Raw genomic sequence first — 72,089 nt, 5'->3', positions numbered from 1 at the left:
CAACATAGCAAATCCTACCAGAGCGCCAGCTTCGCTGGACTTCCTTCTTCACGGGGTTGAAGGGCTCTCAATTTTTAGAGCGCAGCTCTTAGGGGCCCGTTTCCGGCTTGAGCGGCGTCGCCGTCGCCGTCGCCGTCGGCGTCGCCGTCGGCGTAACCGCGCGGTGCATCATGGGAAATGTCCCATAATGCACCGCGCGAGCCCCCCCACCGGGGTCACGTGACTCCCCTGAGGTCACGTGACCCCCTCCTCAAGGTCACGTGACCCCCTCCTCGAGGTCACGTGACCCCCCGAAGTCACGTGACCCCCGCCGATGTCGCGTGACCCCCCGATGACGTCATCGTCACTGATGACGTCACCGGCATCCACATCGTCATCGTCATCATCACTGATGACGTCACCAGCATCCACATCGTCATCGTCATCATCACTGATGACGTCACCGGCATCCACATCGTCATCGTCATCATCACAGATGACGTCACCGGCATCCGCATCGTCATCGTTATCATTACTGATGACGTCACCGGCATCCACATCGTCATCGTCATCATCACTGATGACGTCACCGGCATCCCCATCGTCATCGTCATCATCACTGATGACGTCACCGGCATCCACATCGTCATCGTCATCATCACTGATGACGTCACCGGCATCCGCATCGTCATCGTCATCATCACTGATGACGTCACCGGCATCCGCATCGTCATCGTCATCATCACTGATGACGTCACCGGCATCCCCATCGTCATCGTCATCATCACTGATGTCACCGGCATCCACATCGTCATCGTCATCATCACTGATGACGTCACCGGCATCCACATTGTCATCGTCATCATCACTGATGACGTCACCGGCATCCACATCGTCATCGTCATCATCACTGACGACGTCACCGGCATCCGCATCGTCATCGTCATCATCACTGATGACGTCATCAGTGACGTCACTGATGTCGTCACCGGCATCCGCATCGTCATCGTCATCATCACTGATGACGTCATCAGCGACGTCACTGATGACGTCACCGACATTCGCATCGTCATCGTCATCATCACTGGTGAAGCCATCAGTGACGTCACTAATGACGTCATCGGTACCCGCATCGTCATCGTCACGGATGACGTCATCAGTGACGTCAGTGATGACATCATCGGCATTGGGGGTCACGTGACCCCCAAGGTCACGTGACCCCCAAGGTCACGTGACCCCCCCCCCCTGGTTAGTTTACCCCCCCCCCCCGTGCCCTTCCCGCCTCCTCCTCAAGAGCTGCGCTCTAATTCGGCGTTACAGGGAGTTGTAAGCGGCTTTCATTTTTTTAGAGCGCAGCTCTTAGGGGCCCGTTTCCGGCTTGAGCGGCGTCGCCGTCGGTGTCGGCGTAACCGCGCGGTGCATCATGGGAAATGTCCCATAATGCACCGCGCGAGCCCCCCACCAAGGTCACGTGACCTCGTGGGGGGTCACGTGACCCCCCGAAGTCACGTGGCCCCCTCCTCGAGGTCACGTGACCCCCGCCGATGTCGCGTGACCCCCCGATGACGTCATCGTCACTGATGACGTCACCGGCATCCACATCGTCATCGTCATCATCACTGATGACGTCACCGGCATCCACATCGTCATCGTCATCATTACTGATGACGTCACCAGCATCCACATCGTCATCGTCATCACTGATGACGTCACCGGCCTCCGCATCGTCATCGTCATCATCACTGATGACGTCACCGGCATCCACATCGTCATCGTCATCATCACTGATGACGTCACCGGCATCCACATCGTCATCGTCATCATCACTGATGACGTCACCGGCATCCGCATCGTCATCGTCATCATCCCTGATGACGTCACCGGCATCCACATCGTCATCGTCATCATCACTGATGACGTCACCGGCATCCACATCGTCATCGTCATCATCACTGATGACGTCACCGGCATCCACATCGTCATCGTCATCATCACTGATGACGTCACCGACATCCGCATTGTCATCGTCATCATCACTGATGACGTCATCAGTGACGTCACTGATGTCGTCACCGGCATCCGCATCGTCATCGTCATCATCACTGATGACGTAATCAGCGACGTCACTGCTGACGTCACCGACATTCGCATCGTCATCGTCATCATCACTGGTGAAGTCATCAGTGACGTCACTAATGACGTCATCGGTACCCGCATCGTCATCGTCACTGATGACGTCATCAGTGACGTCAGTGATGACATCATCGGCATTGGGGGTCACGTGACCCCCAAGGTAACGTGACCCCCCCCCTGGTTAGTTTAACCCCCCCCCCCCCAGTGCCCTTCCCTCCTCCTCCTCAAGAGCTGCGCTCTAATTCGGCGTTACAGGGAGTTGTAAGCGGCTTTCATTTTTTTTTTTATTCGCATAAATGTTTTTATATATATATATATATATAAGTGCTGACCATTATATGCATACTGTCTTTCCAGCATGTTTGTCTGGTTTTGCGGACACCATAAGGGGAAACAACTATGTCTAGTACGACCCATTGTTTTATTTTTATATTAGATGGGTACATATTTAATTACATTGTTCATCGGTCATGCTGCAGTTTTAGTTATGACGCAGACACTATTCGAAGATAAACCAACAGACCTGTTGCAAGGCGCACAGAGTAGTCAGCGGCGTCGAAAGGAATGTCGGGAACGGTAGGGCTCTTTGTAGGAAGTGCACGCCGAGAAACTGAAGTACCTTCTCTCTTTTCTTCTCTCCTCGGTGTCACGTGCTATTGTCACTGACAGCGTAAGCAACGTAGGGTGCGGCATAGTTCGATAATACGTCGTTTTTGTGATTCGTTCTTCGACGTTGTCATCCTCTGATGGCGCGTTTGTACCGGCTGCGGAGCTATAAGCGCCCTGCGTTTCTTTACAGCGTGTACACTAACTCTTCGAACATATTTTAGACGGTCTGCGAAAATCGGTTTCTCAATGTTGCTCTGTGATCTGCTGCAGACCTGCGGCTAGGTGGTGAAAGCTTGAAGTTAAATTATCAAAAGATGAACTTAGCCCGTCGAAGTAATAAAAGAGAAAAACCCGCTCGGGGCGATCTGCGGTAGCATTCGCAGACGATAAAATGACCCTTCTCACTTAGTTGTATCTGTCGCCGACAGATGTCGGAAGCGTTGTGGGCGCGTTAGAGCCGTAGATAGAGGAATTCGTTCGGCGATGTATTGCCCTCGGTGACCTCTCACCGTACCCTGGCTCTTCCCACGGGAGTGACGTCGCGCTTAGTATCTATCTAGCAAGGTAGAACGCCGCACCAACGACGCGCGCCTGTCCGCCATTACCGATCCTGCACCCTACGCGAGCGCATGCCAAGCGGTTTGTTATTCTCTATAGCGACCTTAGTATTTTAAGATTTGCGTTTAAAAATGGTCGGTGTTTGTGCGTTTGATGTTTTAAGCACAGCCGTCAAATGTTCGTTTTTATATGACCCCGTAGTAAATAGAAAAAAACAAAACGTCAAGATATATAAACGAAGATCAAGTGCACGTCTACGGCAGGCTCTCGAATTTCGTAGTCCACTGGGATTTCGTAGACCACACCCAATGTGCAGTCCACAGTAGGTGTGGTCTACGAAATCCCACTGAGTTGTGGAAAGGTATACATTGGCCAGACGGGCCCCGGTGCATCAATGACCCAGCACGGGAGCACGCATTATCAGTAAAAAATAAATATGGCTCGCATTTGCCTATACATTGCAACACGTGTGGCTGTGTTCCGCGACTTCAGCAGATACGGATACTAGGAAGAAGCCGAGAGACGGTCGCTCGAGAGCTATTGGAAGCTTTCTTTATAAAAAAAAGTGGGACGGCATGTGTCAGCGACACTTCTATCGTTCTTCATTGTAATGAATTTCAGTTTTTGAGTGATCGGGTGAAAAATTAATAAAGTTTTACGTGGTCAAAGCTGTATGTTGGGCTAGTTGGTATTGGTCTTGGGTTGCCAAAGGCATGGTAGCGCTTTTTTGGACGAGGACAAAAGAAAGAGAGACAAGACAGACACGAGTGCTGCGTGGTGCTGCTTTGCCTGTCGTGTGTATATATGTGTTCAATTTTCCTGAATAAAACTAGTTTAAAGTTAGCGCCTGTCCTGTATACTTCTTGTACTTGTCTTTCTGTTGCGCTATTTTATATGTTTTACTAAGATGAACCAACTATCCCAATAACGTACCCTACTATTCTGAGCACTACGAACGGCCAATCAATTAAATGTAAATAACTTAAAAACAAGCTAGGTTACTGTTCCCGAGTAGTTGCCTAACGCCGAGTCGCTGGAAGTTTGTTTCGTAACTCTCCGTCTTGCCTAACTCGTCCTCTGTCTTAACGCCTTCCAATTTAACAGATGATTTTACAGAAAAACATATGTTGCTGCCATGGTCACAAAGATAGGTTCTCCTTTGCTAACCTTTTTGTGGGTTTCGTTGAAAAGTCCCTCTTCGACAAACTCCTCCTTCTTCTTCCCGACTTCTACGGACGCTATATCAATAAAATCTTCGGATACCCCCCCCCCCCCCCCCCCCCGCACGCGGTCAATTCTTTCTTTCCACAACTAGAAAACGCGCAAACTTTTCTAAAATTCACCTCCTCAAATTCTACTTCCGCTACCTTTCTTGATCTCACCATCTCTATCGTGAACAACCGCTTTAACGCGTCTGATCATTACAAGCCTACCGACTCGCCACAGCTACCTTCACTACTCTTCTTGCAACACCAAACGCCACATCGACTCCAAACCGTTTCCACAATTTCCCCGCATCCGACGCCTTTGCAGTGACTATACCGAGTTTTATATTCAGGCCATCTCTACGTCCACATGTTTTTCCAAAGTGGGGATGTCCTCGCCCAAATCTTGACAAGGTATTAGACCGCGTTTTCCACATCTCTCATTACGATGACCTTTCCTCTCCACCCAGTCCTCCAAAAAACCATCAGCCCTCTTCTCCTAAAATACCATTCTTCTCTCCCTAGACACAAACGTCAGCTTCTCTCCGCCACTGGCCACCTTCACCCTTCTTAACACCTTTCTAAAGCCGCGACTGTCGCCTACCGCCGCCCCTCATATCTCCGATCTCACTTGGTGCAACTCCGTTTACCATCCGCCGTTCCTAAATTCACCACAAAACAACCACCCGCAACCAAAGCATGTGCAACGCTCCTAGATGTCTTACCTGCAAACAAGTCGCTCCTACTTTCTGCGCCGCATACCCCAATACTTTTTATATTGGCGAGAGCGATCGCAAGCTCCATTAACGTTTCCGCGAGCACCCTCGCCTTGTCGCTCTGAAGCTCACTAATAAACTAGAACCTAACCTCTCCACGCACGTTTCAAATCACTTCTTCAAAAATAAACAGAGTAAACTCAATATGCCCAGCTGCGTCATCAAATATGGTTTCATTTAATCCCGCTGTCGCAAAAAAATAAAAAAATAACGCCGTTCGATTTTTAATCTCTGCAATAAATTCCCAAACGGCTTCAACAATGAACTAATCTTAGGCTACTATACTGTTTTCTCTGAAGTTGACCCCCTTTTCCCATTTCCTTCGTTCCCCCGACCTGCCATGTCTCTATCAGTCTTGACCCTCACGTTAACTCTTCCCGACCTTCGTCTCCACATACCCTTCGAAGCTAGTAAGCGTGCCGGCACAGCCAAGACCAGCCGGATCTGTCACTTGTCCCTGCGTCAGAGTAGCTACCGTGACATCACATAGTGGGAGCGAGGGCCTTAAATTTTCAGAAAGTTTTTTGCAGGGAAGTTCGCATTATGTCTTTTTCTGGAGCTTAGAACCCGTCGAGTGTTTGCTTAGCACTACACCAGCGCACAGTTGAGACTCTATGCTTAAAACTGCCAAACCTAAAACCTGCTTGAGGTTCTGCGGGTCAAAGCGATAACAAACATTGAATACGCAGTAACGTGGGTTAGAAAAAAAAACAAAAACAATGGAGCGTGCAAAAAGTTATGGAGTTAGAAACTTCTGGATAACTTAAGTACGCACCTGTTACCAGCCCAAGCAGGAGAGCACAGACGATGTGGTGAGTTCGCATCTCCATTACAACGGCGTCTGAAACAGACAACTTAACTAGATATTTTACGTAAACTGATACGTAGAAAAAATCAAAATTGTTTTAAAATAAGTAGATCAGACTTGCTTTATTAAAGTCAGATTAATTTGATTTAAATCACTGTAGCCATGACGTAGTGAATTTTAATTACGGTGTATTTTTAAACATTATAGATTGATTGATCTTTCTGTTCGATCACTCAAAACCACGCGGAGAAATAGTGTAAAGTTAAAGTACGGTTTAATGAACAGCTTTTATTGAGTACACCGGCCAAACTTGAAACGAGACAGTTTTATAAAATAGGTTATGAAATTTTTTTTTTTTTTGTGTTCTGATATTATTGCAATAGGCCATTAAGTAACCAACGAACAGAGTGAACTGTAGAAAGAAATCTCAATGTTCCGATTTGCTCAATCCACTGCTTTGTGTTTGTTTTCAGCCCGATATAAAGCTTTCTTACGTGATGATTCCTTAATTGAAACACGAAGCAAATGCACACAAAGAACATCAAATAACAAACACACAATAATTGAAAAAAAAGTATTCTGCTTAGTTTTGCGGATAAAGTTTGATTTAAAGAATTTGAGTGCATGAGCAAATATTGTATTTGTGCAGGCGAGCTGGTGAATATTAACCATGTTGGATTCAGGAGGTGGATTGAATAAACAAGTTAGCTGAGTTTGAAACGTCGTCCGGTCTATTTTCTGTCTCTTCTACGCTTTGATGTTTCTTCTCTACCCGAGTCTTAAGTTAACCCAGCATGGTTATCTCAGTAAGACCGGTCTGGTTTAAATCACAATTTAAATCATAATTTAAGTCACAACCTAAATCATCTAGGTTTTTATTCTCTATCTTGCTTGAGACGTATGTAGCTTTGTTGTGCAAGTAATTTCGCGGTCCTTAGATACTTAAACTACTTACTCGTGCGTAATGTTTGGCGGTTACCGCCCTAGTAAACTTGCCACCATAAACTGCGATGATCAATGTAAAAGAAAATAGACTCTTCCAGAGGTTGGGATTTTTTAATAGTTGGCACTTTTTAAATGAATAAGAAGCACCCTTCATGTGACCTTTTGGTCTCAAGCCTAGACGTCGTTCCCAGTCGTCTATCTTTTCGACAAGCCCGTGGGGTAGTATGAAGAAGTAGACGAATCCAGCGACCTTACTGGCTCTATTCTTTTCAAACCTACGTCTATAGTTTAAGCTTTCCGGACAATTCGATTGGTTGACTCCGAACCTCGGCAGCATATCTTTAATGCTTCAGTGTATTTTAGAAAAAAAAAAAATGAATAGCGTAATGAAACATATTTCAGGCCAGGCAATCCGAGGATTATGGCAATATTCTGCCTATTATCATTAATACTCAAAAAATAGATCAAGCGTTCGGTCCATGCGCGATGGCGCTATAACTCTAGTTGTCAGAACTAAGGTGGCATTGCACGAGCCGGCACACGTGCAGAGCTCCCGCGGGGTTCTCGCACGTGCAGAAAGACTAAAGTTCCCTCTATGCGTTGCGCAGCGGCGGCGTAGTCAAACCGGCTTGTGCGACCGGCATAAGCAGGGAAGGTTGGACCACTTGTTTATTAGCGGCAACTGCCAAGATCTCGCTCACCTGGCACTTCTACATCAAACCCATTGCCAAACTTGCAAACACGGAACAGATTAATTTCTCGCATGATTATATGGTACAGTTTTATGGAACCTTCGAAGTCCGCTTCGCAAATGGCGCCACGTACTACTAAATGAAGAAATTACAATTGTGTTGATTCACGCAGTTAGAATTGAAACAATTTCACCGACAGGTAACGATTAATTTAAACCGGACAAAACACAATATTATTATGCTTTCTTTTTTTTTTTTTTTTTGCTACTAACGTGATCTGTGAGTTGCAGTGTTTTGCGGTTTTTCATCATAACTTTAAATCCACTTGATTATCCGATTGTGCATTGTGAATATAGTCTACAATCCCAAGGCATCCGAATTGCGTATAAATATTATAAATAAATCACGAGTAAATTTTATTTATAGAGAGGTTTTATGTATAAACGATCATGGCATCAGTTATGAAAACTTGCAATTGTCGCTACTCGTTTTTAACCAACTCTGACGATGTATCTACTATTATTAAACACCATGCTGCTTGATTGCCTAAATTATTTCTTCCATGAAACTAATTTTCATGGAAGGTTTAGATCTTCTTTACAACCAAGAGAAAATAATGAAAAAAAAATAATGTTGTAAACACCTAATTAAAGTTATGTAGAGATTCAAACAACAGCATATCAATCAACCAGATTGAGCGCACCAGTTCTGCTTGTTTAAGTTAGATTTTTGTTTTTTGTGTAGGAGCGAACAATCAGTTTAGCAAACTTCGATGAACGTAAAACTATAATTAATTAGCATGTATATATTATTATAATGCACTCCGCTGTTTATTTACTTAAATTTTATCTCCAATTTAATTTAACTTATATGCTTTGAATGGCGGTTTCACACAGAAGAAGGCCAAACCGTTCGTAGAAACGCAGCATAATTCCGTTTGAATGTTTTGTCTTGAAGTGTAAATAGCAGCTTGAGGAAGTGAAGTACTTGAAGCTAAAACCGAAATTTTTGGTATGACTTTCCTGTAACATAATGAATCAAGCCCCGATCTCCTGCGGTCCCAAATATTATTAACACCCGAAAGAAAAGAAAGTGGCGCAGTGCGACCTTCTTTTCTCATGTACGACGCAAACTGTCTCTAAGCCAGGAACAAGTGACATACCTTCAGCGAGTGTGAATTCTTCGGCCTTCCACTGTCACTGTGCGCTATTTAAAGCCCCATGAACCAGGAGGGGAAGCGAGAAGCCTGTTTTTCAGCTTCCCCTGATACCAAATCTAATCATATCACAAACGTCCGACCTCTCGAGTGAAACACAACAGCAGTAAAAAAGTATATTTATTATTATTTTTTTTTTGGGGGGGGGGGGGGTGAGATGGTGCTGGGAAAAGAACAACAAACACAAAGCAATCTAAACGTGAATCTCTTCTTGTTCTGTAATTGAAGAATGCTGCATCTCTCTTGAACTCAGAGTCACCAGTTTAATTTCACGGAGTGGTGCAATAAGGCAGCCGAATAAATTGCGCAGAAGTTTCAAACTTTTGTCTTTAAAAATACGCTTCTGTTGATACCGCTCTACTGCCTGCGCCTCAAATAGAGCTAATAAAATTAGTCTATATTCTGGTGCATTAAAGAAACAATAGGTAACCACTCACTGTGAAATAGCTTCCTTTCTTTGTAAAATTAGCGTGAGTGCGCGAGCATAGCTTTGATAGGCGCTGAAGATGTGCGAGACTAGAGATCCCGAAAATTCATTTTATGGGTGGCAGACTTCGTTACAAATTTTTTTTGTATTATGTCTTATGTGCCACCACATTATAACCAATTGGTTGTTCTGAGGCACGAATCAAATAAAGCATTATTATTATTATTATTTATCGTTATTATTATATTATTACAGTGTAACGCTTCGGAAGAGAGCGTTATATCGAAAACAAAAAGTTCAGTGGTATTTTGAAAATGATTTCCTGCAGCTTTCGCGCAACAAACGTGCAAACAAAACACGACATTTATGGCCCTGGAGGCAAATTGAGGACGAATTAAGCGTTTCTACACACACACAGAGCCACTTCAGCTTGTTTTTTTTTTTTTTTTTTTTTTTTTAAAGCAGCACTCAAGTAATCATCACATGAAAAAAAAAAGTAGTCTTTGAATTTAGCGTTGTGATTTATATTTATTTTTTTTCCATAAAAACAAGATTGGCATAAAGAGGGACTCTAATCCAGAAGTATCGAACATGTGGCTCGAGACACAGATCAGGCGGTTGTGAAGCTCCTTTCTCCTCTCTCGAGTGCTACGTGCTTCTGAAACTAGTGTCTCTTGTCGTCGGTAAATATACGCCCAAGATGTAACTTTGCTCGTATAACGTACCCACATGCATCTTTTTTTTTTTTTAATTACGTTTTATTCTGAGCTAAATGTTTTTTTTCTTGATTTTTTGCTCGTCACCATCTTTTTCTTTTGTTACTCAACTGTACGACAATCCCACAACTACTTGTCTACAAGCGCGAGGTCTTTAGCATGCAGATTGATCGCAAAACGTTTTGCTCATCAGGAACAGCTTTCAAATCTAATGCTCCGAGTTGGGGTTTCTAGCAGCCAGGAAGTACCATGAAAACACAAGGGTTGCTTTATAATGCTGTTCTGCTAAAGGATTCACTGCCGGCCATAGGCTGTGCGCTCTGTGGCTAAGCGCATACGAATAGCGAACGTTCCCCAGATGCTTTTTGCACCGTCAGAACTGTTATTCATGGCAGACGATTAGTTTGCTTTATCCACACCTTGCGTTGACGACGTCATGTGAATGCTCCATATTAAAATTGTCAGCAAGCAAGGACTGTCGTATGAAGAGTGCTTTCGAGGCACGTTAAACTTGATTAATTCCAGAGAACATTGAGCGACACGGACAGCAGTGTGCTTGCTCCATTTTTATATTAAAAATTCAAGCACGTTCGCAGTTGGATGTCATTTTAGATCTTGTTATAACATCAGGGACGGACCCAAAGCAGTTTTAAAAAAATCAAAGCTAATAGTGTCACCACTAAAACAGCGAGCTGGAAAAATCAGAGAGCACGAAAAGTTATTTCTCAAAGAAATTTCAAATGTGCTGCTGAAAGACTCGCCTATTTTGAACGTGAAAACAACTGCAGATTTTTTCGTTTTCCAGGAATTACCTTTTTTTCTTTTTTACCCCGGACCCGGCGTCGGTTCTCGACTTTCGGGGGTGAACTGTCTGGCCCTCACACCCGAATAAGTTTGAGACCTTGTGTAGCTAGCAGACAAGGCCTGCAACTTTCGTCATCAATGTCACCACTAGATGGAGAGATAGACAAATTAATACAACTGAAAGTAGATATCAAGTAAACATACTCTTCGTGTCTCGACGAATTCCTTTGTAACTTTGTATGCAGGGTAATATTGAGGATCAAGCCTTTTTCAGGCTTTGCTTCTTCTGACCAATATTTCTGCGGAGGGTTAAACGTCTTTGTTGATGAAGGAACCTTGGCGTGATGTTATCCGTTGTTCAACCGACTGTAGCAGTCGCATCGTGTTACGTAGACGAGCAACATAGCATGTGATGTCAATTTTTGAGAAGGTAGGTGTTGCTCGCAGAAACTGACCAGGGAGACGCAGAGTCGTGCCAGATACCAACTTCGCTAATAAACGAACCATGCCTTTCTCTTTTCTTGAAGACGCATTTATAGTTAAATTGTTCAATTGCAATTACTTCAGTCCACTGAGTTAATTGATGGGCTCAGAGTGCGAATCAGTGGGCAGAAGTAAAAACGTTTCATCATCCCATCAGCTTGAAGGTGAAAGGATATGGCACGAATTAGAGTGATTCGAAGATGTGCGAGGTCTGCGAAAAGTTGCGTCCTAAAATCCTGGCCACTATCTGTGGTGATTGTGGAAGGGACGCCAATCTGTGCGAGCCATCCGATGAAAAGCGCTTGATTCACGGTTGATAATATAGTATCGGGTATATAAATCGCCTCCGGCCAACTCGTGCAGCGGTCTACAAGGTAAGCAAGTACAAGGTAACCCCCGCCAAAAATTACAGTGTTTTGTTTATTTTTGTTTGTTTTTTTTTTATCGAAAAAAATAGATACGCATCACTGGGCGCTCGTTCTCTGCCCAAATGTAGCGCTGGAGGTTCGAACTAGATGTCAAAGTTTCAGCACTATCCGCTGTCTTATTCAAAAGTTAAATTGATTTTGCGAAAATTTCAACGGGAAAATGGAGGCGGACGCTGCTCTCGAATACATGGAGCTCTATGGCGTCCGAAGCCGAAAACGGGCGGAAATGGGCGCCATTTTCCCAATGAAATACCCAGAAAATTACTTATGCCTTTTGCATAAGATATCGGTTCGTGCCAACGTTACTAACACACTCAGTTGGGAAACTCGCCGTCGAAACCTGGGCCGCTGGCGTCCATCGAGACCGAGCTAAATGCGACAACAGCGCCACTCTTTATCGTTTGTCTGTACTATGGTCACCTCGAGCTTTTTGAAAGCCTGTTCTTGCGTAAAACCAACGGAAAAGACTCTTTTTGTATGAAATTTATTGGAGTTTTGTACCAAATGATGGGCGTGTGATGTTTTTATCATCTTTAGTTCGCAGGGTTTTGCAGAACAATTAGTATTGTTTTCATACAACCATGCCTCAGCGGGCCTTTCAGGTAGCGCGTCCCGCCCTAGGTGCATTTTAACTTCAGTAGTTGAACGCGGCGCGTCCGCCGGGAGTGGCACCCCTGTAACTTCTACCGCTGTTATCAAGAAAAGAAAAGAGAAACACGAAATGGTTGACCTCTACTGCTGTATCTGTTCTTAAAGCCAAAATACAAGTCACGTGCAGTTCTTGGAGTGGCCGCTGCGGGAGAAATGGTGGCGTTGTGTTCGTCATTAGCTCGGTGCTCGGAGACAGATTGGGGCCATTTTTTCAAAGCTGTCTCAATGGGAGTTTCCCAACCGAGTGTTTTAGTAACGTTGGTTCGTGCTGAAACTTTGGCAAGTGGTTCGGGCCTCTAGCGCCATCTTTGGGCAGAAAATGGGCGTTCGGCGACATGTAACTTATTCTTGCAATGTAAAAAAAAAAAAAAACTGTCGTTTTGTTTTGGGGGGAAACTTTGTATGTGTAATTGTTAGATGGTGCTAGATGCCCAACGAAATCAATATAGATATGATCGAAGTTCTGATTCCTTAATAAAACACAAAAAAAAAAATTCTAAGTGCATAAATGCGGCACGTACTAAAAAAAAAAAAAAGGTTCCGCGAAGAATAAACATTTTGGCTCAATATTTACGCAGCTATACGCAACATAGGTCAAAGTCACGACACTGTAAAGGGCCCGCCCAGAACGGTAGCCCCACCTATTGCTAATGGATTGACTTGGCTGCTCGGCGGAATGCGTTCGCAAGCTATAATGATGTTTACATCTCGCGACGTCCTGTGCGTCTAAAGGCCCGTTCACACTCTTGCAACCGAGCACGACCGAGAGAGACGAGATCTGTTAAAACTTCTTAAAATTTCTTAGGACGAGGGAAGACACTGGCATTCCGGCGCCATCTATGCGGTGACCCTGGAACTGCACTTCACAAGAGCGAAGGTTTTGCGGGATTTCCGATGTCAAATGTGCGTAATACCTATCAGAAAGGGTCGTTTATAACGTTGACAAAAATTTTTCGAGCCAAGAAAGGAAGGATAATGCGCGAGGGAAATAGAAAATATGCCGGACCGCCAAGTTTACACTGCTACCCAACGGATGGCACCAGTGTTTCCTTTCGTTGTAAAAGGTTTTCAGGAACTCAGTTTTAGGAGGTCGCAAGAGTGTGAACGGGCCTTAACCTGCCGTCTGAAACAACCTGCTAAACTTCTTTCAGCTCAAAAAAAAGAAAAACATTGAAAAGGAAGAAAAATTGTCAGTCTTTCCACTCTGGTGAAGAAGAAAGACCATCGAAGCTGTGCTATGGTGGGAATCAAGTATCTATAAATGCACTGATTAAGGTGTTATTGGGTAATTGCTTATTTGAACGATTAAAGAATCAGACATATATACAGGGTGTTTTTGTTTTATTCTTACAGGTTTGTTTGAAAAAAAGCCATTAAAGCTGCACTTATGCGGTTTGTGGGAATGCGTTATACGCCCAGGGGGACATTATGGAGGTGGCTAATCTTTGCAATAAGTCGGCTAGTCAATTAAAATTTGTTATTTAACTTTTTAATCAGGGATAATGATCAGATGGTTCCGACGAGAAAATTGCTGAGCGTCGTTAAAACATGGATGAAGAAAGAATAAACAATTAAAACAGGGACAACACAACTACATCTTTCATGTAGTTGTGTTGTCCCTGTTTTAATTGTTTATTCTTTCTTCATCCATGACTTAAACCAACACGCTCTTCTACTAAGCATCGTTAAAAACCTATAAATCAGTCATTTTCAGAGACATTGAGCGCGTGACAAGCGCAGTAGTGCGCTAATGTTACCACTCGTAGAGCAGGTAGAAGGCTGGGGCTAGATAAGAGACGGGAAAATTGCACGGGCGCCTTACCGCAACCACTAGCCTTGTACCTGCTTCGCGAGTGGTAACCTTAGGGCACCACTGCGCTTTTCACGCGCTGGAAGTCTTTCTGAAAACGTCTGGTTTAGTAGTTTTCGATTTACACGCGCCCTGGGCGTGTAACTCACTCGCAAAAACCGCATAAGTGTAGCTTTCTGTAAGAATTAAAAATAAAAAAGCACCCAGTACAACGATTTGGGGTTGTTATTTATTTCATAACCAGAGTGACCATGGCCTTGTGATCGCTGTGGTATACCGCCATAGGGTGCACGCCGACGGCAGGCACGTTCTTCGTGAAGACCAGGTCTATACACGTCCGATGCCTGGTCGTGAACACCGTAGGTTCGTTCACACACGCAAGCCCGAACCGCTCGAGCATAAACGAAGTGAACTATTTCCCTCCTGGCGTGCAGTGTCAACGTTCAAGTCACCCGTCACTACGGCAGACGTATCGTCGCCGAGCATGACTCAGCCGAAGACGTCCATCATGAATGCTTTAATGTCTCTCTTGGGCGTCACGGGGGTGGACGTACACGACGGCAACCACCGGACCATCGCGCACCTTGACGGAAAGGCTGGAAAGTTTGCCGCCACCTGTAAGCGACAGCAGCAACAAGATTGGTTGTCTGGTTGTCACCGTCGCTCATAGATGGCGGTAGCTGTCCAGAGTTTTGTGTAGTTTTGTGTCGACACTTGTTTGGTACCGGACACGAAACTGGGGAAACTAGCCCTTAACAGCTCCGCTGTAAAAATTTTGAACAGTTCGGAAAAATTACAAATATTAAAAAATCTCCGCAAAAAAAATTGTTTTGGTTTACAGCGCTAGACTTGTTTTAGTTTACAGCTTTCAAACGCGGGCGCCAAAAATGGGTACATAACGTCACCAAATTAAACGCCAAGGGCAGTGTTCCCATTGGCCACCTGTTCTCTCCTTACGTCGCTTCAGCGCGTCTGTGCGCTCCTCCTTTCTACTTTTCTCTCTCGCGCGTGATTTCGCAACACCGAGAGAAGTTAGGAAGACAAAATTGTGTTGCTTATATATCTATACGCCAACTCATGTTTACAAACAAACTTGAGCACCCCTAGCGGACGCCACCGGCGCCGCGCATGCGCGATGGGGGTGCGGGCAAGAAGCTCGCCGTCGCCCATAAACAAACCATTGGAATGTGATGTCCGCGTCGGTGTGAGTCCCTCTGCCCTTTTTCGCGTTCTAATTGTTGATTCTACCTCTTCCTGGCGATGTCTCACTACTTGAGCGGCGTCGGCGAAATTAGCGAGGCTCGTTACACCACAAAACTTCCCGTGAATAATGTGACATGTGGCGATTCATTCCGCGTGGACGCCGCAGTATCTACGCTAAAGCCTGATTCGCATGATGCGATTTCGCTAGCAATTTTCAGTCGCGACGCCGCTCGGGCTGCAAAAGCGCGAATCGTAGCTGAGATGGTCGACGTCGATACTGAAAATCACAAGCAGAATCGTACCAAGTGAATTAGGGATAACAAGTCGGTTATGGTCATTGGTAACAATGATCAACATCTCCTTGTATCTACTGTTTACATCGAGCCTGCTTACCAACCTTCAAATTTAAGTCTTTTGAGGCCTACACTTACTTCTTGTCGCAAGTACCGGGCCAACATTTGGTCTGCGGGCCGGCGTCATCTAAGAGAGCAGACGACAAGCAGAAACGTTTGAAAGATCAGACGACAGTTCAAACGATCAGGCGGCCGTTCGAACTTGAAGACGCACTGAGCGTAGTCCGCAGGTGGTCCGCACAACTTGACGGTTTTCTGGCGTTCATGTTGGAACAAAAAAAAAAAAAATGATGACCCCAAGTATCCGTGAATTCAACCCAAAGTGCTTCCCGTTCAATCAATTGTTGTCCGACGGTGTCTGCTTTTCCCTTTTCACGGCACATATCCAGATTCTCGGACGAACTGAGCACGTGAAAAGTGACCTTCAAACCTTTCTCGATACTTTTGGTACGGCCCCAGTCGCGGCGTTTTGACGAGAAGGCAGGTTTTTGTCTGGTTCCTTTCAAAACAACCCAGGAATACACCTCTGGAATGGGGACATCTGCCCACAGCCCCAGACCGGAAGTGCGACCGACGCGCCACCACCGCGCCGTGACGTCACAGATTTGAGTTCGTGTATGCAACCACGATGGTATAGCGCCTACACGGGTGACTTGTCTCTTAACTGTAGCTGAGAAGTTAACCAGTGCGGTACAACCGCTCACCTGCGGTTTTCAACGTTCACTACGCAGTAATTATTACAAAAACAGGTGCCGGTACGAAACTCATCCAGATCGTGAGTTCACATGGTGGCCTCTAACCGTTCTTGGATCGACCCCCTCTACAGCGGCATTGCGTCGCGAAAGATTATCACTATGGACTTCGTCATCGGAGCCCAATACAACCTCCTGGATATTCACGTTCGCGTCTGCCGCGTACTGGGACTCTCTAGCCAACGATTCGGGGGCGTACGACAACCTCTATTACTCCACGGTGTTCCGACCGGGCCAAGAGTTCGAGGAGCTTAATAACTTGCACTTCGTTCCTCAGGCGATTGTGTCGTTCATGAACCACGTCACCAACATGATTCATCCATTTCTTTACCCTGTCGTCACCATTCGAGTGATGCGGGGCGCACTAAGGGCCCTCACTAGGGCAAGCTCCTTCATCGATGGCCAGTTCGCCTCCAGCGTCTGGTGGAGTAATGCCTCGACAAACGCCTACGTGAACATCAGCGCCTGCCTTCAGAGTCAGTACGAGACGCCGGAGACGAGACAGAGCCAGGGTGTAAGATAGACAGGTGGGGAAACGAGAGCCAAATGAGCGACCGGATTGTGTCCCCCTCGGTTTTTTCTTTTTTTGTGGCGCCATCTATGTGGAGCACCGCGAACTCTCACTTCGGGTGGGCGACCGGTGGCGACCGGCTAAACTGACGGAGATGGTTTCTCCTGGATTTTCAATGGAGGACTGTCGTGCTCTCGGTTATTTTGCACACTCTTCCATAGAGTTCCATGCAAATTCGAATGCGATCTTTTTCTTCTCGCTGCAGCGCCATCTGTCGCAAATCGGGGGTACCCGCAAGCAGACGAGTACACAATCCGGTCACGGCGCTGCGCTAGGCTTCTATGGGCCGTTTCCCCACCTGTTTATCTTACATCCTGGACAGAGCTCCGTTTCATCGATGGAGGAAAAATTTCTGGACAACGCGGCTCTATACCCATTGTTTCGGATGTACGTTGCCGACCTGACGAAACTCAACACCTCCAGAAAATTCATTTCCCTCGGTCGTAAACAAATAGGAGTCAATAAGATGTTTTTCTGCAACTTTGCAGCTGCTCATTGTGAGAGCGGTGACAGCGACAAGTTATCCGAGTTGAAGTTCTTGGGGGAGACCCCGCCAACGGTTCAGTGTCAACGTACCCCTGAGGAACCTAAAACTATTCGCTAAAGTGTTCAGATGCCCACCGAACTCCTACATGAACCCCGCGAAGAAATGAGCGGTCTGGAAGCGATTCCAGTTTCAATCTGAAGGACGCTAAGACGTTTTGTATTGAGTGCAGGTCCGAGTCTGGACCATGAAACTATGATTAGAGTAAATTTTTTTTTTCTCTTCTGAGAACAAAGTTTTGATTATAGCTTTAAAAGCGTAGAATTGCACACTTACGCTTGAAATTTTGGGTAATCTTTATACGCATCCGGTGCACATATTTCATGATTTTGATTTGTATCGCATTTAAACCGAATGGGTTTGGTGCTAAAAACTTAATGCTTTGCTTCTTAAAAAAAGAAAAGAAACGTTTGACTTGATTATACTAATGGTGTACTTTCAGTTATAACAGTTTATGGGAAAAGGTCACATGTCGTGTATATGACAGGCGCGCAGTCTTGGGTAAGTTACTTTTAAATGTAATTCGTTACAGTTATAGTTACTTTCAGAAAAAGTAGCCAAGTTACCGTTACAGTTACCGCAACAAAAGAGTAACTCGTTACAGTTACAGTTACTTTTAAAGAATAACGACGTTACTTTTCAGTTGCGTTTCAATAACACAAAAAATAGAAAGAAACTAGAAAACGCCCTTCACCAAGTTTTATTGCATACAATTAAACAGTACGCTTTTTACTTCATATTGTATCTTAGCAGAAGTTGCTTCTCGAAATTAGTGTTTGAAAATTTCCACGCCAGAGTAGTGGCGCAAATCAAAATACGAAACATGCACAGTGTGGAGTACTGGCGCTAATCAAAATACGAAACATATGCGCAGTGCCCTCCGCGTGTATTGTTGTTTCACGTAGATTCACCCGATTAAAAAGCGTTTTGACAGAAAAAAAGAAAAAACACAAACTAGATAGTGCTTCAAGACACCAAGATGTAAGTGTTCAGTCACAAAGTACAAGCGCGTGCGTAAAGATAACTAGATTCTTTTTCATGATATCTACACGTGGCTATAATCGGGTCGTGACTGGTGAGAAAGAACCTATTCACAAGTTTGTGCAAGGCAAACTTGACACTCGAAATGTCAAAATAGACGATTTGGAAAGTGCAAGGAATGGCTGAATTGCACTCGTTCAGTGATATATTATTCATAAAACACTGGAAAGTAACGACGAAAGTAACGTCGTTACTTTCATTCTTACCTCAAAAAAAGTAATAGAACTACAGTTACAAGTTACATTTTAATACAGTAACTCGTTACAGCTACAAGTTACCAAAAAAGTAACAAAATTACAGTAACGCGTTACTAGTAACACGTTACTACCCAAGACTGCAGGCGCGATACAGTTGCAAATAGTTTTCGCGACTTTGATTGTTAATACTAATAGATTCTTGCGGAAGCTCTGTCTCATGTCATCTTTTTTCTCCCAAAATTTGTGTTTTAAAACGGCTTTGTCCGAACTAAGAAAAAGGGTGCCAGAATGCGCCACAGTGCTTTCACAGAAAGTTTTGGACACTAAAGCCCCCAAAACAACGAAACATTTCGCCAGGCAATTAATCTGGTGCCAGAAGACTACCCAATCAATATTGTGCGAAAGCTTCACGTATATTTTAATGAAGTAAAAAAAAAAAAAAAAAGAAACGCAACCGCTTGGAATTGAAACTGAAACTGGATGGGGAGGAAGATGAAATGTAGAGGAGGGACGACCTAGGGGAAGTCACGTGGCTACACCCGACCCCGTTTTCTTTCTTTCTGTTTTCTTTCTTTTTTCCGGCCATTGGAGGCAGATCAAAAATTGGCACGCTGCAACGAAAAGGGTCAAAGTGAAGCACTTCATGCTTGACGCTTGCGTGCTTTTCAAGCTTTTACCAATTCATTTTTGTAAGACGAGCGATGCCTTCAGCCAGGAGAGGGAACGTGGACTCGGCGACTTCTTCGTGCAATTCAACTCGGTGGTCAGGCGTGTCGTACGGAAGAAATCCCAATTGTTTTTATCGGTAAACGATTTCTCTTTCGAAGCTAGACAGACTCGCCGGTACAACGAAGAACAGGTCTGAAGTAGGGGTCCCACGCCCGTCGTCCGCCGCCATCGCGTAGTCCGCTTTGTTCGGCGCCCTGATCTCCACGACTATTTGCTGGATCGCGTTTACCCACTCCTAGAATGCGGCCACGGTCGGTCATCTTTTTGGTGGAGTTGTATTATCTCCAGCTACACCATAGTAGTATGGTGACGCAAACTACCGCCCGTTGGATAGGGTACACGTTTTCCACTCCCAGCTGAAGGGTCGCGAAGCGACTTCGTGGAAACCTTGGGGACAAATAAACCTTTATTCCCCGAACGTATCTCTACGCGCCAGGATAGCCACAAAACACTGAATACTAATCGAAGGTAAGTTCTTGTCTTTTTGCGAACGGGGCGATTTGAACAGCGCACCGCAAAACGTGACGGCATTGACCATCTTCCTCTGTCGCAACCGCTGAGTTTCAAGGATCTGCTTCGTCGAGCGACTTCACTCAAGCACGAAACATCATCCACAGTAGAGTGAGCAAGATTAACGGATATGTTTATGGCAGCCTGCCGCCACAGATCATTCTGCCATATGACTATATTGGCTAGGGATAATATAACGCTACCAAAAAGATGGCCGACCGTGGTCATGTTCCCGTGCATGGGCTACATGGGCAAACGCGATCCAGCAAATAGTCATAGAGATAAGTGGTTGGGCCGTCCATTCCGCGATTCCCGAGTCCCGCGATGCGACGCTGTGTTGAGAATTCCGCAGAGAATTCACAGAGTGCTTCCGGTTCTCTGCACAACTTTTGTATTATATATTTTTTTTAATCAACGTAATTGCAGTTTTTTGGAAGCCACAAAAAATAGGTATAATATTATCTTTCTACTTTTATTATTGAATATGTTTCTTCGATGACCCGCGACTTTGATTATATTTGGGTCGCTAAACTCGTGAACACAAAGATTCTTTGCGCTATGACGTAGTGGGGGGAGTGACCGAAAGAGCGCCGCAAAGTTGTCTTTTCTCACAAACCCGCAGATCTGTTTATCTTCGTGACGTTTTTCAATTGGGGAGAAAAATTCCTAGCCCTCCCTAGACGTCAAACAAGAGCAGCACGAGAGAGCGCGTAAAGACGACCGTGGTTCATACGTGTGACGTCAAAAGAGAGGTCACCAGCCGCGACCGACATGTTTGATGGGCTCCAAAAGGCGCGGAGCAAGCTTGTGGTATCTGTATTCTAAGATCAAAACTGTCGAAATTGACAGTTTTGATCTTTGTCCGATGTCGTTCTTATTTCTGCCGATAAAGCAGAAGCAAAAGGCTACAAGAACGTCTGTGTGGTTTGCTTTCTAAGATTAGTCAAAGTGGGAATAATTCTGCTTTCATCAACAGAAACAAGAGCACACACAGAAAGAATAAAATACTGAAATGGCCGGACAGGCACTCACATTTTTTTACGGGCCTTTGATATATTGTGTTTTGTTTTTCGTCCGTTTCAGTGGCTTATTGTTTATTTGTGGACTCTATCCAACGCGCTCTGCTACGTGTAAATAAGAGAAATGTGAGGTTGTCAACATCGACGGGGATGTTTTAAGAACACGGTGACTCCAAGGTTCTAAAGTAAACAATCAAACTTGCCACCGTCAATTCGAACACGCACCGTCGAATTTGTGGTTCACAGCTGATAATCTTGAACCTGAAGTCATGGGTGGGAAGTGTAAAAGGACGTCACTGCACGCGCCTGCACACTACGAGCCCTGGCACGAGGCTCTCGCTTTGGCCTGGCATGGCCGCTCGTGAGTGCATGGAACGCGAACCGTATTAATTCCAGAACCTCTAAAACCATTATTTCGAAAATTGCACGCTTTTCTGTTCCTCGTCGCCTCTCAGTTGGAACACCTCCAAGCAGGTGCGTCGAAACAAATGGGCGGGGAACGAAAATTTATCCCCCCCCCCCCCCCAAGTTTCGTGGAAAGAGGGGGAAAGGGGCATAAAGAGATAAGGGGGGGGGAACAGGAGGGGGGGGGGGGCGATCGCCTCAGCCGACATTCCAGAAGGGTACAACAAAATATACGGGGGAAGGGATGTACCCCTTTAAACAGCCCCCCCCCCTCTCCTTTCTCTCTCTCTCTCTCCCGAACATTTTCTACTTCATGTCCTTACCCCGAAGATTTCGTTGATCGTGTGTGTTGGTTGTACCCTTTTTTATTTTCTATTTTTTTCCCCGGTTCTTTTCTCGGCCGACCCCCGTCGCCCCCTCACCTCTCTTATACAACCGACGTCACTACCCACACCGCCTCTCGGTGGCCTCAGTAACGTGGTTGACAGTGGCGTAAGATGAGCTCTGAAACTGCGTTCACCGTGCGCCGGCTCCACAATATCACAAAGTTCAATCTTCGCCTCGATTCCGAAGCGAATATTCTGGCCTAAAATAACTCCGTCCCAAGGTTGTGAAACGCCACTTTGTCGTCACCGATAACTTCCGCGAACGACGATCTTGCCACGACAAAGTTCAGAATATTCACAGTCCGCCTAGGGACAATCTAGGGAGCAGTGACTCAAACGCGGCGTAGGGATCTAGGGACACGCGGGCGTGACGTCATCAGTGCAGCCGTTCAATCGGCAGATCCCACTGTGTTGCTAGCGCGCGCTCTGATGAAGCTCGCTGCGACTTTGTGTTTCTCAATCACGCTAGAATTTGAGCACCAAGAGAGATTGGATGATTGACATATCGTCCCGCGTAGCGCCATCATAGCGAGAGTCCAAACAGCCCACTCAGCGAACTTCGGTCCCAACTTTGTGCTTAGTTTGTGTTTCGTCCCTTTGTGTTGAGGCGAGAAACTTTGTGTTTCTCGCCTCTTTGTCCCTGTTTTTTGAGCGCTAAAATGTATTCCAAATTCCAAAACCAACTAGTCCAACGATCTACCCAACTTTGTGTTTGACGAGTTAAGCGACCCTGGTGTGTGTGTCTAAACCATAGAACTGTACATGACCACGGAAAACAGAGTGAGCGCGACTCACACCAGCCTGTCCTCGATCGGCGGCATTCTGGCTGCAGGAAAACGAATTTCGAGCCGCAAGTAGTTCTTTGGGTAGCTGGCCTCTCAAATGTCATGTACAAATAAAAAACCTTGGCCTGCATAAATACCCTGTACCTGTCCCCTTAAGGGAGCCATGAAACGATTTTTCAACTCCTTCCTTCATAGCTTTAATCTTCAACTCAAAAGCGAATTGACAAGTCGCGTCGTCGTCACATGCTTGTTCACCGGTGCGACGACTCCAAGCGTCCACCCATCCTTTTATGCACACCATAGAACTTGTCATTGGTAGGCGATGATAAGTGCCGTAAAGGCAATCATTGGCCACGAATGGGAATTCAAATATTCGCTGACGGATTGATTGCTGACGAGCGCATAGGTCCGAGTGACGCAGTTCTCGTGTCTAATGCGTGAGCTGGTGTCGGCTGACGGGTTGTGGGTACCGCAGATGTATCACAGTGAAAAGGCGAGGAGCTTTTGAAGGACAAGAGGTACTAAATAGCCCGCAAAATTTTCCGATGGTCGTACCGAAAAGCTGACTTTTAACTTTTTACCCTCTTTCTTCTGGCCCACTAAATATTATGCGATTAGTGAAGTCCTAATCTAAAAATCATTTAGCCCAGCCCCAAATTCGTTTAATGGCACCTTTAACTTGGAATGCACCGCAAGCTACAAGCGCGAAATCGAAGATTTGAGAGGTGCTGATCTTGTTTGGTAGTACGTCTCGCGAAAGCAGCAACCGGAGCTACGAGCTCGGACTCGCACTCCTCACCTCGGTTCATGGCAAGCGTAGGATTTAGCGCCGGATTCGCGGACCTGCGGACATGTCCGTAATGGCGTCAAGGTCACGCAATACACATGTTTTTCCGGTCCGCGGATATGGTTTCCTTAATTTTTCCGCCGTATGAATACACCCTAAACTGTACACGGGGATGAGGCCCCGTCCGGCGACTCTGGTCCCCTTTTCGAGCCGCCTTTTGTCCCACCTTCTAAATCTTCTAAACGCTTAATGCCATAAGACATTATCCTATTATTTCATTAAAAAAACCACGAGAGGTTAGAATTCGTCGGTTCCTGTGTTATGCCTAACTATTTAGTTTTAATGTTGTTTGATATTTTAGATGCATCATTATTCAGGGCGTGTATTCTTGTCTCCAGCCTTTTGTAAACATGACCCGTAAGAAAGAAGAAACAAACAAGGTATAATAAAATTAAAGTTATTTGAAACTCAAACTCGTGTTTGAGCATAGCCTCCTCTATACGGAGAAAGCCTGGCACATCGACGACGGAGCAATTCGCGACTCCAGCAAAACGGACGCCGCCAAGCGGGAAAACCGGGAACCAGCCGGTCCAGGTCGCTCCGCGCCCCTCCGCGTCTCTGGTGGCTTTCGCGGAGACGTGTTGTCGGCGCGGTGGCGAACAATGTAATTTGACGAAGGTCCGAATATTTCTTAAGTTTGCCTGAGTGATCATTAGTGTGGTGAAGCCTCAGTAGATTGTTTTCTTCTATTACGTGTTTGAAAGCCCGTTTACTCCACAGCACACGGTCACGTGCTTTCGATTTCTTGGATGGGGAGGAATCACGGAAAAACTTTTTGATTTCTTGTCTGTCTCGAATCACATTCAAAGTGACGACTGCTTAGTAACTGATACTGGAAAAACCATCAATGTTGCAGTCAAGTGAATGGGAAAATTCGATAGCTGCTTTTCTTGAGTTTGGTTCTGTTCGGTTAGCTTCAAGTTTGAGTTACCCACGCCGGTCGGTGCGTTGGCTATTCATCTTGGCTGCTTTTCGCCGAAAAAGCCTCTGGACCACACTGAAGGAGTTGGGCTGATTTCGCAATTACTTGATTCAGGAAAACCTGCTCGCTGCAAATGATGAATGAGGGAAATTATCTGTTTTTAAAAGTTGGACGACAAGTCTCGCAACGTTAGATGCTGTCACGGCATTTTGACCTATCACGCCTCCAATATTTATATTACGAGGACGTCGAAGCCAGCAGTAATATACGTCTACATTGGTCAGGTTGACCGGCCACAAAAAAGTACTAATTTTCTCCGTTCAGGATTCGAAGCAAAGTTCAATGCAGAGAGGTTCTGCGTGGATCTTCAATGAAGGCCCTCTTCAGTTTGTCTCCCTGCTGCCGGCTATAGAACCATTTGGCTAAGTTTAAATAGTATGTCTCCGCCTGTCAAATATACTTTTATTCAGCAGCTCACCTAATAGCTAGTCAACTGAGCTCATATTTCAACCCGAAGGATATACTAATATCGCTTTAGTGGGACCCCCCCCCGTAGTACGTAATATAATACATAACCTGCTCGTCAAAATGACTTCTCGATTGCTACTAAAACCTGAATTGAAATACGAGTATCAGCTGCTTAGTGGGGCGCCGGCGGGTTAACAGGGTCCTTGGCTCAAGAAGCGGTTGCTTAATTTTCGAAATTTTCCTGCAGCCTGTGTTGTTGGCCGAGCAGACGACTGGAGCTGTTTCGTAAACGCGGATACGCACAAAAGCTCGATTTCGCGGACAGATAAGTCGCATGGTCGAAGCATGCGAGTTAGCTGAAAAGTTACTCTCTGTGGAACAATTCTATAATCATCGCCGCTTACCTTAGATGATCAAAACTGATTAGTATGTTACCGTCTCTCCGGAGCCCATAGTTTCGGTTTTGAACGAAATCTCCGAAACGAAAGTTTGACACGAAAAGAACAAAAAAACACCGGCAAAACAAAACTATGCTTTGCAAGTTTATCTGCACCGGCTACACTTAACCGTCTCAGTTCAAATACCCATAAAATTGGGCATTAAACAAAAGAAAATCTGTTAAATTGAACGCGCCACCTGTTCAGGCGGCCCGGCCGAGCCGCCGCGACCTGGACTCAGCGGCCATGTTTGTTTGGTGGTGGCGCCCCCTATAGGTCGCTGGAGTCGCGAATAGGGCGCGCGGCCGCAGGAAAAAGGAGAGGAGGAGCGCGCCGAACGGTGACCAATATGGTAGCGCAGAGCAGAAAGGGCAGACCTAGACAGCGAGCGCTTGGGTCATGAGCGGCCGCTCCCCGAACCACGCTTGTTTTTGTGTTTTCGTCACCGTCGTCTTCGTACTCCGGGAGAAACGGGCGCGGCGATTCGAAAGGGCGCAGGGAGAAACGGGAAAGGGTGGACGTTGAGTTTCTCCTCTCCACGATAGCGACAAGAGAAAAAAAAAAAAAAAGATTGCTTCTGCGTTTGGCCGCTCGCTCTTTTCTGGCGCTAGCGGGCAAGGTTCTCTCCGCTCCCGTTTCTCCGCCCCTCCTTTCCCATTTACGGCGGCCGTCTTTTCACGCGACGCGCCAGGCTTTCTCCGTATAGAGGAGGCTATGGTTTGAGAAAGTGGGCACCATGACAGAACAGCACACGACATAACAGCACGCGACAAAACAGCACGGTCAAAACAGCACGGTCAAAACAGCACGCGTCGAAACAGCACAGCGTCAAAACAGCACGGCGACAAAACAGCACGCGTCAAAATAGCACGCGACAAAACAGCACAGCGTCAAAACGGCACAGCGACAGAAGAGCACGTGCCAAAATAGCACGGCGTCAAAACAGCACGACGTCAAAGCAGCAGAGCGACAAAATAGCACAGCGTCCAAACATGACATTGTCAATATAGCTAGAGTTCGGCGTTTTCGGTTTGTATTATTTGAAATTCCGCGCACTTTTTTCGGTTCTTATTTCAAACAAAATGTTTAGGTTAATTGCAGTAAATATTTGTAGACTCGTAAGCTTCTGAGTTATGTAAGGTTTATTAACGAAAACCAGTATACTAACGAAAATGCAATAATTAAAGGCGTTTGTGTAAAATGTATATTGAGCACCAGGTACTGGTCTTCTTATTTGTTGGCGTCTTTGGCAGCCGACGTGACCTCTCCTGTAAGACGCATTAGGGCCTTATCATGATCTGATATTATCGTCGTGTGCTCGTATTTGTACACAGGACGAGCATGAGCTTCAGTACCACTTCGGTCGGAAAGCGGTCGGAGAGGCAAATATCAAAATGGAGAAATTAGCAAGCATTGTACTCCGTGCGCTTCCCCCCATTTTCACGACTGCGAGAGGTGATAAATTCGTGCCGACGGCAGAAATGACAATAAAATACTCGTATTTATGCCCTCCTCTAGTAGACGGAAGCTAGGGGTGTTAAAGAATGCGCGGCATTCACGGACGCTCTTGATTTCCGTTGTTTGATTTCACGATTAAACCCTCTTCTTTTAAAAAAGAATTCGGCACAGATCCCTATCAGGTGAAAAACCCAAATTTCGTCCTGAAAACCCCCGCGCCCCCGCAGCTTTTGTTGAAAGTTGAACCGATCTCGCAGACAAGCTGAAAACTTCGAAAGAAAGTGGTCATAAGGTCAGTAATGTGTAGGGTTCCGTGTTTTCGGAGTTTAGTTTTCGTCAAGTTCGGAGAGTGTTTTTCTGAGTTTCTTTTTTGCTGAGAATTCGGAGTTTATCGGAGTTTATTTTTGTTTGATTCCGAATTCTCCGAAATTCGGAGCTCAATTTCGCAGTGTTTCTTATTAAAAATAGCAAATAATATCCAAATTTAAACGTATGCTGGACAAAAGAAGAAAAAAAAAATGCGATTGTGTCAATTAATATTTTCTTCAGTTGGGTTTGGCGTTTGTGCTATTACTACTGGCAATACTAATTTGTCCTAGAACAAAAGTGGCACACAAGTGTTATTTTGATAAATGTCGATACCTTAAAATCGATACCCTACTGGAGGTAGTTGCTGGGAAGCCTGTATTCATTCCATGCTATTCCATCAACCTACCGCGCGGCCGCAAGAGGCAGAGCGGAAAAGAATGAAATAGAGACGTTTAACTGTCCTCTTCCCCACTTTATATAATTTCTATGGTCCATAGCTTTCACAGTTACAAAAACACAACCTCTCTTACCTATCAGGCACAAATAGTATGACCCGAACCGGAAACATAAACAGTGACTTTTGTCATGACCTGATAGTACAATGACCTGTTGTCCTGACCGGAATTTGAATGATACATGTGGTGGCATTTTCTCAGGACCATTTACTCTACGCGCTGATTAAACCATTAATTGTAATATATACGTGTGTGTGTGTGTGTGTGTGGGGGGGGGGGGGGGGGGGGGATTGGCACGTCGAAGATCAGAGTTTATCAAATAAATCCGAATAGACGAAACTTTTACCGGCGGGTAACACGAAACCCTAGTTATGAGTCACATTCTCTCCCCCCCCCCCCCCCACACACACACACACGCACCACTCCAAACGCCCTCTAAAATACTGAACTTTTTCAGTTAAGACCGAATGGGCACCGCAGAATCGGTGCCCATGGTACACCTTGAATACACTCCACATTAAAGTCACCTTATCTTACCGTTTCTATCAGTGCATCTGTAATCAGCGCATCTCCCGCTTTCTTCTTTTTTTTTTTTGGGGGGGGGGGGGGGGGGGGACGTTCTACGCTTAGGTGGATGATTACAAAACCAGGAGTACTACGGAACCTCACCGGACCGCCACAAACCAGGTAGTTCATACCTTGAACTTATGGATATCCTTTTCCCAATGACTTTTCCTCTTTCCCTGATACTTCAAAAAAGACCAGACAACGCAGCCATCATCGACGCGAACGTATCCCTTCTAACTATACCAATCTCTTCAGAAATTAGCGTAGTTAAGTAGTAGTAACTATCGCTAACTTTATTTGTTTTTAGCAATCACACAGCAGCAGCACTCGGGACACTGACTTGAGTGCGATCCCGTCGCCGCCAGCGTACTTTTTTTTTATTGTTTCTCCACTATCTGTTAAATAATGCCATGCAATGTCCAACCCCTTTTTTTTACGTTCTGTTTGTTTTCATAAAACGCTACCTATTACGGCCTTTTGACATGCGTGCTGTTTTGTCGTTGTACTGTTTTGACGCTGTGCTGTTTTGGCACGTGCTCTTCTGTCGCTGTGCCGTTTTGACGCTGTGCTGTTTTGTCGCGTGCTATTTTGACGCGTGCTGTTTTGTCGCCGTGCTGTTTTGACGCCGTGCTGTTTTGACGCGTGCTGTTTTGACCGTGCTGTTTTGTCGCGTGCTATTTTGTCGTGTGCTGTTCTGTCGCGTTCCCGAGAAAGTGTTCGGCGAATGTGTCAAAATTATAAGAAATTTAGTGTTTAAGGTACTGTTATCTCTTCTTCTACTGTTTCTATCTCTCTCTCTCGTTTAAGGGAGTAGCTATTAAAAAAATAATATTTAAATTCTGGTGCATAACCCCCTACATGTTGCTATGTATTTAATATATTTGCTTCGTAAGCCGCGTTCGTTTTCTAATATATATATATATATATATATATATATATATATATATATATATATATATATATATATATATATATATATATATATATATATATATATATATATATTTAACCACGGGGCTTTCCATTCCGTCGGTTTAATACGAACTCAAAAGTTTTGTAAGAAATGTGTTTCAGAGATGGGAGCCCATAACTACATACTTTCACCACCCTTAATTTGAGTAATACACAATTTTTATTCGCCCAATACAGTGCCCTCACATGGAACATCCTTGACATATCGCAATAGTCTCTGCTACCCCCTTCCCCCCCCACACACACACACGCACACACGCACGCACGCACGCACGCAAGCACGCATGCATGCACAAATATTTGCGGTTTGAGTAAACTCGACAATTTTGTAAACGGCTAATGTTGAGAAAACATAAAATCGAGCTTTCGACGTATTCACCACCACATGAAACTTTGACAAGACGGGCCGAATTAAAGTGAAAACATTTCTTAATGCTTGCATTCCGATTGGTTTCTAAGACGTAGTAACCTGTAACAGACAAGGGGGGGGGGGGGGGAGGGTACTGCGACGTATTTTATAAACGGCTGTTTATTCACTGGAACAAGAGAACGTCAATCAGCACTGAAGTTTCAGCTTGCGACTTTATGATAAATCAGATACTATAGTTATCGGCCCCTCTACATGTCTTTCCAGAGGCTCATTACGTCGACGCCTTTAAAGGTATCCTCAATCTTCGCGCGCATCTTTGCGATGTTTTCGTCCGTGAAGTGTTCCTTCCAGTCACCCACGTTTCCATTACGAACAATTTTCACTTCGACCGGTTTGTCGGATTGCGTTTCTACACTAGGGTTATTTACAAAAAGGTTCATGATCTCATGAGTATCCGTTTTCATGAAAGTTTTCATATAGCTAAAGCTGCACTTCTCAAGAACACTGTAGAAAACTTGTCGGTCCTTCTGGAGCATGAGTCCGTACTCTTCCCCCAAGAAGAACGCCAGCCGGAGAACCACGTCGGCTGTGTTTGCTTGGAGCCCTTCGTAAGTCACGAAGAAAACGTTGGGCTGGTCCTTGAGCTTGTAGCCCGAGAGTACGTGCTGAAACCAGTCGCCGCCACCCGTTGTACCTTCGATGAAAGAATCGACGCAGTCGTCGAAGAGTCCGTCTTCGAAATTGAGGCCCGGCAGTTCCCGGAGAAAGTAAAACATGGACAGGCAGCAGTCCCACGGATTCCGGGCAACGTAGACGTATTTGGCCTTGTCGTTAAACTGAATCTTGCCTAGGGGAAGGTGCGTCCTAATCAGTCGCGGTGAGCTATTGGACAGCTCACCCGAGAACTCGATAAAGGGCGCCCTTTTGGCAAGCTCGGCAAACGTCTTGGCTGACTCTCCCTTGTTCAGAATCAGCTGAATGATCTGCTGGACCCAGTGAGACCCGCATCTGGGAAATGTAGTCTGAACAATGTCTCCATTTTCAGGAACGAACTTCAGGGCCTGTCTGTAGATGTCTGGCAGTATCTGAATGGAAACGTTGTCGCCGTCTATGACCTGGTAGGTTGGGCGTCGCTTGGAAGCTTCCATGTCTCTCTGACTGCCAGTGTCTTCTTGCCCCTGGAAGGTGTATCTGCGGGTAGACATTATGGGACTGTTGTAGTCAGGGAAGAGGGATACTTTAAGAACTGCACGGTCTACGGAGTCAAGTGTGATGCAAAAGGTGACACTTGATATTGTTGATGTTTAGACAGCAACCCTTGGCTGCCCTGAAGAGTGGCAAGGTGTACCTTTGAAATAAGAAACAATGCCGACAATATTTGCTTAAATGACTACTGACGACCCCGACGTCTACAGGCTGTGTTAATTTGCGGCTAGGCCTTCTAAAACGACGCGAAAATCGGTTTCTTAAACTATTGCGCTACGATTTTGTCCAGCGTTGCCCACAGGTGGTGCATGTTTTCGATAAAATTTGCAAAGAGCGAACTTGCCTGGGAAAAAAGTAAAAACAAAGAAAAAGCATTAGCTTCTTTGGAAACACAGCGAAGCCCCCGGTCCTCAAACAATAGGGCGCCCCTCTTGGAATCTACCCTCACGGATTCGGTGTAAAAAATAGTATCTATTATTGGTCATGTAAAAGTACCTTTTGAAATATATTTTTGTTTTAACTCGTTTTAGAGCGCAGCTCTAAGGCGCCCGTTTCCGGCTTGAGCGGTGTCGGCGTCGCCGTCGGCGTAACCGCGCGCTGCATTGTGGGTAAATTTCCCCGCTAAATCTAGCGGAAAATTTTCCCCGCGAGATCTAGCGGAAAAATTTCCCCGCTAAATCTAGCGGAAAAATTTCCCCGCAAAATCTAGCGGAAAAATTTCCCCACTAAATCTAGCGGAAAAATTCCCCCGCTAAATCTAGCGGAAAAATTTCCCACTAAATCTAGCGGAAACATTTACCCGCAAAATCTAGCGGAAAAGTTTCCCCGCTAAATCTAGCAGAAAATTTCGCCGCTAGATTTAGCGGGAAAATTTCCCTGCTACATCCAGAGGAAAAATTTCCCCGCTAAATCTAGCGAAAAAATTCTCTGGGGGTCACGTGATCCCCCCCCCCCCCCCCCCCCCCCGAGGTCACGTGACCACCCACCCCCCGAGAACACGTGACCCTCAGTTCCCTTCCCTCCTCAAGAGCTGCGCTCTGATTCGGCGTTACAGGGAGTTGTACACGGCTTTCATTTGTTTCTTTTATTTTTTACGACCATGCGAATTTTGCGGAAAACAAAACTTAAGGGGTAAAAATCACAATTTTTTTTTTAGAATTGTTAAAAACAATTCTATAAAATGCAGTGCAAAACAAACACCGCTTTTGCTAGGTAAATATATTCTTCTGAAATATGCAATATGTTTGAAAGGTATTTCCGAGTGTTTTAAGGGTTCAGATCCGTAAAAATTGTTCTGTCAAGCTGATATTCACCTTTTATTTCGATAAACGCGGTACTATATGCAAAGATTCTCACTCCGAGTGGATCGAATTGTGTTCATTCTACTCCCATCTTAAGTTTCGTTCTCCTCTTCTTCCTTATCATTATTTTATTGCCTCCGGCACATTACACACTCCATGGTTTCAGTTTTCATCCCTCATAGGATGGTACGAGATGATAAATCCGATTGCACTGAGCTCCATGATGCTGTTCTGTCCTTGATAATATGGTCTTCGGGAAGCCTTGTTGTTTGGTTGTTTTTGTCACCACATAAGGCCCGGAGAATGTAGCCTTAGGGCCTCGGAGACCTTTCCGGACCAGGACCATGTCGCGTGGTTGGATTTCTAGGATTGGGTTGTGATGTCAAACAGCATAATTTCTATTTATAATCTGTACTTCTTATGGTCGCTGTCGCTCTTTAAAGATGACTTTGTTAGTTTGGCCTAAAATATGATCAGAGGGTAACCAAGAGCTCTTTCCACAAGCCGGGAAGTGCGGGCTATGGCCCGGCCCAGCAGTGTGGGAGGTTTTGTGGTGCGCAACAGCTGCCTCAAGCGTACACTTCCATCCACCTCGAAGATCTGAATAAATCTCCAGGAACCCTTTGATGTCTCGAATTACCCTCTCGGCCAGCGAGTGTGCCTCTGGATGGTAAGGAGCAGGGAGCCTTAGCTTGATGTCTCTTGCATCAACCCACGATTAAAGCCTTTGCTTCTAAATGCAGGGCCATTATCTGCACCATATCTTCGGTTGTTTTAAAGGCATCTCGCTCCACGAGGTAAATTACGGTGTCTGCATCGTCCTTGCCAGCGTTGGCGGCCACGATTCGTGAACATTCATCAATGGTGACGAGAAACGCTTGGGTTCTCTTGACGTCTTCTACTTCTTCATTTCTGCAAAATTAAGATGGACGGTTTCAAAATAGCACATTGGAATACTTACGCATCACCATTTGATTCCCTATTTAGTCTATACTTTTCCGTGTTGATTTGGCTCGCATGACATGTCCGGTTGTAATAGACTAGATAAGTCTTCATGTCCTTCCTAGTGAACCCCCTTGTTATTTTCAAGTAGGTTCTCCAGAACCCATCGTGTCCTCCCAACTCAGGGCTATCGTTGTAGAGTTATGATAGGGTGGGTACATTTTATTCGGCCTCGTGATAACTTTCGTTTCGAAGTTTTATGTATTGTGTGCCTTTCCCAATGCCTACGTGATTGATGCCTCCATCAATGGTTTGCTTTGGGATGTGGAGTCTCGATAGGGTATCTGCATCAGGTAGTTCGTCTCCAGGCCGAGGTACAACGTCGAAAGTAAATTATTGTGCTTCAGTAAACCTCCTGGCGAGGCGCCCTTTTGGTTAAGATAGGCTCAGAAGGTGGGTCAGTGCACTCTAAGAAAAAAAGGAGCGTGCCTTGCTCCCTCAAGGGAGCAAATGCGCTGACACAACCATTGGTCCCCTAGGGGAGCAACGGTGACGGGAGCAACCATTGCTCCCCTACCGTTAGTCCCTCAAAGTTGAACCCCCAGGAGTAACTTTTTCACCCTTGCATTTATGCCCCTGGGACTAAATGTTGCGCCCTTACCTTATTTAGCACCAAATTGCACGCTTACACACCCAGGTGGCGCTAGTCAACGTCAAATTCAAAGTTGGTAAAAAAATATAGTATCGCCGGGGTAGATCTTTTCCGCGCTCATTACATTCACATACGAACAACGCTTATTTCACATTTGCACACTTTATACACATTTCAACATAGACAAGGAATTAGAACAAAGATGACCACACACAACACACGCGACGACACGCTATTTCAATCGTCACACCAAAGCCTACCCATCCGCCTTTTATACTGATCATATGAGAGGAGTCGTTTTGTCAGTGACCATCTCAGCCGTGAATGATGTTACAAATATGGTGCTGCTTTCGCACCAATATTGTTCTCCAATATTGTTGCTAAACTTTGCAAGGAGTGTATCTCTTACTAAGAAGTAACGGTACGCACAGTAATTATTTGTGACAGTCTATAAAACAGCGTCCCCATAGGCTCCCAGGAGCCATGTTCTCGCTTCCCCGCATAGCTTCCCCACTGCGCGCATGCGCGTCTCCGTGGCAACCCCAAAGTCTCTTTTGAAAAAAAAAAGAAAAAAAAAAGATTGGGAAGAATACAAAAAGAAAAGAAACCAGAATTTATCTTTTGTGCCTTTGGAAACTTTTTTACCGCGTGCTAAGTGATAAAAACATTTTTCTACGTTCCACTTAAACCATAAAGAAAATATGAACGCTTTCAAAGCACGTTCAAAAGTATGCAAAGGGGAAGGACGCCAGGACAATGCTCAAAAGCGGCATGGCCAGTGCATCAACAATGGCTGCGCTTGAGTCAGCGGCGGCTTCCACGACGTGCAGGTGCGGAGGCTGCGATCGTTATAAAGTCAGCTTCAACCCTTAAACATGCCGCCTCTTGCAATTTTTGATGCTGCGATTGTCTGTGGATACCTCCCCCTGCGTTCCGAAACAGTAAGTGCGTCGCTAACGCTGGCCATCGGCGATGAACCAGACGCCGCCATCTTGTCCGCACGTCTTTTGCTCCCGCGCTCTTGCTCCTACGCGCCTTTCGCTGCTTTTGCTCCTGCGCTTTTGCACCCGGGGCTGCTTTTGCTCCCGCGCGCCTTTCGGTTAGTCCTGGTCAAGTACATTTAGTCCCCAGCATTTGCGCACGGTACCTAGCTCCAACCAGATGGTCTCTTCGGGGAGCAAATGGGAGTTCAGAGGACCAAATGCTGCCGTTAGTCCTTTGAGACCATCTTTTTTCTTAGAGTGCTTGATTGTTCCTAAAAAGCCCCCCACCCCCCTTTCGAAGTGTCAGAGAGTCCCGACTACTGCAGAGCTTCTTTCTCTGTTATAGCATATTTTTATTCTGCTTTTGAGAGTAGTGCAGGAGTAATATCCTATAACGTTGAACTGACGATTTGGTGATTCTGTTATCCGCCTCTGATACAGAATGGCTCTCGTGCCATACAGTGACGCATCTGTGAAACTTCAAACGGCAGGTCGTGGTCTGCCAACACTAGGATGGGGTCTGACGAGATATTTGTGACCTCATTGTACACACTCTCGCGTTCATGAGACCAGATGACCGGGACTTCTTTTTGAGTTAAGACAGCCAAGCAGTCTGTGTTTGTAGCGTAGTCTTTATGAACGCTCGTAAATGTCCAGACAGTCCAAGAAACACGCGCAATGAGTGCACGTCATACGGTTTAACCAGTTGAGAAATTCTCTGCACAGACTCTTCCTTGGTACTTTTTGTTTGTCCACCAAATAGTGCTCAAAGCAAACACAACTCTATTCTGAAAGAATTCGCTTTTCTTGGCATTGATTCTGAGTTTCGCTGCGCCTAGTGCTCCTCGAACTTAGGTCAGATGGTCGGCGTGCTGCTTTTCTGTTTGTGAGTAGATGATAATGTCATCCACATACATATTGCAGAAACGGCCCAAAATTATATTAGGAAAATATTCATCATCTTCTGAAACCAGGCTCCAAAAATCTTCAATTGAAATGGTAGTCTGCTATACTCATAAATGTCGAAAGGTGTCACAATTCCTGTGAAATTCTTGGTATCTTCTTGTAGAGGAAATTGCAAGTAACCCTTATAAAGATTGATTTTTGAGAACTACGAGCATCCTCCGGTTTCGTTGATTATGTCATCAACACGTGGCATGGCGAACGGAGAGAGCTCAGTTTGGCGATTGATTTGACGGTAGTCCGTGCAAAGTCAAAACGTACCGTCATCTCGGTGCGACCGAAACCTGAGATTGAAAGGTTGACGTTGAATGTCCGATGATTCCAGCCTCCAGCATTCCTTGAAGTTCATGTTTAGCCACATCTTCTCATGAGACATGCTGTATGATTTCTTTCTGACAACTGTGATGTCACAGAGTTTGAAAGAAAGCTGAATAGTTGTGGTGGCCGGTGGATATTTGTCAATGCATATCATCTCTGTGTAGACCTTTGATATCTCTCCTGGATATCAAACAGCTCGAGACAATTGTGAGGATGTCTGTCATGAACACTCCTTGTTTGTTGTCTGGAGGTACAGTTACTTTATCGTTTCCTATGCTCAATCGGAGGCGTTTCATGTCTAGCCGGCACAAAATAAACATGAACGCAACGTCTCTGATGACAAGCGCCTCCACTGGCATTTTCTATCGGTGGAATTTATGCTGCATTTGTCTCACTGTAATGCATAACTGTAAACTTTTATGGGTTTCCCCACGCGTATTTCTCCCTATTCACAACATTTTTGTTTACCAGGTTGATGGATGCACCAGTATCAATCAAATCATCAATGCTCCTGCCATTAACAACAATGAAGGCATAGAGGATGTTCGGCGTGATTAAGTAGACAGCCTCGTCTGCTGGAAGTTCACATTTCTGTAGGATAACATTTTGTTCTTCTGTGGGCATGACTTCAATGTTATCAATGAAGTTGCCACCCGTAGTCGTCAAAGCCTCGCTTGTTCAATTCCTGCTACTTGCTTGGATTGAAGAATTTGTATACTTCGAGCCCTTAAGCTTTGTGGTCGCACGTGGGATTTTATGACTTGCGCTGGATGACATGCACACACCTTACAATGAACGTAAGAGATCCTGTACGGTAGTTGGCGCACTTGGATGGATATGTCTTTGACCATCCTTGTTTATTCCATGGATAATTATAAAAACAGCGGATGGCTTTGGTAATGCTGGATCGGCCAGTTGTAGCAGTCTTCGCCTGTCATGAAAGCAGATTAGAATGCTGCCTTCTTGGTATACATTGGAAATAGCCTTGTCCAAGCGTTTAATGGCATTCTTCTCAAACGATGTAGTAAAGCTCCTTTTCCAAGTCCCACGAGTCGTCCACATGTTCACAAATGCGAAGCTCATACCACTTCTTTGCATTTCCTGCCAGGTAGAGTCACAAGCTTTTCACTTTGTCTTCGTCTCTTGTCCAGTTGTTTCTCCCACATGCGTACTCGTAGAAGTCAAACCAGGTAGTGGCTGATAACGACTCGCCGTCGAATGCGTCCCGCTTTACGAGTTCTGTATTCCGGTGCTCTTGTCCTCGAATTGTTTCAGTCATGACTTCGATGAACTGTCTCACTTGCTCTTGTTGTGAAAGTTGTGCACGAGCCGGTTCCATAACAAGTTGAGGCACGATTTCCGCGCTGACAGTCTCCTGGATGGAAGTGGACAAAGTTTCCTAAACAATCGTTGAAAATCAACCAGTTTAACGTTCAGTTTTGCAATACCCCTTTAAATGATCTCCTCCGGTGCCAACGTTGCCTTGGTGGAGACGAAATTGATGATCTCTTGGCTATTGGCCGCTTCTTCGAGGTAGAACGGTTCCGCGTCATCTAACTTGCCACTCTCGGTTGCTGTCTCCCATCCTTAATGTATAACAGGATGTGCGCCGTACACAGGAACAATTTAGGCTGCACCAAATGTAAAGAATCTCACACGGAGTGGACCGAGTTGTGTTTATTCTACTCCATCTTGGATTTCGTTCTGCTCTTCTTCCTCATCTTTATCTTATTGCCTTCGGTACACTATACCATATATAGACCTTAAACTTTAGTCTGTTCGTAGCAAGTGAAACAATGTATGTTACAATATTTGAATAAAACATGTTTTATTGTTTTACCGAAAATAACTGTACAATATTGAGCATATAGCAAAATACTCAGTTTTCAATACAGAAAGCTCATAAAGGTGGTAGGTCTAGAAATGCATACTCAACAGTTACAGATAGTGTAGTATTCGCACAGCAAACAATAAAATTGAAAAAAAAACATGCTATTTTAAAAAGAAAAAAAAGCTATCTTTGAATTTTGATAATTTACAGTTATGAAAATATTGCCAATAGAGTTTTCAAAGCCAAAACCGAGATGTGTTTTGTTTCAAACTGCGTACTTTATGCCTATATGTACCTTGTAACTAAGATAGCAACCAAGCTAAGTTTTAATAAAATAATATTTTGTAAAAGCGAGACAAATTGGTTTTATCATTGGCCCCATGCAACCCTATTGCGCTGCATATATTGCATTGATGTTTCACGGGGCCAAAGTTAAAACATATTGTTCTCGAATTTAGAAAATAATGCTTCAATCAAACTTCGCTCGCTTGTTGTCTTAGTTACAAGGTGCCTATAGGCATAAAGTATGTAGTTTTATATTAAAAAACACTTTAGATTTTCGCTTTGAAAACTATACTTTTGCAATATTTTCAACACTGGAAATTCACAACATTTAAGGACTGTTTCTTTGCTTTTGAAACATGGCTCTTTTTTCTAACTCTGGTTGCTTTTTGTGCGAATCCTATATTATCTATGACCGTAGGGTGTGTATTTTTAGACCGACTGCCTTTAAGAGTTTATTTTTTGAAAACTGAGTATGTTGCTTTATGTTCAGTATTGTAAATTCTTTAGGAAAAACAATAACAAACGTTTTATCAAAATATCTTTTTAAATAAACGATATTTGTCTTACTACAAACACACATAAGTATTAAGTATGGTAGCGTGTTTTTCAAAAATAAAAGGCGAATATCAACTTTCTTTCGCTATTTTAACGCATCTGAACCCTTAAAACACTCAGAAATACGTAACAAAACATATCGTATAATTTAGAAGAATATATTTACCTAAAAAAGCGGTTTTTATTTCGCAGTCTTGCTTGAAACCTTATTGAGAAGAAAAATAGATGTTTTTTTACCCCTTTGGGTTTGTTTTCCGCAAGAGCCAAAAGCAGGGGTTTCCCGAGGAATTGAAATTAGGGGTGGGGGGGGGGGGGGGGGGGGGATGGGGGTAAATTCTAAGGGGGGGGGGGGGTTAGGGGGTGGGCACTAAAATGGAGGAGTTGCAAATTAAGGGGATGCCTTCAAAAAAACAAGGGGGGGGGGGGGGTGTACATTTCCCCTAGGGGGTGTGTAGACAAATCACAGGTCCGAGTTTCGTAAAAAATTGTTATAGCAAAAGCTAAGCTAAGAAGGACGTCGCTCTTCAGAGCACGCTTACCGAATGCGACTTCTATTCCCTCTTGCAACAGCAACTGACTCACTTAGATGGTTCGACGCGGCCGACTTCCAGGCACGATACGCTGCGTTATCGCGGAACAGCGTCGTGCGTCACGCTAGATAAAGTCTCCTAGATTGCTGTGTAAGGGCTGCTATAGCCGGGTAAATAGAGCTGTCAAAGTTGATAAACGTTCGCTCTCTGAAGGCGACATTACAAAAACAGGTTACCCTCATCAGGTCCCATAGGGTAACCGCCCGATAATGTACTTTATATAAATGTATATCTGTTGCAAATAAGATTAATCGATTATATTCTATTCTATTATATAAAGGAGAAGATTACGCTCGACTTGGCTTTCCCTTCGCGAGTTTATTAAAATGCTCTGAATTTCCGGGTAAACCCCCAAAAAATACTAGACTGCATTTTTTTTTTTTTTTTTTACAGTTTCAATTTATGCGATAAATTTAGCTATTCTATATTTTACTACCGAGAAAGGAAAAAAAGGATCCGGTACTCCTTATAATTTCCGGAAAATGCCGCGGAGAATATTTACTCAGGAAAGGTAACTCTGGAACATTTTCTAATCTCTGAATATTATCGAAATGCCGTCGTCGACATGTGAATGTCCCTTCCCGACAACCCGCCAAGGCAGCTAGCTCTAAATCTCGGTCACGACTGCAGCCGTTTGGTAAGTTCGCGAACGCGGGCCGTTTGGTAAGTCTGACGAATTTCTGCAGGGTGATGTCACAGTTCATTTGGCAAAGTCGCAGCTGGCAACCATCGCTTTTCAAACTATGCGGAGAGCAAATCGTCTGCTTTTCGCGCAGGAGTTGCGGTGACGTTAGAAAGACACTGAGCTCTGATTGGTTCTGATTGAAGGATAGTGGGTAGACCTCAAGGTAGCTGGCATTGAAGTCTACCCACTGTCCTTCGTTTAGAACCAATCAGAGCTCGGCGTTCTGACGTCACCACAACCCCTGCAAAAGAAGCAGGCGAACATGCGCACCGCACAGTCCCTCACAGGGTGAGAACGGCAGAGAGGTCTTTCAGTTGCAACATTTCCAGCGCAAGCTTCTTGGCTCCGATAACGCTTCGGTGTCTCGCGAGCTTCGAGCGTGCTCGTGCAGCCGAAGCACAGCGGAAGGCGGAAGACACAGCGCCAAGACACTCGTATTGGCGAGGAACGCTCTAATTGATAATGGTTCATAGCGGTCTTGGTGCGACTGGTTCAGAACGACCCTTTCAAAGCTTCCAAGATTTGAGCGGACCGAAATGGCTATTGCCATGGCAACTGAGACCGATCCGCCTGTTTCTCTTGAGAGGTTCGCTCGTCTGTATGTTAGTATCTGTTTGTGTCCGGCTAGCTGGCGCTGGACAGTGGCGGTGGATATGCCGATACTTTTTTTTTTGTCCAAAAAATACGCCCTGCCGCTCTCATCCCGTCAATTGCGCGACAAAAAAAAAAAAAAAAAAAAAAAATCGCGCCGTTGTAATCTGCGTTTGCGATTGTCCAAACATTCACTATGACGTCTTCATTTCGATTAATTTCGCTTTCATCGGCAAAAATAAGAACAATATGTGAGACTTAACTCTGACGGTGTTGGTTTAAGAATTGGTGACTCCAAACGTCCATCGCGTTTTTTTTTTGCTCGTACCATTTGTCTTGTAGTGGTAAGTAACCAGGGTTACAACGCGTGACGTCACGGCGAGGCAAATACTGATCATAACGTCACGAGCCGAAATGATATAAGAGGTAGCTAGCGAAACATCTCAGTGTTAACATCTGAGGCCAGATTTCAACCAGAACCTACGAGTTATTCACCATCAACCGCGATTGCAATTTTCAGTTCTTTTTTTAGGAAGATGGCGGCCGAGCAGATCAGTTCCGATTTCAATAAGGTTTATAAGGACTGTTAACTAATTTTTTTCTTTCTTGTTTTTCTTTTTTCTTTTATTTTATTTAATATAAAATTAAAATTTCAATCGTAGCATGTATTTAGACATGCTAAGATTTAAGCTTGGGCGTGACATTTTTCAAAGGTTAAAACAGCGCAAACGACGAGGGACAAGAAGCAGAAGGAGCGGCGGCGGCAACTGCATCACATATTTAATCTACGAACAATTGCAAGCCAAAGCGGCAGAAAGCGCTGCGGGTTATCATGGTGCTACAAAGCCTGGCCGTGACCGACGGACTGCGACTGCTGCTCTGGGCTACGATCAACTCATCAATTCCTGCCCGCCGGTGATTGGCCAACACTACGAGCCGTGCGCAACAGGTCTTCAAAAGACGAGTGTCTTCACTGTGTCCGTCATTTGGCAGCGGCGGCGGCAACTGCATCACACACTTAAAGGGATTGTCCGGTCAAATCTTGTATTCGAGAAAACAAGTGCACATCATTGTTATTGCCTCGAGACGCATCGTACGTGCAATATTTGAATTTTATATGCCCCTCTGCATGAGTAATTGAATTTATACTGCTCCAATCGCACTCTAGCGTAAACGCTGTTTTCGGTGGCAACATGGGAGCTCTGACGTCACACAACACAAAGCGAGCAGGCGAGCATTTCTGTCTCGTCGTTTACCTGCGAGTGAACGCCTCAGCGTGCTTCGTTTATGTTGTTGTGCTCGACTTGTTTCATGGTTGGGTGAGATTTTTGGTGCGCGGTTGGGTGCCACAACCACCGGGCAGCACCTGGGCAGCACATGCGAGCCAAGACGTGACGTTCCACACTTTTCCGTGAGACGTGTAGTGACGAGCAAAATGGATCGTCGCCGTGCGTAGGGACTGGGTTCCCATCAAGATCAAGATCCCGCTTATGCAGCAATCATCTCACAGAAGAGAGCTGCGAGCTGAGCTCCAAGCGGACAGAAGGCTCGTAAACAGATGTCTGATGCTGTGCTAACGATATTCAACTATGTCCATTCACTCCTCGCCCAAATCGGATCAATCAATTTGATTATGCAGTGAAACCGAAACCAACAGCTAGACCATCTGGAAACGATACCAGAAGTTGTATTTAGCACCCGTGCATCCGAAGTCTGTTTGACCCGCATGTGTAAATAGAGCACGGCTACGATTCACCAAGCTCGTCCAAGTCAAGTGACGCATTTGAACGATTCGCCGATTGCCTTCGACCCGCGGTCATCGCCTCTGAGAGAAAGACCCGCAGCCTCATCACCGATCAAGTGGATCCGCCGATATGTGTACCTAGATACCGCTTCGTGTACCCAGTTGCCGCTTCAGAGGCGAAATCTGCGTCCTTTGCTTTGCAGGCGCTCCTAATTCGATCGGTGTCCGTCTCAGTTGTGTTTGCGCGAAACGGCATACGTTTGCTTGAAGCATATGGCTGTTTTCGAGTAATATCCTGCAGGATATTACTCGAAAAGAAAAAAGTCACGCCTTTAGCATGCTAAAGGCGTGACTTTTTTTGCACACGCTTGGGAACTGAAATAAAAGAACCGCATTTCAGTAGGGTACAGCCTAGGACAGCGGTTCTCAACCATTGATGTTTCGCGGACCCCTTGTGGATCGGCGGAGATGATGGAGGACCCCGTTCGTGGTGAGAGGAGAGGAAAGGTGTAGGTTAAATATAATAATGATTTAATAAATGGATAAATAAGAAATAAGAAATAATTTCATAAATAAAAGGGCTAGTGTGAAGTATACCTCTCTTATTGTCGTTCACACGAAAGAACTCGCCCGAAAACTGAAACGTTTATATTCAACCTAAAAAAAAGAAAAAAAAAAAAAAAAAGCTTTTATTGCCGGGCTTGACTGATGAGGCAGGGCTTTGCGGACCCCTGGAAGGCCTTCGCGGACCCCCATTTGAAAACCACTGGCCTAGGAGACTATACAATTCGAAACAAAATACAAGACATCCATCAACCAACGATGGTTATCCCGACCATCCGACAAACCCTTGCGTTTTGTGACGTCATGCAGTGGCTACGCATGTCAGCCATTGACAATGGCGAAATTCGGGGTGCAGTTTCGTACATACGCTCATGAAAGGTTTAGTTAATAACGGGAGATCATATATCAGAATAAAAATGTTGTTTGTCTATATGAAGGCTCCCTCGACATAACAAGCGCAGAAACTTAAGTACTTCCGGTTTCGACCGGACAATCCCTTTAGTGGGCATGGAAACAGCCTGAGGATGCAGTCTTCTAATCCGTTCTGCTTCATTGTACAGATCCTGCTTTGCCTGTGTTTAGCGCCTGTCTGGGCATCGCCGTTCTCTCAAGTTCTCGTCACAACAACGCTGGCCACGGAAGGATTTCCAGTTTTTCAAGATAAATCCGACGTACGTTTTGGCGTACTCGCGTACTGGCCGCAGTATGCCTTTACCCGGCACAAGGAAGCTACCCGATCGACATCGACACTAATCAACGAGGCTTCAAAACCGTGGAACGTCGAGTTCTGTCAGCGGGCATGGAAACAGCCTGAGGATGCAGTCTTCTAATCCGTTCTGCTTCATTGTACAGGTGGGTTCCTCTCCGTCGTTACATACTAGACGAACGAATAACGTCGTTCTTCTGCTGTTTCCATGCCCAAGTGTTATTTGTGTTACGGTCATTGAGTGTTATGATGTGGTAAAATCGTTACTAGCACTTTCGGGCGACATTGAACTTAATCCCGGCCCCATGAGCGACGTTCAAGCGAAACAATTTGCGGATTTGATGCAGCTGGTGAGGGATATGAATGAACGATCTTTGAAATCTGAAGTTGGGCAAAACAGTTTACTAGACAGTGTGAAAGAAATAAGAGAAAGTCAGAGTTCAATCGAAAGAAAAATTAACGACATCGGTAATCGACTTACGCTTGTCGAGAATAAAGTATCTGCGCTTGAATTGGTTGACCAAGATTTCAACACAGTGAAATGTCTCGCTGAAAAATTAAATTATGACAACGCCACTTTGAATGACCGTCTAAACGACCTTGAAGATCGATCACGTAGGGATAATCTAATTATTTATGGTTTGGCGGATTCTCCGTCCGAAACTTGGTCCGTTACTGAAAGAAAAGTTCTCGAGCTTGCTTCTGGCTCTCTTGAGTTACAGGTGCCCCCAGACTGCATTGAGCGCTCACACCGCATCGGTGCTTTTAGTGCCAATCGCTGTCGCCCAACAATAGTGAAATTCTCCTCCAATAAAGTCAAGAATTATGTATTTTCGTCGCGTTTTAAGTTGAAAGGTAGTGACATTTACATCTGTGAAGATTTCTCGCCAGCAACCCGCCAAGCTAGAAAAAAACTAACTGAGTTTGGAAAAGCCTCTAAAAATGTGTTTCAACTACGCTACAATAAACTGTTTATTAACAAGAGGTGTAATATGTATAACTCAGTGTCTGACGAGGTGTTTGATCTCGGTGCTGGTCCTGATAGGAGTGAAGGTGATAACGTCAACAGGCCTCCCATTAACTTGCATCAAACGCCCTCATCTGATAGGCGCGAAGGAGATAACGTTAACATGCTTCGTAACACACATCAAGCGTCTTCTTCACCATAACATGTGGCAAGGGGCGTGGGTGCTATTCCTTTTTCCAAAAATGTGTCAGCACTTTTTAGCAATATAAGGAGTATTTTACGTCATCGTGATGAATTGTGTTCAGCTATTGATTCTTGTAGCGCTGACGTAGTAGCTTTAACCGAAACGTGGCTGTCATCGAATGTTCGGAATTGTGAAATATTTAGTTGTGATAAGCGTTTTAATGTCTACCGTTGTGATAGGGGTGCACGAAATGGAGGTGGCGTTTTATTGGCAGTTGCCGATCACATTGATTCTTTCTGTGTGCGTTTGAATAGTGATTTAGAAATAGTTTGTTGTTGCTTGCGTTTGAACTCCCAAAAAGTTATCTTAGCCGTGTGTTATCGTCCGCCATCAGCTAATCCTTCTTTTGTTTCGAATCTTCATGATGTTTTGAACTCAATAATAGTGCGCTTTCCTTCATCTCCTATACTCCTCCTTGGTGATTTCAATTATCCTCAAATAAAATGGTCTCACCCGCATATTTTCTCTAACCCTTTCTCATCAGATGCGGAAGATTTTATAAAGTCATGTGATGACTTCAGTTTTTCGCAGCTGGTGTCTCTTCCTACTCGAATCACTGCTACAACTGCGAACGTATTAGATCTCATTTTGTCAACTTCACCTGAACTTATTTCTTCTGTTACTTTCATGCCGGCTCTCAGCGACCATTCGCTACTACATTTTTCGCTTGATGTGCCAGCCAAAACAGCACAGCGAACTCTTAAAAAAATACGAGACTATAGTAGAGGTGACTATGACTCTATTAACGGTGCCCTTGGTCTTTTTCTTAACGATTACTTAGACCACTTTTCTGACCATTCTTTAGAATTAAATTGGACATTGTTTAAGACGCAGGTTGAGCTCCTAACGAATAAACATATACCGCTACGTAACATCCCAATTGTTTCGAATTCCCCTTGGTTCAATAACACTCTAAAAAGACTTTCCAATAAAAAGAAGCGCAAATTTCGTGCAGCAAAGTTAACAAATTCGGAGGTTAAATGGCTCGAGTATCATGAGGCTGCCAATGCTTATAAAAGTGCAATCGCGGATGCAAAGTCAGTTTATTTTTCTATCACCCTGCCATCACTACTAACCAACAACGTCAAACAGTTTTGGAAGGCGATTAACGGCAATAAAAACACCACACTGTCTCTGTTTACTTTATCAGGTGAACCTGTTTCCACCGATGACTGTGCAAATGTTTTCAATTCTACTTTTGTTGAATCATTTTCAAACTGTATTTCTTCAACTTTACCTCAACTTCAACAACGCGCTTTTCTGTCCATGTATCCCATCTTAATTCAAACAAGTGGAATTATAAAGATAATTGAACAGCTAAAAATATCCTGCTCCGCGGGAGTTGACGGAATTAATTCTAAATTTTTGCTAAGAACAAAAGAGTATTCTTCTATAATACTGTCTAAATTATTTGAGCAATCACTTACTTTAGGCTGTTTACCTGACGATTGGAAGGTGGGTAAAGTGGTGCCCGTGCATAAAACCGGTGATCATCATTCTCCTCTCAATTACCGTCCCACTTCCATAACAAGCATTCCGTGTAAAATTCTTGAGCATATTATTTTTTCTCATCTCGTTCAACACCTAGAATCCAATTCATTCTTTACTCCTGCACAACATGGCTTCCGTAAATCATTTTCGTGTGAAACTCAGCTACTCACCTTCACTCATGACCTTCACCTTATTCTTGATCGTGGTTCCCAGGTGGATTGTATTTTCCTTGATTTCGCCAAAGCTTTCGATAAGGTGTCACATAATCTACTACTCCATAAGCTTTTCAAACTTAACATTGATCAGGATGTACTTTCATGGATTCGCGCTTTCCTTAATAACCGATCTCAATTTGTGTCTGTGAATAATACCTCTTCAAGTCCAGCTCCCGTGACATCAGGCGTACCTCAAGATTCAGTGTTAGGTCCCCTGCTCTTTCTTATTTTTATCAACGACTTACCTTCCTGCGTATCGTCCTCTATTAGCTTATTTGCAGATGATTGCGTTCTTTACCGAGAAATATCTAACACCTCTGATGTTGCTATCCTTCAGTCTGACCTTGATTGTGTTTCTAATTGGTGTAACAAATGGAACATGCAGCTCAACACTAACAAATGTAAAGTAATGACTGTTTCTCGTCTTAACTCGCACTCTACTTTCTACCATCTAAACGGTGTTTGGTTGGAAGGCGTATCATCGTATAAGTACTTGGGGATCCATATTTCACCGAACCTGTCTTGGGAGCCTCATATTCGCTACATAACTAACAATGCTAACCGCATGCTTGGCTTTCTCAAACGTAATTTTCCATCTGTCCCTGTATCTCTCAAGCTACTACTATACAAAACCCTTGTCCGCTCAAAATTGGAATACGCCTCCCCTATATGGGATCCCGGTACTGACTTACTTACAACAGCAGTCGAAGCTATTCAAAATAGATCTGTTCGCTTCATTCTTACTAACTATCACCGTAGTGCAAGCGTAACATCCATGAAAACGTTTTTAAACCTACCTAACCTTTCTTCACGTCGTGAGTTATCCCGTCTTTGTCTGTTTCATAAAATTTATCATCACAATTCTTCCTTGCATCAAAAATTACTAACCCCTCCCTCATATGTCTCGCCACGCGTCGATCACCAACACAAAATCGGTATACCTGTTTGTAAAACCACTACTTTTTATAATTCATTCATCCCCAAAACAACAATCACGTGGAACCACCTTCCATCGTCAGTTGTGTCTGTAACAGATGCCATCATGTTTAAGCGTTGTTTAACCACTTTTCTAAGTTAAAATTTCTTATGTTCGTGTTTCTATTCTTAGGTTGTCATTTTGTTTTTTAGTGATTTTACTTTGTAACCCACTCCCCTCTGTAATGCCCTCGGGCCCTGAGGGTACAATAAATAAATAAAATAAATAAATCCACGAACAATTGCATGCTGGTTCTGACTTCCCTTGACTACTAGAATAGTGTTGCTGTTGCTTCTGCTTTCGCTGCTGCCAAGCCTAGCGTGTTGGTTTTGTTTATTTTCATTGTTTTTCTCTATGTCGGAAAACGTAGTCAAACTGTTGAAAATCAACTTAAACAGGAGCTCAAGATGCTCAGGGAGTCACTTATGAGGGATATCAGGAGAGAGTTACGTGATATACGTGCCGATTTAAAACAGTTAACGGAAATTTAAAAAAAAAAGAAGGAATGAGCTTTATTAACCAGGAGAACGAATCAATGAAGCAGTCACTGGCTTTAATAAAAAAAAGAGAACTCTGGCTTGAAGAAAGAGAACGCTTAACTGAACGGTAAATGTGGCGAACTGGCCAGAGCGCTGAAGGACACCGAAAGCAGGTTAGTCAGCTGCGAGCAATACTCGCGCAACAACAACCTCGAGGTGAAAAGAATCCCAAAAAACCAAGCTGAAAATGTCGACCTACTCATAAGTAAACTCTGTGAAGTAATTGTCAAGCCGATACCCAAGGTGGATGTTGAAGCATGCCACCGCGTGCCGACTAGAGATAGGGAAAAGAGCAATATCATAATGTACGTCCCAAGAAATGTAACGAAATACATTTTATCCTGATAGTATCGCGATACAAAGAAACACTCCAAATGTATTTCGATACAGAAAAACAGATACTGGGTGAAAAATGTATTGTGACGCAAAAATACAGATACGAAATGTATTTCTGAAATACTATCGCGATACATTTGTATCGCGATACTGCCCTACACTGGCTACGAGTCGCGGTTCCCATGTGTTGAGCGCTAGAAATGGTATGCGTCATAGTGATATCATCTCGCCGATTGATTCTCGCTCGAAAAGTAGCTCTGCTCACTTAACGTATACACACAGTTTTACTTTTCTGTGTTAAATTGGCCGTTATTATCTAAAATCATTTATCTCAGCCAAAAAAAAAAAAAAAAAAAAATCATTTCATGGCACCTTTAACTTGGGGTGCAGCGAAAGCTACGGGAGCAAGGTAACAACTTTGAGAGGTGCCGATCTTGTTCGGTAGTACGTGCATCGAAAGCAGCAACCGGAGCTCTGAGCTCGGACTCGCACTACTTACCTCGGTCCATGGTAAGGTTGGGATTGAGTGCCGGGTCCGCGGACCTTCGCACACGTCCCTAATGACTTCAAGGTCACGTGATACGCACGTTTTTCCAGTCAGCGGATCTGGTTCCCCTAATTTGTCTGCAGTGTGAATACACCATAAACTGTACAGCAGAACCAGAGTCGACTCTAAAAGGCGACCCTGGTCGCATTTTAGAGTCGCATTTTGACTCCGTCTTCTAAATGCTTGATTGAATAAAACATTTTGTTATTTCATTGAAAGAACCGTGACAAGTGAGAATCTTTCGGTGTCTGTACTAGGCCTAACTATTTAGTTTTAACATCGTTTGATATTTTAGACGCATTATTATTGAGAGCGTTTACACCTTGTCTACAGCCTTCTGTAAACACGACCCATTAGAAAGATGAAAAAAAGTGAGGTGTAAAAAAATTAAAATTATTTTGAACTCAAAATCGTGTTTTAGAAAGTGTTCGGCAAAAGTCTCTATATTTATGCATTTATTGTTGTAATCCAGTCTATTCAAGGCGTCCTGTAAGTCAGGTAAGGTGAACCAAAAGTTTATTGGCACAGATACGTGCTCTAGGTTGAGTGGCCATAACCCGAATGTGGGCACGCGGAGGCGGTTTTTGGATCGCGCAGCAGCCGGCGCTCGCGTGGACCCTCGCACTGTCTTGCGTCCGGTATGCCATCACCATAGCCTTCTTTATACTGACGAAACCTGGCAGATCGCCACGAGATCCGGCCGCCGAAAGTGAAAAGGTAGAGCGGCAGAACGACAAATGAGAGGAGAGGTATGTAACGGGCGCCCCGCTGCAGTGAGACGCCGAAACACACTTGTCCCGAGCGATGGAATGTCCGCTCGTGCTCCTCGCATTCATCGCGCTACCGCTTCTTAAGTCGTCGGGTTTGAAAACCCCGTTTCAGGTCCTCGCCTGCGGAAAAGATGTGCGCTGACTACAGGCTCCTCGAAAAATGCTCTGTGCTACCAGATCCTCTATGGCTTCGTCGTCGAACTGCCAGGATTTGTCAGTATAGCGGAGGCTATGCCATCACAAACCAGTACACAACAAGTATTTAGGGTTCTGTTATATCCTTTGCTACTATTTCCTCTGTCTCTCTCTTTCTCTCTTTTGTGTATGTGTATGCATTTCTCTCTTTTGTAAGTGTATTTCCTCTGTCTCTCTCTTTGCGTATGTGTGTGCACGCGGGCTCACACATGCGCACACGCGCACGAGCAATGCACGCGCACACATACGTACACATACACACGCAGAAGTATTAGCAGTTTGAGTTTACTCGACAATTTTGTAAGTGGCCAAAGTTGAGAAAACACCAAATTGAATTTTCGACGTATTTACCACGTGGAACTTTAGATTTCTTTGTTTGATCAAACTCTTCGCTTCCCATTTTTTGAAAGGAGTTTCTTTGACAAGATTGGCTGAATTCAAGTGAAAACGACCCTTAAACTTTACATTCCGATAAGTTACTAAGACGTAATAACCAGTGATGGACAATTGGGAGGGGGGGGGAGGGGCTGGGGTGCTGCGAAGTGTTTTATAAATGGCTGTTTATTCACTGGAACACGAGAATGTAAACCAGCACTAAAGGCTTGCGACTTCATGATAAACCAGATACTACAGTTATTGGTCCCTCTACACGTCTTTCCAGAGGCTCATTACGTCAACGCCTTTAAAGGTATCCTCAACCTTCGCCTTGATCTTTGCGATGTTTTCGTCCGAAAAGTGTCCTTTCCAGTCACCCACGTTTCCGTGCCGAAGAATTTTCACTTCGACCGGTTTGTCAGATTGCGTTTCTACGCTAGGGTTATCTACAAAAAGCTCCCTTATCTCATTGGTATCCGTTTTCATGAAACTTTTCATATAGCTAAAGCTGCACTTCTGAAGAACACTGTGGAAAACTTGTTGGTCCTTCTGGAGCATGAGTCCGTAGTCTTCCCCCAAGAAGAACGCCAGCCGGAGAACCACGTCGGCCGTGTTTGCTTTGAGCTCTTCGTAAGTCACGAAGAAAACGTTGGGCTGGTCCTTGAGCTTGTAACCCGAGAGTACGTGCTGAAACCAGTCGCCGGCGCCCGTTTTACCTGCGATAAAGGAATCGACGTAGTCGTCGAAGAGTCCGTCTTCGAAATTGAGGCCCGGCAGTTCCCGGAGAAAGTGAAACAGGGACAGGCAGCAGTCCCACGGATTCCGGGCAACGTAGACGTATTTGGCCTTGTCGTTAAACTGAATCTTGCCTAGGGGAAGGTGAGTCCTAATCAACCGCGGTGAGCTTTTGGACAGCTCACCCGAGAACTCGATAAAGGGCGCCCTTGTGGCTAGCTCGAGGAACGTCTTGGCCGACTTGCCCTTGTTTAGGATCAGCTGAATGATCTGCTGGACCCAGTGAGACCCGCATCGGGGAAATGTAGTCTGAACAATGTCTCCATCTTCCGGAACAAACTTCAGGGCCTGTCTATAGATGTCTGGTAGTATCTGATTGAAAACGTCGTCACCGTCTATGACCTGGTAGGTTAGGCGTCGCTTGGAAGCTTCCATGGTCTTTCAGGCTGCCAGTGTCCTCTTGCGCCTGGAGGGTGTACCTGCTGGGTGGACATTATGAGACTGTTGTAGTCAGAGAAGAGTGCTACTTTTAGAACTGCATGGTCTGCGGAGCCTAGTGTGATGCAAAAGGTCACATTTGATATTGCTAATGTTTAGACAGCAACTTTTGGCTGCTTCTAAAAGTGGCAAGGTGTACATTCAAAATACGAAACAGTACCGACAATTTTTGCTTCACTGGCCACTGACAACCCCGACGTCTACAGGGTGTGTAAATTTGAGGCTTGGCTCTTTAAATCGAATGCTAAAGTCGGTTTCTTAAAGTATCGCGCTACGATTTTGTCCAGCGTTGGCCACAGGTTTTCGATAAAATTTGCAAAGAGCGAACTTTCCTGAGCCAAAGGTCTTCAAACAGTAGGGCGCCCCTCATGGAATCTACCCTTACGGATTCGGTCTAAAAAAATTGTATATGTTATTGGCGACGTAAAAGTACATTTTCCAATATATTTTGCTTTAAAGAGTTTTTTTCTTTTTTTTACGACCATGTGCATTTTGTTGAAAATAAAACCGCCGAGGTTAAAAACGCAATTTTGTTTTTCAAATAGGTTTAAAACAAGAATGAAAAACAAACACCGCTTTTGGAAGGTAAATATATTTTTCTGAATTATGAAATCGATTTGTCATGTATTTCCGAGTGTTTTAAGGGTTCAGATTCGTTAAAATTGTTCTGAGAAGCTGATATTCACCTTCTATTTTGAAAAACGCAGTACGATAAATAAAGATTTTTATTCTGAGTGGACCGAATTCTGTTTAGTCCACTTCACCTTAAATATCGTTCTGCTCTTCTTCCTTATCATTATTTCATTGCCTTCGACACACTACACAGTCCATGGTTTTAGTTTTCATACTTAATAGTATGGTAGGAGATGGTATTTCCGATTGTGCTTAGCTCTGTGATGTCGTTCTGTCCTTGATAATGAATGGTCTTCGGGAAGCCTTGTTGTTTGGTTGCTTTTATTACCATAAAAGGCCCGGAGAATGTACCCTTAGATCCTCTGAGACCTTTCTGGGTCAGGACCATGTCGCATGGTTGGATTTCTGGGATTGGGCTATGCTGTCGAACATCGTAATTTTTGATTCTTGATCTCTACTTTTTATGCGATATTGATGGTCGCTGTCGCTCTTTCAAGATGACATCAGTTTGGCCTAAAATATGATCAGAGGGTAACCACAAGCTCTTTCCACAAGCCGGGAGGTGTGAGTCAAAGCCCGGTCCAGCAGTGTGGGAGTTTGTGTGGTGCGCAACAGCTGCCTCAAGCGTACACTTTCATATAACTCGAAGATCAGAATAAATCTCGATCAACCCCTTAATGTCTCGAATTAACCCCTCAGTTAGCGAGTCTGTCTCTGGATGGTAAGGAGCAGGGATACTCAGCTTGATGCCTCTTGCATCAACCCACGCTAGAAACCTTTGCTTCCAAACGCATAGCCATTATCTGCAGCGATGTCTTCGGTTATGTTGAAGGCGCCTCGTTCCACGGGTGAAATTACGGAGTCTGCGTCCTCTTTGCCAGCGCTGGGGGCCACGATTGGTGTACATTCATCAATGGTGACGAGAAACGCGTGTTTTTTCTTAACGTCTCCTACTTTATTCTTTATTTCTGCAAAATAAAGATGGATGGTTTCAAAACAGCGCCTTGGAATACTTAGGCATCACCATTTGATTTCCTATTTAGTCTATACTTTGCCGTGTTGATTTGGCTCGCATGACATGTCCGGCTGTATTAGGCCACATAAGTCTTCATGCCCTTCCTAGTGAACCTCCTTGTTAGTTTCAATTAGGCTTTTTAGAACCCATCGTGTCCTCCCGACTCAGGGCTATCGTGGTAGAGTTGTAACACTATATCCGGGCACGTGATAACTTTATTTTCAAATTCCTATGTATTGTGTGCATTTCCAAACGCTTATGTGATTGATGACCCTATCCATGGTTTCCTTTGGGATGTAAAGTCTCGGTAAGGGTATCTGCATCAGGTAGTTTGTGTCCAGGTCAAGGTGCAACATCGAATGTCAATTGTTGTGCTTCACTAAACCACCTGGCAAGGCGCCCCTTGGGCGGAGATAGGCTCAGGATATGGGTCAGTGCTTGATTGTTTCAAAAAGCTTGAAGTGTCGCCGTTCCAGATAACTTCGGAAATATCAGAGTCCTGACTATTGCAGAGCTTCTTTCTTTGTTGTAGCGTAGTTTTCTTGTGCCTTGGAGACTAGTGTTGGAGTAATATCCTATAACGTTGAGCTGACGATTTGGTGATTCTGTTATCCGCCTCTGATACAGGATAACTCACGTGCCATACAGTGACGCATCTGCGGAAAGTTTAAACGGCAGGTTGTTGACCGCCAACAGCAGGATGGGGTCTGATTTGTGACTGGTTCATTGTACACACTCTCGCATTCCTCAGACAATATGAACGGGACCTCTTTTTGAGTTAAGGCAGTCAAGCACTCTGTTCTCGTAGCGTAGTCTTTATGAACGCACGTAAATTTCCAAACAGCCCAAGAAACACGCGCAATGGGTGCAAGTCATGCGGTTTAACCAGTTGTGAGATTCCCTGCACAGACTCCTCCTTGGCACTCTTCGTTTGTCCATCGAATACTCTTCAAAGCAACACAACTATATTTTGAAAGAATGCGCTTTATTTGGCATTGAATTTTAGTTTCGCTGCGCCTAGTGCTTTGAAAACTTAGGTGAAATGGTCAGCGTGCTGCTTTTTGTTTGTGAGTAGATGATAATGTCATCCACACACACATTATACAGAAACGGCCCAACATTATATTAGGAGAATGTTTATCATCTTCTGAAACCAGGCTCCAGAAATCTTCGATCGCAATTGTAGTCTGCTATACTCATAAATGTCGAAAGGTGTCAGAATGAAATTTTTGGTATCTTCTTGTAGAGGAATGTGCAAATAACCTTTATAAAGGTCGATTCTTGAGAACTACAAGCAACCTCCAGTTTCGTTGATTATGTCATCAACACGTGGCATGGGGAACGGAAAGAGCTCGGTTTGGCGATTGATTTGACGGTAGTGCGTGCAAAGTGAAAACGAACCGTCATCATTTGGTGCGACCGAAACCTGAGATGGGAAGGTTGACGATTAATGTCTGGTGATTCCAGCCTCCAGCATTCCTTGAAGTTCATGTATTAGCCACCTCTTCTCATGGGGCATGCTGTATGATTTCTTTCTGACAACAGTGATTTCACAGAGTTTGAAAGGAATTTCAATAGTGGTGGTGGCCAGGGGATATTTTTCAATGCGTATCATCTCTAGGTAGATCTTTGATACCTCCCCTGGATTCCGAACAGCTCGTGACAATTGTGAGGATTTCTGTAACAGACACTCCTTGTCTTGAGGTACGGTTATTTCATCATTTCATATGTTCATTCGGAGGCGCTTCACGTCATGCCGGGAGAAAATAAACATGAACGTAACATCTTTGATGACAAGCGCCTCCACTCGGATTTGCTTTCGTTGGAATTTAATGACCACTGCCGTCCATGTTCCATTCGTCTCACTGTAATGTTATAACTGTGAACTTTTGTAGGTTCCCCCACACGTATGTCTTCCCTATTCAAAACTCTTTTTTTACCAGGTTGATGGACGCACCAGTATCAATAACATCCTCGATGCTCCTGCCATTAACAACAATGATGGCGTAGAGACTGTTCGACGTGATTAAGTAGACAGCCTCGTTTGCTGGAAGTTCACATGGCTGAAGGATCACATTCTGTTCTTCTGTGGACATGACTTCAATGTTATCAATGAAGTTGCCACCCGTAGTCGTCATACCCTCGCTTGTCCAACCTGTCCTATTTGCTTGGATTGAAGAATTTGTATAGGTCGAGCTTTTGGGCTATGTGGTCGCACGTGGGCTTTTATGACTTGCGTTGGATGAGATGCACCTGCCTTTCATTGAACGTAAGATATCCTCTACTGTAGTTATCGCTCTTGCATGGATATGTCTTTGACAAACCCTGTTCATTCCATCGATAAATACTGAAACGGCGTTTGTCTCTAGTAATGCTGGATCGGCCAGTTGTAGCAGTCGTCGCTTGTCATGAAAGTAGTTGAGAATGCTGCCTTCTTGATGTACGTAGGAAGTACCCTTGTCCCAGCACTCAATGGCGTTCTTCTCAAACGATGTAGTAAAGCTCCTTCTCAAAGTCCAACGAGTTGTCCACATTTTCGCAAATGCGAAGCTCGTACCACTTCTTTGCATTTCCTGCTAGGTAGAGTCGCAAGCTTTTCCCTTTGTCTTCGTCTCTTGTCCAGTTGTTTCTCTCACATGCGTACTCGTAGAAGTCAAGCCAGGTAGTGGCTGATGACGACTCACCGTCGAATGCGTCCTGCTTTACGAGTTCTGTATTTCGTTGCTCTTGTCCTTGAATTTTTTCCGTCTTGACTTCGATGAACTGTCTCACTTGCTTTTGCTGTGACAGTTGTGCACGAGCGAGGTCCAGAGCAAGTTGAAACAGGACTTTAGCAATGGTAGTCTCACACAAAACAAATTGTGGTGTGTGCATGTTTATACAGCCTAGGACATGGTCTGCCTCAACGGGGGACAAGTCTCCCACCTGTAGATGAAAAATTTAGCCAGCGTAGTACGACTGCTAGCCTAGCGTTTTTAACGCGCACCACGCAATAGTAATACACGGCCGAGCAGCACACGCTATATCCAAATCCCGTGCTGGGGCGTGACACACAGGAGTATTTCAGTAGCCCTTCCATTTTGCTTGCGTTTTGATGGACGGGCCCTGAACGTTCAGCTCGTTTACAATTCTGTCCCACAACTCGTCCCGTTCAGGCTTGGTCAGAGGATTGTCAGTGGCGCGCCCCTCACTAAAACTTGTTTTTTTTTTTTTTTTGTTAAAAAGTCGTTCAGAAGGCTAATCTGGTGGACCGACACGCGAGCACTTTACTTCCGCTCCTTCGTGTTGTCGGCCATGACTGCCTGCCTGCGCAACGTAAAGAGCTGCAGCTAATGCCAATAGTTTTTGTGTAACTTAAGTAAACTAAATATTTCATGCAACAAATTTCAACAAAAAATAGGTTAATTAAATTTTCCTGCGCTATACGTTTCGGATACTTAATAGTATTGCTTTCTAGAACCCTTCACTGCCGAGTTTTTGCTATTCTCCGAAATTGCCTGTAGTGAGAAAACAAAAAACAAAAAAACGATGTATTTTCAACTCAATGACCATGCAGTTCGGCGACGTCACCGGACACGTAACGGTGCAGTTTCTCCACCGATTTTTCCAGCATAGACAGACAGGATCCTGGGTTCTGCAGCGCGAACTTTCGCTCCGCGTGGTCCGAGCTGGTGTGCGCTAGACAACTCGGCCACCGATCCCCCGACAGTCTCCTGAATGGAAGTGGGGTCAGGTTTCCCGAAGAATCGTTGGAAACCATCCAGCTTGATGTTCAATTTTACAATACTTCTTTGAATGAGCTCCTCTGGTGCCAATGAGGCCTTGACAGAACGAAAATGTGATGATCTCCCGGCTGTTGGCCGCTTCCTCGAAGCAATAATATTAATAATACTTATTGGCTCAGGAGAGCCATGGCACCACGGAAAGGCAACAACCCGTACCATGGAGGCCTGTAGTGCCACGTCTATAGTGATGATGATTATGAAATGATATGAACAAGGGGAGGACGACGCCGTCTTCTCAAAATCGCAAGCACCGTGCCTCGAAGGTTCGGAAAAGGTTCAGAAAAGGTTCGGGAAATGTAGACCGAGTCCTTGTCATCCAGCTGGTAACTTGCAACTCTCGGTTGCTGTTTCCCATCATTAATAATGTATAAAAGGATCCACATCGTACAGAGGAATCTTGTCGGCTGCGCCAATGAAAAGACCCTCACTCGCTGTCGACCGAACTGTGTATTTATTCTACAACATCTTGGATTTCTTTATCCTCTTTTTTCTTATCTTCATCTTATTGCCTTCGGCACGCTATACCATATATATACTTAAAACTTAGGTGTGTAGCAAGGGAAACAAGGTATATTTAATATAAATATTTTAATAAAACAATTTATTTGCTTTATGTCAAATAAATGTGCAAAATTGAACGTAGGGCAAAATACTCAGTTTTAAAGAGATAAAACTCATAAAAACGGTCAGTAAAATACTCACTAAACGGTAACAGCTAACATAGTTATCGCTCAACGAATGAGCGAAAATAGAAACAATGCTATTTAAAATAACATTTTAGAGAAGACAACGAAGCTGGGGGGGGGGGGGGGGGGGGGTTGGAGGATAATAGAACGCAAAGTCTAAAATTGTTTTGCCTAAAATGTTAAACCTTCATCAGCTTGTTCGCGCCCTAACTTTTTGTTTGCTATTTAGTTTTTTTTTTTAATTTTCAGTTATTAAAGTTATACAAAATACAATTTTCAAACCGAAAACCGAAATGAGTGTTGTATCACACCACATACTTTGTGACTATATGTACGGTGCGCCCCCAACTTAACGCCGCCACGAGATTGCTGAGTTTCTTCACTTTTTGAGCTATTTCTGAAGTTAGCTGTAACGGTGCTGCTACTTTGGCAACCTGCTGCACCGTGGGCAGCGCCACCGCAGGACAAAGGGACGCACTATTAAACTTCATCTTTTTTTTCTTCAATCGCTAACCCACGGCTCGTGTCTTTAGTTGATACATGGTGTCAGAAGTGGAATATGAAAGGATTAGGAGCACCTACAAAGCTCCAGCTCTTACGGGCAATGTTGCCGAGAAGTGGCGTCGCTTCAAGCTGCGGTCACAGAACCCACCGCTAAAAGAAACGATAGGCAGAAGACAGCATTGCTCCTTCATGTTGCGGGGGAAGAGGCCCAGGGGTGCTATGCTGCGCTTTTTGCACTCCCAGGAGACTAGGGAGAGGGAAGTGACGTTAACGACACAGCAAACGCAGATTGGGTGTTGATTTCGTTTTCTTCTGTCAACATCCAATCTGCGTTTGCTGTGTCGTTGACGTCACTTCCCTCTTCCAAGTCTCCTGGGAGTCCAAAAAGCGCAACATAGCACCCCTGGTCTAGAGCTCCTTCCAGCTCCGTGGGCAAGCGACGTACGCTCAAGTCGTAGCCAGATTTGAGGACTACTGCACGCCGAAGAAGATTGAAACGTATGAGAGACACGTCTTCAGAACACGCAATCAGGCCGAGGGTGAGCCATTCGAGCAATTCTATCGAAATTTTCAGTTGAAATCCAAATCGTGCGAGTTTTCGACGCTGACGGGGTCAATGATCGCATACCAAATCGTATATGAAATTGCAGGCAAGAAGTTGCGCCAGAGACTTTTTCGGGAAGCCGGTGTGACGTTAGAAAAGGCTGTGAAAATGTCCAAAGTGGACGAAATCGCTGCCAAGCAGATGAAGGCACGGGCGGAGCCAGAAAAAAAAAAACGGTCCACGTCAGTAAAGGTAAAACGTCGGAGGGGGAGTTTCTATCCACAAATAAGGCACACAGAAAGACCGGTGCGCAAAATGCAACTTAATTCACCGGGGCCCTACTTGTCCAGCTTTGGGCAAAGTTTGTAGAAGGTGTAACAAGAAAGGCCATTTTGAGGCTTCTTGCAAAACGGACCGAGTGCATGAAGTCAAAAAACATCGTGGAACAAGAAAGCGAAGGCAGTCAAGATTTCGACATTTTTAAAATCAGCGGGTGCATTGAAGGACGTGGTTCCAAGTGGCTGGCACCGGCAACTGTGAATGCCAAGGAGCTTTCATTCAAAGTGGACACCGGAGCTCAAGCAAACTTACTGCTACTCTCGTGACTGCTGCGTGCCAGAAAGAACATTGTGCTGCAAAAGAGTGCTGCAGACCTGCGAAGCTACAACGACGGTGTGATTTCACATAAAGGAAAAAACAACTTGATAGTGTCATGCAACAACACGCAAGGCCTAGTAAAATATTTTATGGTCATGAAATCCCGTACTCTAAATTTGGGACTCCAAGCCTGCGAGCAGTTTGGTACGGTAGGTTGACATCAGGAAGGTTGACAAGCCCACCAACTGTGTAAGCCTTTTGGTGATTGCTCACAAAAAAGACGGAAACATTCGAGAGTGCTTAAACCCTCGTCGTATTATTGAGTGGGTGAAGCGTGAGCATTATAAGCTCCCGAAACGAGAGGACATTGCAGCAGAACTTTGCGGAGCACAGTGGTTTTCTACCCTTGATGCCAACTCCGGTTTTCATCTGGTACCGGTAGACGATGAGACTGCAGACATTTGCAGGTTCGCCAATGCGTTTGGGCGGTATTAGTACGCGCAACTATCTTTTGGATTTGCCTCACCTCCTGAAGTTTAAAAAAAAAAACGATGTCAGAAATAGTTGAAGGTTTGCCGGGAGTTCGTGTGTATATAAACGACATACTTGTCTGGGAAAGAACCGAGGCCGAACATGATGAACGTCTACGGGCAGTGTTAAGCCGAGCAACGCGGGTAGGTCTCACACTCAATTTAGAGAAGTGCAAGTTATCAGGCAAAGAAGTAACTTTCCTAAGAGACGTGATAAATCAGAACGGAATCAAAACGAGCCCAAACCGAGTTCAGGGTGTGCACGACTTTCCGAAGCCAGATAACAAGTATCATGCGCAGCGTTTGTTGGAATTTATAAACTATTTTGGCAAGTATATACCTACTTTGTCGTCCAAAACGAACTTATTACGTGACATGATCAAAGATAGAACTGCATTTGATGGACTGGGCCGCATCAAACAGAGTGGGAGGGCCTGAAGACACCCCTAGTGGCCGGCCCGACACTTTCGCTTTTTGACCCTGTAAAACCAGTGAAGAGTATCGACAGATGCGTCGCAATACGAATCAGGGGCTGCATTAATGCAACTGCACGGAACTGGGTGCCGCCCAGTGGCGTACGCCTCGCGAGCTCTTTCAGATACGGGGACCAGATACTCCCAGATTGAGAAGGAGACCATGGGAGTCACTTACGTGCTCGAGAGGTATCATAAGTTTGTGCACGGGAGGAAGGTTTTAGTTGAAACGGACCCCAAACCTCTTATCGCCATAGCAAAGAAGTCGGTGGGTGGCATGCCCCCACGATGGCAAAAATTCTTTCTACGATAAATGCAGTACGACTTTGAGTTAAAATGTATTCCTGCTAAGGATCTAGTCGTTCCTGATGCCCTTTCTAGGGCATTTTCAAAAAGTTAGAAGGAAGAACAATCAAAATTTGACGTTGAGCTACATGCTGTCGGGGTTGAATACAGTATGGTAAGTTCAAAAACACGGGGACAGCTAATAGCTGAGACAGCTGGTGATGAAACTTTTGCACAAGTAATCAATAGCATTGAGCATCAGAGACGTATTCAAGGTCTATGCAGGGCCTTTGAAGAGGAGTTAACAGTAGTAGATAGAATTATTTTTAAGGGCACGAAAGTTGTCATTCATCACTGCGTGAGAAAAATAATTCTTGAAAGAATACACGATGGACATCTCAGCATCAACAAGTGTAAGGCCAGAGCAAGAGAACTGGTTTTCTGGCCTGGTATCAATGAAGACATCCAGTCTCTTGTTCAACGATGTCGGGTTTGTCAGAAGTATGCGTATAGGCTGCCAAGTGGCTGCCAAGTGAGCCCTTTCTTACGCGGTCAGTTCCTGACCTCCCCTGGACTCAAATTGGCGTTGATCTTTTCGAGTATGCTGGCTCCGCTTACCTCGTAGCCTATAACGCTTTCTCTAACTTTCCGAAAGTCGAAAAACGTCGAGAGGTCACGTCAGCGGCTGTGGTAAAGAAGCTTAGCAGCTTATTCTCAAGACATGGAATACCACGGGAAGTATGCTCGGATAATGGCCCGCAGTTTTCTTCACACGAGTTTCAGCAATTCGCTCACAAGTACGACTTCGTAGACACAACACCAAGCCCTCACTTTCCTCACTCAAATGGGCTCGACAAAAAATGAGTCCCGATAGTTAAACGACTTAAAAAAAAAAAAAAGATTGATGCTAACAAAGATTTTTGGCTTGGACTGTTAAATTACAGATTAACCCCCCTGGACAATGGCCGGAGCCCGAGCCAGCTGCTCATGGGACGGAGATTACGGTCTCCCATTCCCGACTTTGCGCCACGGGCCCCACCACCAGTACAGAAACGCTCTCAGCGCTGCAATTGGGGATTTACACAGGTTCCTCTTGCTGAAAGTCAAGTCGCGCGAATCCGGGACGATCGGGGGTGGAACAGAAAGGTTCAGGAACAACGAGGTACAGCTCCACATTCATATCTAGTAAGCACAGAAGATGGACACGAATAGAGAAAGAACAGGGTGCAGGTGCACCTCCGTCCCCCCTACGAAGACGTTGTGACAGATGCAGACCAACCCGAGGCCCATGACACAGAACGTGCTTACTCTTCTGGCCCTTCAGCGGAAAGTGAAGAAATTTATCTTCAAGCGCTTGCGCCGAGCACCCTCGTGGCGGACAAGCTCGTGGAAACGGCAGCTCTCCACAGATCAAGGAATTGTCGTGGCAACCGCCGGCAAGGCTGTGGTAGGACGGACGTTTTCAGCATCATCTGTAATTTCACTGCTTTCGCCATCCCTTATAAAGAAAGGGAGGTGTAACGGTGCTGGCACTCTGGCAACCTGCTGCACCGTGGGCAGCGCCACCGCAGGCTATTTAAGGGACGCACCATTAAACTTCATCCTCTTTCCGTCAATCGCTACCCCAAGGTTCGTGTCTTTCTTCGATACACTAGCGGTCGAACTATTGGTAAAGACTTGCGTTCTCGATGAACACCCTACCAGGGGAAGGTATTCCAGTAGCTGCACCGACTCATTTATTTTTGGGTGGCATGAAATATAGATCACTATTTATTTGCGTGACCAAGAGATGGCGTTAAGTTTGAGTGGCACTGTACCTTGTAACTAAGACAAAAAACGAGCCAAGTTTGAATGATGTAATATTTTTTAAAAGTGAGAAAAAACTGTTTTTACATTGGTCCCATGCAACCACATTGCGCTAAATTTATCGCACTGGGGTTGCACGAGGCCAGTGTTAAAACACATTTTTCTCACCTTTAGAGGCTAATACTACACTCAAACTTTCCTTGTTTGTTGTCTTAGTTATACGGTACATATAGGCATAAAGTATGCAGTTTTATACAAAACGCCTTGTGAGTTTCCTTTTGAAAATGATATTTGACAATATTTTCCATACTGGAAATTCACAAAATTCAAGAATTGTTTTTTGGCCTTTGAATTTTGTTTTTAACTTTGCTCTTTTTTTGGGCGAATTATATACTATCTATCACCGTTGATTCCGTATTTTGATACTGACTACCTTTATAGGTTTTATGTTTCTTGAAAATGAAGTATTTTGCTATATGTTCAATCATGTACAGTTATTTCAGGAAAAACAATAACAAATGTCTTGTCAAAATATTTTTCTAAATATACTTTCTTTCGTTTACTACAAACACACGTAAGGCTTAAGTGTACATATGGTAGCTTTTTTTTTTAAATGAAAAGTGAATATCAACTTCTTGTTGCATTTTTAACGCATCTGAACTCTTAGAACACTCGAAAATACGTGACAAAACATATCGTATGATTTAGAAGAATATATTTGCTCACCAAAAGCGGTGTTTTTTTTCGCAATCTTGTCTAAACCTTTGTGAAACAAAAATATTTTTTGTACCCCTTCGGGCCAATTTTCCTCAGCAGTTAAATGTTCGTTAAAAAACTTAAAAGTATCTTGGAAAAGGTAGTCCTACATAAGACGTAGGATATTCGAGGTTCGAATTTTACAGCCCCTTGAGGGACGCCATTTTCCTGAGGAAAAACATCCGAAAGTGTGGAACCAAACCTAACCAGAAAAGTTCGGTTAGTGAAAAACTCCCTTATGCAGCGCAACATGCGACCACGGACACCATGTGTGTATAAGTCCTTTAGAATCCCGTAACGCCAAGTAGTATCATATGCTTTCTCTAGGTCAAAAAATACCGAAACGCAGTGCTGTCGATGAACAAATGCTTCACGTATGAGAGTTTCCAGGCGAACAAGATGATCCAATGTTGATCGCCCCATTCTAAACCCACACTGATAGGGACCTAAAATTCCCTCAGTCTCTAAAAAGTGTACTAATCGTCTATTTATTAGTTTTTCATAAGTTTTCCCAGGGCAACTGGTCATTTCAATGGGACGATAACTTGCTGGTAGAGTAGAGTCTTTACCGGGTTTTAGGAGAGGAATTATATGTGCCCGCTTCCAGCACTGAGGAAAGGCAGAAGCCATCCACAAATGATTAAAAAAGGTTAACAAATGGCCTAGAGATTCAGGAGACAAGTGCCGCAACATTTCATAGTGGATTTTGTCAGGACCAGGTGCCGACTGCTTTTTTGACCCAAGGGCCACCTCGAGTTCGCACATTGTGAAAGGCTGGTTGTATACAAGAGTGTCTGATCCTGACATAGCAATTGGCTGCTTTTCTGCTACAGCTTTGAAATTCTTAAATTTTGCACAATAATTAGATGAGCTAGACACTTCACAAAAATGTTCCGCAAGAACATTTGCCGGGCCTTTCAAGGTTGGCGAAGCCGAGGGAAAAAGAGGCGTTCTAAAAGAGAGGTAGTTACCCCGAATTTTCCTCATTTGGTCCCACACCTCCTTAGTAGTGACAAAACTGTTCACCTTGGAAACATATTTCATCCATGAACTTTTCTTAGCTCGTTTCCTTGTCCAACGAGCCTTTGCTTTACATTTTTTAAACTTTATCTTGTTCCAGACCGTTGGGTAGCGGCAGAAAGTGCCCCAGGCCCTGTTCTGACGTTTAAGCGTAACAGAACAGTCTTTGGTCCATCAAGGCTTGCAGCGCTTAGGAAGGTTTTCAGATGTTTGTGGAATAGAGGCAGAAGCAGCATTTATGATACGGTCAGTAACGTGCAAGGTGGCATTTTTCGGAGTCATAGCTAAAAGTTCAGCTGGGTGAAGCACTGCTTCCAATGCAAAAAGAGCCCAGTCAACTTTGTCTAATTTCCACCTGGCGATACGTGTTGAAAGTGATGGAGGTGCTACAGTACTTTCTAAAAAAACAGGAAAAGGGTCGCTCCCAAAAGGGTTATCTAAAATCTTCCAAGAAAAACAGGTAAGTAAAGTTGGGAATGAAAGAGACAAATCGATGGAAGTGAAAGTATTATGAGCTGCACTAAAAAATGTCGGATCATGTCCATATAAAAGGCAAAGGCCGGATGAAAATAAAAATATTTCAATGACACCACCACGGGAGTCTTGGCGAGCACTACCCCACATGGGGTGGTGGGCGTTAAAATCCCCCAAGGTTGCGGAAGTTGCGTTACAAGTCCATGGAGGTCATGTAAATGCAGTGGAATATTTGGTTGCAAGTAAAGTGAAACAAGCGTAATAAGGCGGTCAAGAAGAATACGAACTGCCACTGCTTCTAGAGAGGTTGTGAGAGGAACAGAAGTACAGGCAAAACCACTCTGCACAACCACAGCTACTCCACCAGAGGAGTTGCTATGGGATGCACGGTCCTTTCTAGAAAACTTGATGACGACGTAGAACATTGTTTGAGTGTCCTTGAGATGAGTCTCCTGCAGGCATATATATCGACAGGTCGAAGCTCATCAAGAAAAAAATGTATGTCATCAATATTAGGGAAAAGACCGCGGCAATTCCACTGCATAATACTATGGTTCTTTGCCATTTAGACGAACAAAATTAATATATATATATATAAAAAAGTGACCTAAAAGGGAGATTCGTTAAGGTTTAAAATCTATTTTTACACGTGGGCTACTCTGCTTTTTAGGAGGATCTTTCTGTTTCCAAGCGGGGTCACTGGCAACAAAAAGAGACGACTCCGATCCTGAGAGGGGAGCGTCCTCCTCGGACCTGGGCCCACTTACGTCCATGGGCTCGTCTGTTGCCGCCGGCAGCTGACCCTTGGAGGTCGACTGCTTCGGCGACTCCCCGGGCTTCCTCTGGGGAGCAGAGGTGCGAGGGGATAGGCCTCGGCCCTTAGGGGCCTATGGGACAGTGGAGGAGGGGGGGTCAGCCCCTGCCCTGAGGTGGATGCTGAGGAGGCAGCATCCACCTTACGATTCGAAAGCGGTGTTACTGGCACCGCTCCCGAGGACGCAGGAGACCCCGACGGGAGGCGCAGATCGTCCGTAGACGTCTGTGTTTCAGTCGAAACCATTGGCCGTACCGGTCCCCTATGTACGACCTGGGCATACGAGCCTTTGGAAACAAAGGCAAAACGCTTTTTGGTAACAATGTAGGAAATGTTTTCATTAACCTTCACGGTGAGAATTTCTTTTTCTTGTTCCCATAATGGGCAAGATCGAGACTATGCTGGGTGTTTTCCTTTACAGTTAGTGCACTGAGCTTCGTTCTCACACACATCAGCGACGTGCTCCTTACTAGAGCATTTGGCACAGGTCTCGCTGCCCCGTCAGCTCCGCGACCCATGGCCGAACCTCTGGCACTTAGAGCAGCGCTGAGGGTTCGGCACATAAGGCCTGACACGGCACTGAAGGTAGCCTGCCTTTACATTAGTGGGTAGAGTCGTGGAGTCGAAAGTGAGAATAACATGCCTTGTTTTGCGTTCTACGCCGTCGCGACGGATGGTGATGCGTCGTGCTGCAACCACTCCCTGTCCGGAGAGACCCTCAACTAGCTCTGTAGCTGTCAAGTCGAGCACGTCATCTTCAGAGATGACGCCTTGGATGGTGTTTAACTTTCGATGAGGGGTCACACTGACCTTGTAGTCTGAGACGGAGTTCAGGGCTAAAAGTGAGTCACTTTGTTTTTTTGTGTTTACCTCCACAAGGAGATCGCCTGATGCCATCTTTTTGGCGCTAAAGTTCGCACCGATAACACCTTCAAGCACTTTGGAAACTAAGAAAGGAGAAAGTTTAGCCAGTGGCTTTTCGACCTCAGAGTGCAGAACAAGAAACTTTTGAAATTTGAAAAGGTCAGGGGTCTTAGTGGAAATGTCAAGGACTTCGGTGCGGGTCCTTTTCAGGGCCCGATCAGTTTGTTTAGTTCTGGAACCCATAAAAATGGGAAGGAATTTCAGTGCCCGGGTGCACCGCCCACCACGGAGCCCAACGAGGGGGTAGGTAATGTGCCATAACAAGAAAGGCTTGGCTGACACAATTACTCAACCAGTGCTGCCCGGGCACTATAACCGAGTGTGGTTGCAGGGACAGGACCTGTTTCCACTCAAGGTTGGCCCTTGCCGCCTAAGGAGGTGAAAAGGAAGGATGAGAGTGTAGAGGAAAAGAGAAAGAGGTGGGAGGAAAAGTGAAAGAAGGAAGAAGAGGGTAGAAGAGGTGATTGACTGGATCATCCTGATCGGGCCAAGCCAGGACACCCGTCTACGAGAAGCTGGGGTCGAAGCGGTGTATTGCCTCGCCCGGGGGGCCCCGAAGGGTCCAAACATACCCCGGGCTCAGCTCAACCCCCAGGGTCCCCTTTTCCCCGGACAAGGGTACGCCACGCACAGCCAGACGTGGGTGGGCGAACCCACATGGCTCGGGGTCCGTAGCGACGCCACTCACCAAGCACCTACTAAAGTAGGTGCCCCCTGCGTGCGGGTATGGTGGCCCACGTGGCTGGGGTCCGTGGTGATGCTACTCACCAAGCACCTAGCACCTAAGGTGCAGGCGCCCCCTGCTGGGCTCGGGGTCCGTGGAGACGCCACTTTCCAAACACCTGCTTTCACAGGTGCCCCCTGCGGGGTACCCTGTGACTCCCTTCGCCTTCAAAGCACACACGACGATTACGAATGATATTTTCCGTCTTCCGGGAACATCACAGCGGCACTTCTGCGGTCACGTCTTCACTATGTGCTCGCCAACTTCGCAGCTTCTCGTGCACCGTCAAACCAAAACAATACCGGCGCCATGTTTAACTATGGTGGCTAGAGGGTAGTTTAACGTGCGTTGTTGCCCGTTGTTGCCAGATCTTACCGGAAGTCGAGTCGCTGCGTCGTTCAACTCAGCAGCCAAGTCAACAAAAAAGAGCAAATCCAAGAGTGAGGGGCGGGGCGTAGTTCTCGTCCACAGGGGTCGAAAGAGCGAGAGTTTCAAATGTGGAGAGGTTCTCACTCCGACTAAATTACGTCCTGTGACGTAAATGTTTCTAAAAAAATATTTTTTTTCGCGGAAAATTTGTTTTTTGACATGCTTGTCCCAATTAGGCTGTTTAAGAAAACACCTTTTTTTTTTCTTTGCAGTTACCCTTCAAGTCGTATTACGGTTGATAGGACTATGAACTGGTTTTTTGTACTACGCTCGATAGGATTGCGTTGTACAAGTCCCCGTATTTTGCCATCATTTTTGTTTATTTTGCTGTTTTGTTTCCAGGCACGTCGTTTTTAAAAGAGGGGAGTAATGCCACACGCATCGCCGAGCGATCGCGTGCGTGGCCGAATGGTTAGCGCGCTTGACTGTCACGCGAAAGGTCTAGGTTCGATTGCGGCCAGCGGAATGTCCCTTTATTTGTCCTTTAAACTATCCGTTCTCGTAAGTTCGAGAAAATTCTCGTCTGATCGAGTTTCGAATGTTCTACGCGCCGATAAATAACGGACTCCGCATGGCGAGCGGACTCAGTCTCGTTCCAGCGAACGATCCTGCTGTTACAACGCCATCGACGCCCGCGACGCTCTACTGTTATCTTGTTTCCTTTTTGTTTTGGGCAAAAGTTCGCCCCATTAAACGTATAGTTTCTTCAGTTATCATCGCTTCATCAATTGTCATTGGTGACACTATGACTGGTTGAGTAAGCGGGATCGTTTCTAGTTAATGAAGCCAGTGATTCTAGATTTTCCGTGTTACGTTTTAATCCTGATCAAAAGCTCGGACTTAACCTCTAGGTATACAAGCCAAAACTGTTTCTAATTGAAAGTCTATCAAACAACGGCGAATCATGGCAATCTTAAGAGACATTGCTAATAGAGCGTAACATTTTTTTCTGCAATATATAAATTCTTTCCAGGTTGGCAATCGTGGTTGTGTCCCACACAATATAGCAATAACTAATATGCGAGTAAAGCAGAGAGTGTTACAGTAATAACATAACTTTTGTAGGATAGGAAGTATGGAACTGAGGCGTCGTACTAGAATGGTTATCTTCGCTAATCTAGATGTACCAGAATTTATCTGCTTATTTCAAGTCAAGTCCTCCGCAAACGAGAATGCAAGGGTTTTAAACAAGTTTGTTAATTCAATAATGCATGAGTTGCATGGACCTGTTTCGAAATATGGATTACTTTATTTTTCGGGCGAAAACTAACTGCCTTTGTTTTTGCAGTATTAATCTTCAAGAAGTTCCTCAACGCCCATTCGTGCAGTTTCAACAAAGTATGATTTGATATAGTTATAATATCATCGAGTTGTTCACCAGAGAAAGACAGGCTAGTATCATCTGCGTATATAACAAAGTTTGCGTTCAAACTAATGCTGGTTATATCAACAATATGAATATTAAAAAGAAGGAGGCCAAGCATACTTCCCCGCGGAACACCCGAGAGTATAGGTTTAAATTCCGAGCAGCGTCAATTTATGTTAACATATTGATCTCAGTGTAAATAGGAACTGAGAAGTGAGAGGGCATGCCCTCGCACACCGTAGCGCTCGTGTTTATGAAGTAGTGTTGTGTGGTTTAGCAAATCAAAAGCCTTTGTGAAATCAATAAAGACCCGGAGTACAATTTGTTTCTCTTCGAAGTTCTGTAAAATGTATTCGTTTTGAGTAAGTAAGGCAGATTCAGTAAAATGATTTTTACGGAAGCCGAGTCGACTGGGAATGCGCATATCGTGTTTATTAAGGAATACTGTCAAACGATCATGCAATAGCGCTTCCAATCCTTTTGAAACGATAGGTAGGATAAAAGTAGTCCTTTAGTTACCAAGGTAATTTTTGTTACCTCTTTGGTATATAACAGACATTTTAGTGACTTGCATACGTTTTGGAAACACTCCCGTTACTGAGCAATGATGAAGATATGTGACAAACAAGGTGCTATCAGATCTATTACGTGTTTGATAGGGCGAACCTGAATGTTATCTCAGTCCATACTGCAGTAATTTTTAATTGCCTGTACTTCAAAATTACCCCAGCTTCATCCGTAGGACTAGGAAAACTGAGTTGCTGTTTATGAGCTTGGTAGACAAAGAAGCTTCTCCACACGTGCTGGAACCTATGTTATCAGAAATATGTACGAAGAAGTGATTGAATTCGTTTGCTAGTTCTAAGTAACTAAGTTGCCGATCACTCTTTATAAGCCTTTCAATTGGTTCTGGCACTGGATTTCAATTTATTACTGAATTAATTTTTTCCATGTTATTTCCCTGTTACCCAAAGTCGAAAAAAATTAACCTTCGAGATACTCCGCTTATGCAGAGCGCAGTCTTTTTGTTATTTTTGCTGGGAAGAGACTTGAGAACCTTAAGTTAATTTATGTCCTAACATTCTAGAAATTTTTGACATAGGATGCTTTTATACGAAGTTCTTTAAATATTTCTGGGGTTATCCATGGCTTACTTTTTTTTATAATCTCAAGGTTTTTTTTTAGGAAAGTGATGGAAAGAGTCGCCCCTGTAGTTGTCGGCTGGAGATAGAAGCCGACCACAAATTATTTTGTGCTTCATATTCTGAAAACTTGCGTGGCATGGCCTTGTGAATTTGGTTTTACCGGGACAGAACTTGAAGCAGCACCTTTACGACATCGCCCCTAACGTCGCTCACCAGGGTCTGCTACACGTAAGTTCCTTTCTTACCTATAAAAAATAGTTCTAGACGATCTGACACTGCTAAAAAAAGAAACTGAAAAGTGACGCGTCGTTTGCATGCGAGAAACGTCTCACGAAATACTCTCTTGGTTGGCCGGGGTCACCCTTACTGAAAATAACACTTCAGCCCTGATGTGTCATGGGAACTTGTGAGCACTTTAAAGCCCTTTAGCATACCATACCCCTCAGTCTTTTAAACCCCTTCGGCCGTCCCAACCAATTGATCCTTTCAAATGCATTCTGCCCTTCAGACCCTTCAAACTTTCAGATCCCCTCGGTTCTTCAGCCCTTTAGACGCCAAAACGACTGAACCCTAGAATAAAATGCAGTTTATAACGTTATTGAAAATTTATTTCAAACACTGGGTTTCACATGCATGTTGTAAGTCAAAAAGACGATTGCTCAAACCCGGGTTCACGCAGCTGTAGACAAAAGCGACCAAACCCAATATGACCAACCGAGTTCTTTGTCGCAAAAAATACCTTTCATGGTACTCACAATGTCGCAGGGCAAGCTCATGGGGCGTACGGTGGTTCAACTCATAAAACCGAGCAGGTGCACCACACGGGGACGTACACATTTTCAGTAGCACGTTTAGCGGAAACCACGAACGCGCAATCAGCCTCCGCCGCCGTTGAGAAATCCTGAGCGCAGTCACAGTGTCGTCCCTGGTGCCGTCACGGTGGCGTCTCCGGCATCCTTTTCGCACGCTGGACGGTTCTGAAGCTGGAAAGACGAAGACACGAAAAGAACAGAGCACTGAAAGGCCTTGATCCGCACACCCAGCTGCTCTAGAAGATAGGTCCCACAGATGAGACAGGAAGCCGACACTGAACGTCCGCTCGTTGATGCGCAATTAGTTTGCACTCGTTGACGCTGAAAAAAAAAAAAAAAAAAAACGGATGACCAGCTTCTAACAAAAGCTGCATTTTAACTGACGAAAAACAAATTATCGTCAAAGAAACAGCAAAAAGTCCCCTCCCCATTTTCCCCAAGCCCCTCTCTCTGTCGTGAGTAAGGACTTGGCGAAGAAAGACAGTGCGAGGCGGAGAAGGGAGCAAACTAGTAAAAGTGAAGTGGAGAGGAGCGACCTCCCTTCCACAATGGCGTTTCTCGTGCGCGCCCCTTTTCTTCCTCGCAGTGCCAATGCCGGGACAGAATAGGGATGGGGAAAGTTTCCTCGATTTCTAATACTGCGGCCGCCCGATACAAAATGGCAAAACGGCTTCTCCGACGCATATATTCTGAGGGTTCAGGTGATCTCACCACAGACCCGTTAAAACGCCTCACACAGAGTACGCAGATTGCGTTTCGTATGACCGTAGTACGACCACGGCTTTACCAATTTATTCCCTTCCGAAGTACCAAGAGAGAAAGTTCTTAGCCACTGTTGTACGTTGCCGGCGTCGACGGCATTAGCTTTCAATTATCTTCTGCTGATATTTAAGCAGGCAATCATTTGCGGTCCCATTGCAGAAGGTAAGCAATTTAATATAATTTATTGTTTCCTTATATCATCGGCGGCGGGCTTTACGCAAGGGAGGGGGGGGGGGGGGACATCAAAGTGCACGTGAACCGGCACATAAACAAAAATTGTTGTGCAACAGTTTTCAGGTTGCTTACTTTTAAGTGAGGCAGTGAGTGGATTTCGAAAGATGTAGTGATCTGTAAAGTTACAATGCTATGCTGGAGGGAATTCCAGTCGGCAACAAATAACTGTAAGCGACGAGACTTTAAAATGATATTTTAAAAGAATATTAATAAAACATTGGTCGTCTGCCAATTGAACCGTGTTTTTACAGCTCGCCATTGTTTCTTTTTATTCTAATTTGTTGCAAAAAGAAAAAAAAAACTGTTGACTCCTTAAACAAGAATTATAGTTAAGATGGCTGGGCGCGTAGCTTACACAATTCTCAGCCGGGTTGAACTCGTGGCCTTTCACTGAACTTTTCGCAGTAGTCTTCTGCTCTGAGATCCA

General features: G+C 44.8%; 3 protein-coding genes across 3 annotated transcripts in view; all 3 read right to left on the bottom strand.

Annotated features, from left to right (window-relative positions):
- The window catches only part of LOC120839769, a 16,781-nt gene extending 10,691 nt beyond the window's left edge, over nt 1-6,090 (bottom strand). The window contains exon 1 of the mRNA XM_040210147.1: nt 6,036-6,090. Coding sequence (XP_040066081.1) covers nt 6,036-6,090 — 55 coding nt within the window. The remainder of the gene's footprint in view (nt 1-6,035) is intronic.
- Nucleotides 6,091-29,668: 23,578 nt separating this feature from the next.
- Nucleotides 29,669-30,724, bottom strand: LOC115325899 (sulfotransferase 1C2). The gene has a single exon (XM_042288747.1). The coding sequence runs from the start codon at nt 30,686-30,688 to the stop codon at nt 29,789-29,791; it is 900 nt and encodes a 299-aa protein (XP_042144681.1). The 5' UTR covers nt 30,689-30,724; the 3' UTR covers nt 29,669-29,788.
- A 19,546-nt stretch (nt 30,725-50,270) lies between these two features.
- Nucleotides 50,271-51,323, bottom strand: LOC115325934 (sulfotransferase 1C2-like). The gene has a single exon (XM_029986658.4). It carries the CDS (start codon nt 51,279-51,281, stop codon nt 50,382-50,384), a length of 900 nt encoding a protein of 299 aa, XP_029842518.3. The 5' UTR covers nt 51,282-51,323; the 3' UTR covers nt 50,271-50,381.
- Between the last annotated feature and the right edge of the window lie 20,766 nt (nt 51,324-72,089).

The sequence above is a fragment of the Ixodes scapularis genome, unplaced genomic scaffold (assembly GCF_016920785.2).
Source record: "Ixodes scapularis isolate PalLabHiFi unplaced genomic scaffold, ASM1692078v2 PGA_scaffold10__122_contigs__length_95168666, whole genome shotgun sequence".
NCBI lineage: Eukaryota > Metazoa > Arthropoda > Arachnida > Ixodida > Ixodidae > Ixodes > Ixodes scapularis.
This window is presented reverse-complemented; position numbering and strand designations above follow the sequence as displayed.

Bases quoted from the DNA above. Each gene is read 5' to 3' on its own strand.
- LOC115325934 (XM_029986658.4), bottom strand. From the start codon at position 51,281: ATGGAAGCTTCCAAGCGACGCCTAACCTACCAGGTCATAGACGGTGAC.
- LOC115325899 (XM_042288747.1), bottom strand. From the start codon at position 30,688: ATGGAAGCTTCCAAGCGACGCCCAACCTACCAGGTCATAGACGGCGAC.